General features: G+C 35.5%; 1 protein-coding gene, 1 long non-coding RNA gene and 1 pseudogene across 2 annotated transcripts; 2 read left to right on the forward strand and 1 right to left on the reverse strand.

The window, feature by feature from the left end:
- The first annotated feature begins 10,194 nt into the window (after nucleotides 1-10,194).
- On the forward strand, nucleotides 10,195-15,401 carry LOC131633245 (ABC transporter B family member 14-like; annotated as a pseudogene).
- A 2,605-nt stretch (nucleotides 15,402-18,006) lies between these two features.
- On the forward strand, nucleotides 18,007-19,048 carry LOC131633253 (uncharacterized). The gene is made up of 3 exons (XR_009293272.1): nucleotides 18,007-18,270; nucleotides 18,479-18,550; nucleotides 18,861-19,048. It is a non-coding gene; the product is annotated as an uncharacterized LOC131633253 (long non-coding RNA).
- A 29-nt stretch (nucleotides 19,049-19,077) lies between these two features.
- On the reverse strand, nucleotides 19,078-21,500 carry LOC131633252 (uncharacterized). Its single transcript, XM_058903958.1, has 8 exons — nucleotides 21,300-21,500; nucleotides 21,089-21,197; nucleotides 20,558-20,673; nucleotides 20,356-20,475; nucleotides 20,105-20,194; nucleotides 19,834-19,958; nucleotides 19,403-19,646; nucleotides 19,078-19,224 (listed from the first exon to the last, which is right to left on the reverse strand). Exons 1-8 carry the CDS (start codon nucleotides 21,498-21,500, stop codon nucleotides 19,078-19,080), a joined length of 1,152 nt encoding a protein of 383 aa, XP_058759941.1.
- Nucleotides 21,501-72,089: the final 50,589 nt, after the last annotated feature.

Raw genomic sequence — 72,089 nt, forward strand, 5'->3', positions numbered from 1 at the left:
AGAATGACATTTAGTTTGTGTGATTGACTGTTCTATTATTCTCATATCCAACATTATTTGCTTGGCCTCAATGATAGAACCTTTGCTTTGAAACCTCAATTTTTATAAGACCAGTCTCATTATATATGTGTGTGTATATGTATATATAATATACCTAAATCAAATTGATAACAATGATATTGAATTATGCGGACAACGTAATCTCTAACATAAATGATTTTTTTCAATGAAAATCGGATATTCTCTCTACTGCATAGACTTATATATTTTCATACTGAGAAGGACTATCATAGAGACAGTTTTTTTTAAAGAAAATGTAAGTTGAGTATTAACATTGTTAAATTGGAATATATCTCTTATTGAGTTCATTTGTTTTACTTTAATAAATAAATAAATTTTCTTTTGTATTTTGAAAAATTATTTTATTAAAAACGTATTTAAAATGTTACATTTTTTTTAAAAAATTTATTTTTTAATAATTTAAAAATTAATTATGACACCAAGTAACATAATCATATATTATTGAAGATTAAAATATAATCAAAATCATAAAAAAAAATTAAAAGATATATTTCAAAAATAATTTTTATAAAACTTTTTTAAATAGTTTTAAATTTAAATAATTTTATTGAATTAGAAGAGAGTAAGAGACATTTAGGTAAATCGCGTGTTTGAATAGCATAGCGGAGGATTCATTATATAGGAGAAAATACAAATCGTAGTATTAATTACATAGATATCCTATTCTATTCTAGACTACAATAAGAAATTTCTAGGGAATATTCTCTTTATATACATATAATTATCAACACTCCCCCTCAAGTTTTAGAATATAAATCAAATGCACCAAACTTGTTACATATATAATTGGTTATGGGGCTTCGAAGGGTCTTTCTAAACACATATGTTAATTAATCATTCGAGATGACAAAGTTTGTGGAGATATCGCCTGACTCGATCTTTTCTTTGACAAAGTGACAATCTATCTCAATATGTCTGGTCCTTTCATGGAAGATCGAATTTGAAGCAATGTGCAATGCAACTCGATTATCACAAATAAGTGTCATTGGTCTTGCTTCTTCAATTTGAAGTTCCTTAAGCAACTATTTTAACCAAATAAGTTCACATGTTGCCATTGCCATGACCCTATATTATGCCTCAACGCTTGATCTTGCAACTACATTTTGTTTCTTGCTTTTCCAAGATATAAGGTTTCCTCCAACAAGTATACAACTGAGTGACCGTGCCCAATCAGCATCTGAGTATCCAACTATCTGAGTATGTCCTTTGTCTTTATACATAACACCTTTTCCTAGAGAACACTTTATATATCTTAGAATCTGGAGAACAAAATCCATGTATTCCTTGCAAGGAGAATTTAAGAAGTAGCTTACCACACTAACTACAAAAGGGATGTTTGGACGAGTGACTGTGAGATAATTCGATTTTCCAACCAATCTCATATATCTTCCTGGGTCAGATACAGGTTCCCCTTGATTGGATAGTAGTTTGACACTTGGATCCAAAGGAGTATCAGTTGGTTTGACATTCAATATTCATGTTTCTTCCCAAATATCCATTGCATATTTCTGCTGGAAAATCACCAAACCATCTCTAGATTGGGCCACCTTAATTCCCAAGAAGTAGCGGAGTTTGCCAAGATCTTTTGTCTAGAATTGATTTGAGAGATGTTGTTTCAACTTGAGTATCCCCTACTGATCATTGCCAGTTATGACAATATCATCTACATATACAATAAGATATATGCATCCTTAGGCAGAATGATGATAAAACACAGAATGGTCCGCTTCACTACGGACCATACTAAATTGTTGTACTACAGTGCTGAATCTTCCAAACCAAGCTCTTGGAGATCGCTTAAAACCATAAAGAGACCTTTGTAGCCTCACACCATATTCGAGGACTCCCCTTGAGAAACAAACCCAGGTGGTTGCTCCATACATACTTCCTATTCAAGATCTCCATTTAAAAAGACATTTTTGATGTCAAGTTAATGAAAAGGATAATATCGAATGGATGCAATGGCTAGAATAAGTCTAACAGATGTCATCCTGGCTACAGGCGGGAAGGTATCACTATAATCCAACCCAAAAATTTGAGTGTATCCTTTGGCAACCAAGCGAGCTTTAAAATGATCGATCTTTCCATCTTATCTAACCTTCGCTGTAAAAGCCAACAACAACTTACTACGAATTTCTCAGGGGGTAGAGGTACCAGTTCCCATGTACCGCCGCTTTGAAGAGCACACATTTCATCTATCATTTCTTGCCTCCACTCAAGGTGGGATAATGTTTCACCTGAAGTGTTAGGAATAGAAACAGAAGACAAAAAAGACAAACAAGTATATTGTAAAGGGGAAAGACGATGATAACATAAATCAATATAATATGAAGAGGGTTTTCGTGTTTGACGTATACCTTTTTGAAGGGAAATCAGAAGATCAGGCTTAGGTTGCAGGATCAAATCCGGTGATAGAGAAGGCGTCGAAGGAGAATTTGCAATGACCTCAGGGACAAATACTGCCTTAGGAATAGGTACGACAGAAGTGGGTTGGGGACGGTGATATGTTTGAAGTGGGAGACAAGTGGGAGGGTCAACCATAGGTCTAGAATGATGAGTGATAATGGGAAATGGAACTTCCGAAAGAGGTGTATGGGTACTTTCCTGAAGGGGTTCCGAAGTTACTTGGCTAGACTCAAAGTATGGAACAGACTCAAAGAAGGTAACATAAGTTGATACGATGTATCATTGTAGAGTATGTGAGTAGCAACAATAACCTTTTAAGGATCTATGATAACCAAGAAAAACACACTTTAGTGATCGAGCTGATAGTTTATCAAGACCAGGGGAGAGTGTGTACAAAACACGTAGATCCGAAGACTCGAGGAGGAATTGGATGAAGAGGAGAGTTTGGAAACAAGATTGAGTGAGAGATTTTATTATTAAGGACATATCAAGGTATACGATTAATGAGGTAACATGCCCTATGCAACACATCCCCCCCAAAACCGGAGAAGAACATTACCATGGAGAAGTAGGATTCGAGTGGTTTCTACGAGATGCCGAATTTAACATTCGGCAACCCCATTTTGTTGGGGTGTATGAGGACAAGATGTTTGGTGCGGAATACCATTAGATGACATAAAAGTTTGAAATTGTTGGGATAAGTATTCATGTGCATTGTCACGTGCAACGTCTCTGTATCCTTTATTTCCTTTTTTAAACATTCACAATCAATTATTTTTTTGTGCTCCCAATCTATTGGACAAGAAGTCAATCGATTGACACATTAATTTTGGCCCATGAATATTTTCTATAAATAGAGGTCTTTCGCTTCATATTTTGACATCCATAAAACACGAGCTGCTGATCTCACTTCTTACTCTCTCTAAAATATTTATTTATTTTCTTTCACTTAAAATTAGTTGTAGCGCTTCGAAAAAGTCTTTTGGTTTAGTGAGAAATTTTGTATTCTGAAAGGGGTATCATTGTAAATTCACCAAGGAGTATTTCTCTCTTGGTTGAATAATTTATCTTTAAGGGAGTGTTTGTTTCGGTGAAAAGCTAAATGCTTTAAAACCTTTGGATTGAGGATTTAGGTTCTAAGTCGTCGGTTCGATTCGTAAGCTAAGTCTAATTAAAAGCTTACTTCGGTTCGAGATCAATCAGGTTCAAAATCTCATATTGGTTCGTGAGTTCATCCCGGTCCAAAATCTCACATTGGCTTGTGATTTTAGCCTAGTTTAAAAGCTCACTTTGGTTCGAGATAAGCATGGTTTAAAATTTCATATTGGTTCGTGATTAGCCTAGTCAAAATCTCGATTTGGTTCATGAGTTCAACTCAGTTTAAAAGCTCATTTTGGTTGGAGATATGTTCGTAGAAAATCCTGGTTTAGCTTGGGAACTAACCGCTTCAAGTTCGTGTTTTGAAAAGAAGACTATTTGCTTCTCTCCACCAGTTAGTGTTTGGAAGGAAGCTAATCACTTATCTCTCCGTTGTTCGTTATATTTCCTTATATAAGGAGGTTCCAGAGTTTAACCTACTAAAATCTCTTAAGTATTATTGGATACTCTTAAGATCAAATTTTAGGGACAAGATTAAATCTTCTTGACTGGACATGTATTAATCACTCATGTCATTTCTCTTTTTCTTAACTTTTTATTTTCCGCTGCTAATTTTTAAAAATGTTTTTTTTATCAAAATAATTTTAAACTTTAAAAATGATAACAAATTTTTTCAAACTATCATTTTTTTTTTAAACCCACAATTCACCCTATCTTATGGATAAAGTTAAAAGTTGAACAACATAAACAATGTCATTCGACCGTTAAAGTTTCATAGCCAACTTTTTTCTTTGTATATATACACTTAAAAATACTTAAACTTCTTCACACTAAGAAAAAGATTATCTAAAAGGAAGGAATACAAACTTGAGTAAATGTAGAGCATTAGCTCTATATAATTATCTATTAACATTTATTTTTAAAGAGATTAAAATGAAAATTCATTAAAATAAAATGATCACATAGACCATTTATTTTTTAAAAGGTGAGTGTGTTTTTATCTAAAATTATTGCTAAAACATAATGATAAGTAATAAATATTATGGAGTAGCTTTGTGAAACCACCACATATATATATATATATATATATATATATATATATATATATATATATATATATATATATATAGACTAACACATGTTACGAATATTCAGTGTTTTAAAAATTGGACCAGATAATCAATCTGACTAAATTATTGGATTGAATATGTTGTTAACTGTTTTTTTAATTTTTTTATTTAAAAAATTAAAACGAACAAATATATTTTTATTTAAAACAATATTTGAGTTAAAAAAACAAATAAATGGGTCATATATATATATATATATATATATATATATATATATATATATATATATATATATATATATATATATATACAAAGAAAAGGTGCACCGCCTTATTCCGGGAATATGACAGTACCGTTGCGCCCTAATCCGCGATGCCAAACAACAAACAAAGAAACAAAGAAACAAAGAAACAACAACAACGTTTCTTCAATCAAATCATTTCTCTCTCTAACAATCTTGTTTCTCAATCTTGTTCTGTTCTCTTCTTGCTGTGTTCATTTCTGCTTCTGATGGAATCACCACATTCATCACCACGTTCTCACATTTCATTTCCGTCACCCCCACCTGCACCACAACCTAATAAGAAAAGAAAGTTACAACTTTTAGATGATGACATTCCTCCTCAAATGATCGCACTATCATCACCACTGCTCAAAAGACGGTTAGAATTCATGGATGAAATCATTGAGCTTGGTGAGATGCGTTTGGAACTGTACCGTCTCATGGAGGAGACCCAAGAAGCCGTTGAGGCCCAAAGAAAGAGGAAAATTGCAATCTTGATGTCATTTAGATAGTAACTCTCTACTTATTGTTCCTTTCAATCCATTATTATGCATTTGTGTATTCTTGATCAATCAGCTCTCAGGTATGTTGTTTTATTTCCCAAAATTAATTTAGATAGTAACTCTCAACTTATTGTTCCTTTCAATTGATTATGCATTTGTGTATTCATTCTTGATCAGCTCTCAGGTATGTTGTTTTATTTCCCAATATTATTTTTGATCCATCTGTTAGGTTAGGTATGTTCTTTTGTTTCCCAAATCCTGCAGGGCATTCAATTGGTACAGTTTCAGAGGCTGTGTTCAAACTTAGGAAGGTTCTCAACAACTAACATCACTGGCTAAAGCTCAACTGATGGCAAAGAGATAAGTAGTCACACACTAGTCCTCACATTATCTAGTTGTTGGAAACTGTCGTATTAATCAATCAATGTCATGAATCTAAATTGTAATGTAACAATCTGATTTAGTTCAATTTCCTAATCTCTGTTTATGTCATTAATAAAAAGCAATTAACTATACTTGTTTCCTCCATAATTATAGCAACAGTTATTATCATGTTTGTCAAGAAAGCCAAAACATATCTCGACATTCCAAACAAAAAGTATGGGATCATCCAAGGCTTATCCCTTTGCTTGTGGAACATTGCACACGCCATTGCTTTGTGGTACACTATAATTCTGGTCGACAGACGGGAAGCCTCTTGTGAGGATAAGTTGAGTCCTATGTTGGTAGAGACATGGTGCCTTTTGGTAGATGGAATCAGACTTCAAAATTTGATAAAGACCTATATATGAGATAACTAATCAGCAACAAAATTGGACACCGAACTGAATAAGCTACAAAACTTAATACATGTATGTTGACAACTATTTCTTTTCTGTGTTCAGTTTCCTTATCCTGCTGCATTTGCATATGGATATCAAGTCTAGTATGTTGTTCCTGCAAAAAGACAGTATCAAATGATCCTTCTCTTGTGGGGTAAATCCTTGCTTTTCTTTCCTTGTAAGTTGTAGACTTTCTTGATATTCCTTTCATTACTCTCGATCATGACTCTCAAATTCCTGTTCTTGGTGTTGACTTATGCCTTGTTGAATTTTGGGTTCACATTGAGTAAGTAGTATAACTGATGCTATACTGTTGTTTGTTGATTTCTATGAAGCACTTCCTCTACCTGCTTACCAAATACCAACATCTTTCATGATCTCAAAATGATGCTCCTGCTGTAGATTTGGTTTTGCCATGGTTTCTTGCAAAGTGGAGCTTCTGCGCAGATACGAAAGATCAAGACACCAATATATTAGCAACTAAAATTGAGATTGTTGGTTGGGTTTATTTGACAGTAATGTATAAAGTAGGAAATTAAATTATTGCTCTTGTAATTTATACTTGTATAATGTAAACTTACAAATTTGATGAAATACTAGAAAAATTAATTCACAAAATGAGTGAATTTTGGTTGATCAATGTGATTTCTTTGTACTATCTACCACTGCACACAATAGAATAGGTTTTGAATCGTGTTGCTTCTGTTTGTTTATGATAAAAAAGTGTATGTATAGAAAAAGCTTTGTACTCTCACAAATTAAATATTTGAGTATAGAACATAGTAACATACCTATAAAGAGTATTTAAATAAGTTTCTTGTCTACAAATTAAATATTTAAATTTTTTCAATGGTATTCATAAGAGAGATGAGGGTGGTTATGACATCTATTATACCCTTATATTTTCCATTTAATGGAGATATATGTGTTATATAGTTTATAAATTCATATTTTTAAGATTAATTTATTTGATAAGTATAATGTTTTACGAATTTATAATTTAGTTTTTATTATTTAATGGTTTTTATATTTTAATTCAAGTGAGTTATAATTTATTTTTTCTCTTAATTTTATTTGTGATTGAAAATTTAAAATTAATTTAACATAACTCTCTTAGAATAGGATAGGAATAAGTTAATGTTCAGCAGAAAATGAATAATTCTTTAGGGCTATTTTATATCTTATCTCTTAGTTATTTACTTTAGGGTTAATGAACTTTTTGATCCCTCTAAATATTACAGATTTCGTTTTTAGTCCCTCCAAAATTTTCTTTTAAGAAATCGTCCCTTCAAAATTTTTTGTCTAAACTATTGGTCCCTAACGTCAAATTTGCTAGAGATTAGCTACGACTTTAGCCACCGATTAGCTACGAAATTTGACGTTAGGGACCAATAGTTCGGAAGAAAAATTTTGAAGGGACGATTTCTTGAAGGAAAATTTTGGAGGGACTAAAAACGAAATTTGAAATATTTAAAGGGACGAAAAAGTTCATTAACCCTTTACTTTATCATTTTTACTTTCTGATGTTCGTTTTATTTTGATTTAAAAAAAATACTACAATTAAGAAGTAACAATTTTAAATTTGATCGCAAATTTTGAATGCATCAATTCACATCCTTTCCTATATTTGAAATCACTTGTCCGACATTACTCGATTCCTAAATTAAAAAAAAAAAAGATAAATAATTATGAGAAAAAAACAATTACATGATTACAAAGTAAAATATGAGAAATTGTGAAGAGAATAAAGTGTGTGATAAATACTTTCATTTTCTTTTTCGAATGGAAAATGTTAGAAAATAAAATTAATTTGGTGTTTTTTTTGGCAAAAGAGAAAGATAGTAAAAGAATTTGATTAAATTTAAAAAATTAAACTTTTAATTAAAAAATCTTCAATTAAAATTTTATTTTAATAATATTTTATTTAATAAATTAAATTTAACTCACAAAATAATATAAATATCACAACAACTTTTAAATTAAATTCATAAAATACATTATTGAATTATCTCTCACATTAGGCAACAATGTTATGCCATGCGACACGACAATAAAAGGTCACAGTACACTTGACAAATGTCTAAATATTTATTACTCTCTTTCAACTTTTCTCTTCTCGCATGTTTAAGGAAAAATCCACCGCAATTAGAATTTAATAAAAGTATGAAACACCGCTCTGTTGACGACGACTAGTTTTCACTAGAATTTTTTTCACGGCTGATTCTTTGTCTTCCTTTCTATTTCTTCTCTCCTCTCATCATGGAAGATCACCTGTTTTCAAAAACATGTTATAATCTCATCCTTATTACAAATGTGAAGAAATAAAATCATCAAACGGTAAAATCTTTTGCGCTTGACATCTTTAACAATGTTTGTGATATACCTCTTAGTCAACTAGCAATCCCTCGTATTAAAGGTGATATACTTGCGATTAGAATACCGAAAGAGGAACACAACTTGGGGGTCGAAGCCTACAAACACCATCTTCATGGAAGAGTGGTTTGTCCCCAAAGGGCCAATGCCATAACGGTTGCAAACCTGAAGCTCAAACTCACGGATCTATGGCCTTCAATTGGGCAATGGGGGGGGGGGGTGTTACGTCATTAGGAAAGGGTTTCTTTGAATTTTCTTTTCCCTCTCTAGAATATGTTTAAAGAGTGAGGTCGGTTAATGCCTAGACCTTAAATCAAGGAATCCTCAAGCTTCTCCCCTAGTCTAAGGACTCTGTCCCCTCTACACTTAAACAAATTTCTGCTAAAGTTTGGATATAGATACATGGTCTCTCCCAAGAATATTGGAGGCCACACATAATATTTGTTACTGCAAGTAGTATAGGTACACCTATCTGCATTGACTCTGCTTCTAACAAATCCTCTTTTGAACGACCATTTGGATAATTTAGGTGTGTATTGGTTGATCTTAGCTTAACAAAAGAATTCAATTGTAAAATATTAGTGGATACAAATTGTTCGACCCAATAAACCCCAAATCCTAAACCCTAAAGAATATGACTGAAATGAAAATGTCAAGAAGGATTCAATAAGAATCTTATGTGAAGAACTAACTAGTGACGTCGAAAGAGAAGTTTGACAAGAAGAAGTCAGAGGTCAAGCAGGCACAAGCATACCTCAAAGAATAAGAAACATGCATACAAGGTTGTAGGAATGTGTGATTACATCATATGATACTGTTGATAATGAAGGTGAGCTGGTACATTATGCTTTCTATGCAGATGTTGAGCCATTTAATGTAACTGGGGCATTGAAGGACTCGAAATGGATGCTAGCGATGAATGAGGAATGACAACAAGCCAGTTCATAAAACAACTAAGTCAATGTATGTTCTAGTTGGAAAGAAAATAGTCCATGATGAGGGCAACAAAATTGTTATGGAACCTGTTATTCAGGATAATATAGAGACATGATGAATTATAGACAAGAGGGAAATTAACAATGGTGGTGCCACCCTACACTCCACAGCAAAATAGAACTGTCGAAAGAAAGAACAAGACCATCATGAACATGGTGAGAAGTAGTGGAAAGGAAAGCACTTACCTAAAGAATTTCGGGGAGAAGTTGTGTCAACTACAACATACATTTTTAACAGATGTTCGACGAAAAAGCTAGAAGGAATTACGACAGAAGAATGTTGGTCTAGTGTCAAGCCTAGCTTAAGTCATTTGAAGGTATTTGGATCCATAGCACATTGACACGTGCCTGATCAGTTGAAAAGAAAACTTGATGACAAGTCGAACTGTTCGACCCAGTAAACCCCAAATCCTAAACCCTGAAGAATATGACTGAAATGAAAATGTCAAGAAGGATTCAATAAGAATCTTATGTGAAGAACCAACTAGTGACGTCAAAAGAGAAGTTTGACAAGAAGAAGTCAGAGGTCAAGCAGGCACAAGCATACCTCAAAGAATAAGAAACATGCATACAAGGTTGCAGGAATGTGTGATTACATCAGATGATACTGTTGATAATGAAGGTGAGCTGATACATTATGCTTTCTATGCAGATGTTGAACCATTCAATGTAACTGGGGCATTGAAGGACTCGAAATGGATGCAAGCGATGAATGAGGAATGGAATTCCATCAAAGTCAACACCACTTGGTCATTATTCGAATTGGCACAAGGCAAGAAGGCAATCAATGTGAAGTGGGTATACAAGGCAAGCCTTTTGGCGAAAGTATTTCTTCATAAATAAGGAGTCGACTTCGACAAAGTATTTTTTTGCAGTTTTTCGATTTTTTGGATGGGTTTCCAATTTTTTTTATTGATTTGGATTTGAACACGCGTAGTATGCATGATTGTTTTTGTTATTTGTTGTTCTTTTATTGTTCTTTTTGTCCTTTAATTTTATTTTGACTCGTCTTACATCTTTTATTGTACTTTGGTGTTTCTTCACCCCTTTCTATGTAATATTATAATATTAATTGCCAATAAAAAAATAGTTGCATAGACAAGAATTCAAGTACATAAGCACGTAATGTAACTTTAGTTGAATCTCGATCAAGCCATTAAATCTTGAATTTATATCTACATTTATTTAATATCAATTTAATTTTGATTAAATTGGTCATGTAGTTTAGTGGATGATAAATGGGATGTCGCAGATTTGAATTTAAAATCCTACCTATGATGCTCTTCTATAACTATCAAGTGAGCTGAATTAAAAAGAAGTTATCAAGTGAGCTGAATTAACAAGAAGTTATCAGTAAAATATAATAAATAACATTTTTTTAGAAAAATATAAAATATGACCGTAAATTTGTTTTGTATTAATAAAAATACAGAAAATTTGAATAATGAATAAGAATAAAGTGATTTAATTAAAAAGTACTAATAATTTTACAAAGAAAAGATAATGGTTTATCACCGCCTTATTCCGCAAATACCTGTTGCTGCATGCGCCCTAATCCGCGAAGCCAAATAATTATAAATAGCAACAAACCAACAACAACAACAACAACGTTGTCTCTCTCTCTGACAATCAATCTTTGTCTCTCTCTGACAATCAATCTTTGTCTCTCTCATTCTCTTATTTCCTCCTGGTTGTGAGTGATGGATCCATCACCTACTCAGATTTCATTTTCCTCGCCACATTCATCACCATCTTCTACTCACATTTCAATTTCCTCACCCCCACCTGCACCAAAACCTAATAAGAAACGAAAGGTACAATTTTTAGATGATGACATTCCTCTTCAAATGATCACACTATCATCACCTCATCATACTCTCTCACCACTGCTCAAAAGACGCTTAGAATTCATGGATGAAATCATTGAGCTCGGTGAGATGCGTTTGGAACTGTACCGTCTCATGGAGGAGACCGAAGAAGCCGTTGAGGCCCAAAGAAAGAGGAAAATTGCAATCTTGATGTCATTTAGATAGTAACTAACAAATTATTGTTCCTTTCAATCCATTATGCATTAGTGTATTCTTGATCAATCAGCTCTCAGGTATGTTGTTTTATTTCCCAAAATTAATTTTGATCCATCTGTTACAATGCTTGTGTCATGATGACTATCAGGTAATTACAGGTAATGTATTTCTGTTTACCCTTTACTTTTCTTCAATGCAATTATTAAATGAACATGTTGTTGATTGTCTAATTTCAATATTTATTCATTTTGGCTGATTTTATGCTAATCTTTGATCTCTGATCTCTAGCATTTATTCAACTGTGATTGTGATTATTAGTATGTCATGCATTTATATTTCACAACTCCAAAATTGCACTTTGGCATTTTCTATCCAATTGATGGTTCTTGTTTTACTGTGCTTAGTGTAAGGTATGGTTTTGTTAATACATATAACATAAGCCATTATTCTATGGCTTAACCATTTTCTTGTGATCCTTTTTGCTGTTTTTGTTCCTTGTAAGACAAGGGTAAAACGAGGTTAATCGAGATTCGTAGAATTTTCATCTTTTGTTTTAGTCTAATAACTTACTTGTTCATTGGAGTCTTTGCAGGTACCACACCCTTGCTACACTCATGTCATGAATAGGTCAAAATTAGTCTTGAGATCATTAGAGGTAACCTTTTCAATCAACTTCCATATACTACTACTAGATAGCTGATTGATCATATTCTATCATGTGTCCATTTTGTATTCTGTAATTTTCTATCTAATTCTAAGAAAATTTATCATACTTTTTATCTCTTGTTCAACACCTGGTTTAGTTTATACCACTATTAGTTTCTTTATATAACAAAAAGACCAATTTTGCCATCCAGCCCAAATGTTCTATCATGCTCGCTTCATCAGTTGTCACAACCAAACTTGTTTCACATAATTTAATTAATTCTCATATCCAACATTATTTGCTTGGCTTTAATTATAGGACCTATTCTTGAAACCTCAATTTTTATAAGACCAACAAATCTCATTTTATGTTTGCTTAACTTAGTTTATAGTTTGCTGCTAGATTTTGATATCATTATACCATGTTTGCGTAACATGTAATGTAACACTTGGCTTGTTTTTATATGAGCTTGCATGCTAATATTAACTAGTGCAAGAAGCATCATGAGTGATCATGACATGATTGATGTTGTTTTTCGTTTCACTGTTTCTTTTTGTCATATTTGATAGGGACAGCCAGAAGTTGAGGTTCAAAGGAAAGCGTTGACGCTGCAGGACATTCAATTGGTACAGTTTCGGAGGCTGTGTTCAAACTTAGGAAGGTTCTCAACCCCAAGAGTGTGATCAAACCAACATCACTGGCAACTTCAGCTCAACTGAAGGCAAAGAGATAAGTAGTCATACACTAGTTTATCAGATATAATAGGGAGGGATAATCCTCACATTAATCAATGAATGATGTGAATCTAAATTGTAATGTAACAATCTGATTTAGTTCAATCTCCTACTCTCTCTTTATGTCATTAATAGAAAGCAATTAACTATACTTGTTTCCATTTTCCATGAGTAACTACAAATAGAATAAGGCTCGCCACATGTCATCTACTTGTTTGCATTTTCATTGTATGTGGCCATTGCTAGCAATTTTGCTCGAATAGGTTATTTTCTATTTACCCTTAGTTTTATTCATTGCGATGATTAAATGTACTTGTTCTTTCTATAGTTTCAATATATCTTCTATATTAAATTTGGCTGCCTTACTTTTCTTGTTCAGTTCATATTTCTGACTTTAAGGTAATTTGTGATCGGCTCCATGATGTTTACAAATTGATGCAGGGACACTTTTGAGTTACGTGGCTAGTCATGCTCAACAAGCTGCCAAAGGGTTCAAGGACCTAAAATTCCCCCGGTCTACCCTATTAGCAGCACAATCTGGTCTTTAACTCCAACTGTGAGTGGATGAGTGTCATTGAAATGGGGGCCTGCTGGAACATTGGAAATGGGAAGAGGGTGAAAATCGGTGCCCGGCCCCCGGGTCAAGCTGAGTTTGAAGTGGGGAGGCATGCCACAAATTTAATTTATAGTTCACCCTAGTGAATCTGCTAATTGTTGCTGAAGTAGGCTGGTTTGACAAATCTGACAACACCGTCGGTTCGTTAACTTCACACATCATCAGCTATACTGCCATGGTCAAGATCATAATTGCTGACCGCATGTCTGTGATTGTGCAGTGTGTTTCCTCCATACTTATAGCAACAGTTATTATCATGTTTGTCAACTGGAGAATGGGTTTGGTGGCATGGGTTGTGAGGCTCTGCCACTTCATAGGTGGTCTACTACGTATTCAAACCTATTCTGCCAAAGGATTTTCAGGCTACTACCCTACTACAAATTCAGACCTTGTCGTTCTTGCATCTGCATCTGAGTCGGCAACCAGCACAAGGACTATAGCATCATTTTGTCATGAAGTACAAATACTGAAGAAAGCCAAAACATATCTGGACATCCAAAGAAAATGTACAGGAAAGAAAGTATCAAGTATGGGATCATCCAAGGCTTCTCCCTTTGCTTGTGGAACATTGCACATGCGGTTGCTTAGTGGTACACTACAATTCTGGTCGACAGACGGCAAGCCTCTTTTGAAAATGGAATAAGACCATACCAAATATTTTCTCTCACAGTTCCTTCTATCACAGAAAGATACACACTGATCCCAACTGTCATTACTGCCATCAATATGCTAACCCCAGCATTCAAAACCCTTGACCATATAACTGAGTTTGAACCAGATATACCCGACGACTCAATCCGTGAAGATTGAAGGAACTGTCAAATTTGAAAATGTAAATTCCCTTTAAGACCTGCAGTCAATGTTCTTGACAGTTTCAGTTTACAAATTGAAGATGGATCTAAGGTGGCTTCTGTAGGACCGAGTAGCGTTGTTAAGTCGTCTGTTTTGGCCATTTTACTAAATTTTTATGATCCAGTGGAGGGAAAATTGAGTTGTTCTTCATCTATTTTAACGCCTATTAGGGTCGCCAAATTTTTAACATCCTCAATTATTGGTGGCTTTCAGTAGCAAAAGACTCGAGGTTCTACAAGGTTTGGTGGTATCAGATGCAGCTACTGTTGTGGACTGTATATATGGAAAAGTTGTTATGACATGACATGATTGACTCCGTTTATTGTTTAACTATTTCTTTTGGTCATATAAGATATGGAGAGTCAGCAGTTGAGATTGCAAATGAAGGCGTTGACGCTGCAGGGTATGCAATTGGTACGGCTTCAGAGGTTTGTGTTTAAACTTAGGAATTGTGATCAAACCAACATCACTGTCTAAAGCTTCTGCCCCAGCAAACTGAAGGCTAAGAGATAACTAGCCACACTAACAAGAGAATGAGCATCTCCTTATACACTCTAGTTATCTTCAGTTCATTTTTCTGACTTTAAGGTAATCTGTGATCTGCTCTGTGATATTTACAAAGTGATGCAGGGAGGACGCCTTTGATTTGGGTTGCTAGTCATGCTCAACAATCTGCTAGTGTTCATGAACAAAAACTTCCACCGGTCTACCCTATTGGATGCACAATCTGGATGGGGTCTGTTAGTCTGGTAGCTTGCAGACCAAATGAGTTTACAAGATTGTTGCTCTCTTACCTCTGATTTGTGATTGTTTTCTTATATGATAAGACTAAGAGTGTAAGACTGTTATGTTTTTTCAAATATCGTTTGGTTTCAAATGTACACAATCAACATATTATTTCCTACACATTTATTTTGAAGAATGTAATACAATATAAACATCACAAAAAAGCATTGTTGCTACATGAAAATTATTTTAAAATTGACTGTCAAGCGTGTTTAATCTTACTATCTTAAATATAATTCTTCACATTTTTTATTTCATCGCAAAAACTAAACACTGATCAAAATGATGTCTTTTCACCACGAGGAAAAAGAGACTAGAAGTAGGATCATCTTGTAGTAATGCCAATCTCACAACAGGTTCAGCACCATTAGAATTCTAAATTACTTTTTAGAATTTATAACACATTTAAAAACATATTTTAATTAAGCCTATGCAACACACGGCTTATGTAACTAGTATAAAAATAAAGGAGGATGAAATTTCTAAATTGTGACACATGGGATTTTTGTATGACGTGGAACAAACTAAATTATTTTATTAAGTCTCCCACGAAAACGCTGAATTAGACTCTAAATTGAGTTGTGAGTTCTGACTCCAACACGAAACTTGTATCTTATGCTTTCAGCTTTCTAACGCAAATTAGAACACATCAAACAGCATCCTGTAACTTAAGTTATGACTTGCAAAGCGAGAAGGTGTCAAATTAATGTTTATTCAGCAAATAAGTAACAGAATTAAAATAAAAACAAAAATAAACTAAACTTGAAGAACACGTCAAAAAGTAAAAATAACATTGAAAACTTTAGAATTTTCGTGACACAATAGTAAAGAGCGTATATCAAAATACACGGATGATCATTTGCAGAATTTCTGATGAAGCAAAACTTCTTCTTTACTTCAAGGAACAATGGTGATGCACAGCTTCAATCAAGGCCTAAAAGGAACAACTCTGAGTATTTAAGGTTGCTTCTAGAGAGTGACATTATCCATCATGGGATGAAACTTGGATCGCAGTATGAATCTCTTTACCCTTCTGAGGGAAAGATAAACTTTCTTCTTTGGCGATGACTTTGTTCGGTGAGTGTATCTTTGTGCATGTTTCAGTTTTTCACAAAATATACATTGGTTTAACAGTATGGACTAAAGCTACGTGCATAATAATTTTGTAGGAACTAAAACATGCTATTTATTTTTATAAGGACCAAAAACAAAATTTTGATATTTTATAGGGAAAAAAAATATTTAACCCTTGTTTATTATTTATAAATACCCATGTTAAGGCTCCCACGTTAGACAGTATAGGGTCATATAAATACCCATGTTACATAAAGGCTTCTGACCCTAAACACGTAGTTATAAGTGAGAGTAATCTTCATTTAAAAGTCGATTTTGTAGGTATAAGTTTGACCCAACCTACATAATCTAACATGGTATCTTAGTCTTGTTTAAGATTTCTTGGACCACCCGCTATCAGATTTTTGCTATCGGACCACCTACCATCTATTTTCACGGTTTATATGTGGAGTCCTGTGTGTGAGGGAGTATGTTAAGGCTCCTACATTAGACAATATATGACCTTAACATTGCTCATAAGTGGGGACATTATTCACCTTAAATCCATACCTATCTTAGGAGTCATTTTTGAAATGTACAGATTGAAGTCATGTGATGTTTTTTGTACAAGATCAAACCAACAAATATTTATTTGATTAAATGACTAGAAATATGCAAAAAGTTGATGTTGAAGAAGGTTGTAAATGAGATGTTGGGCCTAATTCTTTATGGAATTTCAGGTTGCATAACACATGGATTTATATTGGGACTCCGAATGTTTCATTTCTTGTTGCATTGGACACTGGCAGTAATCGGCTTTGGGTTCCTTGTGATTGCATAGAATGTGCTCCTTTCTCAGCTGATAACTACAATGTGTTGGTATGTGGATGCCATGAACTTCATATGCCTTTTATTTCTCAAACCTTTTCCATTTCTGTGATGTTATGAAGAGCTTCATTGTTACTTCATTTAGTTCAAGTTTTGTATTTTTTTTCTTGATTTTCTTTATTAACTTGGATGCTATTTTCATTTTGTGAATCATTTGTCGTGTGAGAATAGGGGATTCTGGGATTAAGCAGTCCCTTAATCAAGGGCCCCTTATATTAAGGGACAAAAAATACACTATAATTTTTCTTGTTTGGACTTCTTTGATAAGAACCTTAGTAGATTTAGCAGTTTTCAATGATTGATTGACAGATGCTCCCTCGTATATGGGAGCATCTCTGATGCAGGATAGGGATTTCAATCAATATAGTCCATCATTGTCAATCACCAGCAGGCATCTCCCTTGCAGTCATCAGTTGTGTAATCCAAATACCAGTTGCAAACATTCCAAGGATCCTTGTCCTTATTTTGCTGATTACGCCTCAGATGATAATACATCAAGTTCTGGATTTTTTATTGAAGACAAACTACATTTGGCATCCAACAATGCAACAAAGAATTCTGTTCAAGCCTCTATCATTTTTGGGTATGTATAGTAATGTATAACATCATCATATTATTTTGTTCATTCAGAGTTCTCATATGTTGAGAAAGATTACAAGCCGTGAGTTTGATTTGCCTCAGTTCTAGTGGTGTGGTGAAGATAATTAGTTTTTATGAGTGCAGTTGCGGTAGGAAACAAGGTGGAGACTTTTTAGCAGGAGCTGCTCCTAATGATTTGTTGGGGCTAGGACCTGGAAGCATTTCAGTCCCAAGTTTGCTGGCAAAGGCAGGACTTATTCGGAATTCTTTCTCACTTTGTTTAAACTCTGTTCTTAAAATTTAAAATAGTTCTTCTTGTGAAATCTCTTTTATCTTCCCAATATCATTTCCCTATCTTTTTTATGATTTTGATGATATACAAACTAGTTGTGCAGGGTTGTTTGGCTGTATTACAGTCTGGTTACGACGACTACATACATCACCGTTGGACGAGAGTATACGGTATCTCACTGCATACCTTACATCAAACACAGTTTCATTTTCTTTCTCCATGCACAGTCTCTTAATTCGTTTCCCTTTTCATATTCTTTTATTGATTTTATACTTCTCTCCTTTTTTCTTCTCTATTATTCAGTCCAAGAAACAAGTTTGAGAGCACATGCATGTTTGCTGACAATGATTTTGTCTTTAATTGATATTTTTGTTTCAGAAAACTTCTTGATGGGCTATCATATGTCTTTGATAGGGAGAATCTAAGCTTTTGGCTGGTCTAGATCCAATTGTGAGTATTTCTCTCACTTTAAAAAACTCATTGGTTTTCTGCTCATTTAGAATGGATTCTTATTGAATTATTAATTTTTGGGCCATTTGCCAAAGATAGCCTTTCCTGTTTATCTTTTCTCTTAATATTTATTTAGGATTGTGGGGTTACCTTATATGTTAAATGTCTTCTATAGTTTATTCATTTGTTTCTATTTCAAGCAAACAAGGACACAAATAGTAGTATCGGCATTGTTTCTATAATTTTCTGCCCTGTCTTGTGACTGTTTTTCATGGTAATTTCTGCTTGATGCTAATGGCTAAGATTGCAGGTCAAGATAGCAGCATGAGAGCACACCAAATTTTACATCACTTTGAGTATGAGCAAAACAATATATCTGAACCATCCAACTCTTTTTAAGAGATTAAGCATAGGATTGTATTCATCAGCCATAAAATCAGCACAGCAAATGTGAGATTCATATACGAGTATGATCAATTTACAACAAGATATTAGTGAATTGTTCTAACCTCAGTAAATTTCTATGTTCAATACATACCAGAATCTTGGAGTGATCTACAGTATTCTGATATCTTTGAGGAGTTTCTAACCTGGTCCCATATCTTGGCTGAACTTTCTAGCCATTCACGCTCAGACACGGGTCTCATGAAAGATGACCGCTTCACTGATAAAATCTGACAAAACATATCACAATAAGTCCTAAATTCTATAGATTATTAATACTAACTGGTCAGCAAGAAAGGAGGTAATATATTTACAGCAACAACAAAAACTTAATAAATCATATAGGGAAGTATTTATGGGATATTCATTCCGCACATGTGGCGTTTGCATGGAGATAGAAAGAGTTACCTGATCTCGTATTTTCCTTAGAGCAGAAATGTAACTCTCAGCTCTGGGATTTTCTTTTTTTTCTTTACATGGGATCGTAAACAAATTTAGCATGTTAGAATCTGTATCCCTATTAGAAGATGAAACTTGCTCATCAGGATGGTTTCTAGTAGTTTTTGTAACAAAAGAGGATGTTTTGAAATACTGTATGAGCTCCTTCCTCAGCAGCAAAATATTTTTAGGAGTCAACTCTTGATCTCTTAGCCTGTATTAGTAAACATAAAGTTAATGTGAGTGCTTCACTATACAACAACCTTTTTCCTATTCGGTAATGAAGTGGATACATACAATGTCAAACAGTGTAAACTTATAATCTGATTCGGATTGTAAAATAATTTCAATTTGATGACTAATTTATGCCAATTCTTTTCTGCAAAAAAGAAATTTCTTACTTTGTGCGTACAAAAACAGGAGTAGCGATGTATTCCCTTTCAGGAACTTTGCTATCTTTCTCAACAAGCCCTGAGCTAGAAGACAGTAAGGATGGGTCTGAAATGTCACCCTTCAGCAAGTCAGCCTATATATTATAACAAGCACAGCATGGTTATTCCTTTTCAATGCATTAAATAGTATAAGATGAAACCAATACCGTTGACACAGGCATCAAACACAACAATGAAGCATCTGCAAATATCATAAGCAAACTAAGAGCATTGCACATACCGTTGACATCAAATGCCACAAGTCGTCATCATGGACTCCGTCTGACACCACCAGCAGAATATGACATGTGGATGCTAGAAAAACAGCAAGCTAGAAAGATTCTTTTTAGCATCCCAGCATGATCAAATTGATCAGACACAGCGGTCGGTAATAAGTTTAAAAAAAGGACAATTGTGATCATGATTGGAAGTTTATACACAGAATTATATTTTCATTGAAAAAGTATTCTCTGCTCGGGAGTCACTGTTTACCTGAATAGCCATAATCTCTTGAGCCAATTCAGCTGACAAAGATTCTCCACTCATCACCGAAATTGTTGAAGACCCATCAGGTTCCATCATCTCAGCTAAAACAGAAGCACTGAATACAGGCTACAAATACAAGGAATCAAGTGATTACACAAATAAGAAAATGAAGAAAACATTTAGAGCATCAAGTTATCATGGTTAAAACCTGTGTATCAAGAAGAATAACACGTTCAGCCGATATCCTTGGTTCAATGCCCTTAGAACAATGCCTTGCCATAGCTCTTTCCTCTTTAGATTCGATGACAAAAGGTGGTAGCATCTCTACTACATGCCCAGATATCAATCAAATCAAAGTTAACAAATGTTCAAATAAATAGAATCATTAAAGTAGAGTAAAAACTCATTCTAGTCCATAGAAAAAAATGCATAACATAGTTTACTCCTCAGAAAAAAGTCCACAAATTATCATAAGAATTACAAAATCTTGATGCATTAATCTATTGAAGGACACATTTATGGTGGTTATAATTCAATAGCATAGAACAATTTGAACGAACCTATATTGTTTTGCATTAAGCTATTTAATACTAAATTTATCACTACTAAGGTATTGCATAAAGGCTTTTGCATTTTGGTAACAGATGTTGCGATGCTGATTGCGGTTGTTGCGGTCTGAATTAACCACAATTTGAATATATACTCTAAAATCATTTGTGAGTAAAGAAACTAAACTAACCCGAAGAAGTTGAATCAAAAGCATAAAGTTCATTCATTATAGAGGACTTGCCAACTCCAGGTCCTCCAATCACTCCGATCACAGTGAAGTTCGTATTCTCAGTCAAAAACTACACCATTACAAAAATCGAATATCAAATTACGGTTAATCTTTATAAACTTCGAATTGTATATGTTTTGATTGAACGAATTATAAAGCTGAAAGTTCGTACAGGGAGAAAGCGATCGGGCTGGAAATTCCAAGAATCGGAGAGAAGGTTGAGGGATATGGCGAAAGGGATACCGGAGTGGTGCTGCGTGGTATCTTCTTCTCCAGATTCACCGCGGCTGAATTTTCCGGCGACGGGAGCTCCGGCAACGGGTTTGGAGTTTGCAAGAAAGAGCGTTGGAGGAGAGGGATCAGGTCCCGCCATTTTTTCGTTTTTAGTTTCTAATTTGAAAATTGCGATTGCAAGAATGTGACGTAACTGTTTAACTGTAAGAATTTAACAAATGTAAGTAAAACAAACAAGAAGATTTTTTTTTAGCAATATAACTTGGAATACGAACAAAAAAAAATGAGAGAAATATAAAAAAGTTGGTAGTGATTTTTATGAGTAAATTTGGTTTTGGATATAAACATTACTTATTTCATTCCATAAAATATACTCAGGCCCTCCGTATCTTTTTCATTGTTTTTTTATTTTATTTTGCATATCAACAAATTAATAATTATTGTTATTTTTTAAATTAGTATTTAATGGAAATACACCGACAGTGTAAAGCAGTTTTACACTGTCAATAAAATCCAAACCGTTAATTTTTGTAAACGTTTATAAAGTATTTATTTTTAAGGGTTGTGATGTACTGACCGTGTAAAAAAATTTACACTGACAGTGCACTACCTTTAAGCTCTTTAAATTATGATTTTTTTTTATAATTAATAATTTACTCTGGCCTTCTATTTCTTTTTGTTTATATTTTTTATAATAAATAAAGAGAATCTCTAACTCTACCCCTTAGTCTCGCATGCACTATACGTGCGTTGCCAAAAATGTCTCATGTTTTTTGAAAATGTATCTTCGGAAGCACTTTTTCTTTTGTTTCAAAGTTGTTTTGTTTCGTATGTGCATCTACTGATTTCTTCCAGTTATGCATCTACGGAACAATTTAATGTTAAACTCGCGCCAGACTCCTCTCCTCCCTCATTCTTCTCATTTCAACTTCTACTCTCTCAATCTCTCTAAACATCTAAAATCAAAGTTCCACCAAACTTCGTTATTTTCTCACGAGTTCGTCAGGGAACATCAACATCAACGATCAACAGACTCTGTCTCCTTCAAAACTCAATTTAATCGGTAAGTTTTCGACTTTTCGAGTTATTTTTTAGTTTTCCCGTAATATAGTTAGAATTCAATTTTTAGGTGTAGAAATGATTGAATAGTTTTAGAAACATAGTTTAGAGACAATGTAGGTATTTTTGAATGTGTAAAATGGACGATCAAGCCGCCAAAATGGAGGGTTTTAAGCCTCTAGAACAGTGACAGACGTCATTGCTGCGTCCTTGGAGTTTCAGAACGTTCTGTAGGTGACTCTATGGAACAAATGAGACGTTAGATAGTTCCGCAGATGCATCTACGGAACAAACCAAGTTTTTTGAAATGTTAGCTTGTTCCGTAGATACATCTACGAAAGAGTTATGTATTTGCATCTACGGAAGTAAATTTGTTTTTTCCTTTTCTTTTTAATTACTAAATTGTATCTAACTCGATTTTATTTGTAATACGATGCAGACATTATGGTCGACCATCCAGACCACATTATATCTTGGAGGATTACACAGTATGCCTTTGTGCGACGTGCACATATGCAGATGCTGTCACATGTGACTGATGGATCCTTCGTTCCACAGATGCACCTGATACATCCGTTACAGCAGAGATACCTATTACACCAGTCCCAGCTGAGGGGCCTTCCATATCTATAACCTCATCTTAGAGGCCTCGGGATGATGGTGAGGGTTCCTCACAGACGCCTCCGCCTGCAGACGATGTCGGGACACTTCTTCTACTCTTGTGCCACCTCCGGCCGATGCTGGATCTCTGGTGCCACCTCCTGAGCTGCACGAGGAGGTTTATGCGCATGAGGAGCCTTTGGGCTACCCAGTGGGTCCTTCAGATTTATCCCTGTTGACATGGTATGCTGATTATTCAGCCAGACATTTTTGGGACGGAGAGGTAAAATTTCTTAGACGCGGCAGTACGAGGCCGAGCTCCTTGCGGCACAGCAGGCTGCTGATGACCCAGTAGAGAAGGACATACACAGGAAGCGGGTGCTGAGATGTTACTTCTTATTTTTGTTAGGCACTCAGCTGTTCGTGGACACCAGCTCCTCGCACACAAATGTTGTTTACTTGAGATACTTATCAGATACCACACGTATCCACGTGTACAACTGAGGAGCGGCTATACTGACGTACAGCTACCATAGACTGAGAGACGGCTGCCTGTGGAAGGTAAGGACCGTGACTCGCAGTTGTTCCCTCTTAGTGGTAACAATTTTATATCATTCTACTTTTTCTCCAAGTTACACATTATATATTTGTGATAATGTATGATCCCCGTGTTTTTTTAGAGTTTTACTCCAAATGGTACCACATGCATTTTCATAAGTCGAGTCACATGTGAATTGCATTTGAGTCTTATTTGATTATGTTTGTGGTGATGTAATGACTTGATGATGAGATGTTTGTTGTGATGTGATGACTTGATGATGAGATGTTTGTTGTGATGTATCGGAATCTTACTTGTGAATCACATATATTATCATGGTTGATTGTTGACATTGTTGTTGTTTCATGAGTTGATTATGTGATTTGAATTCTTGAGACGATGATATGTTTGTTGTGACGTGATGATAGTGTAATTGTGAATTTGAATATGTTGTCTTAATTGATTAATGACATTGTTCCCGTAGTGAAAGTTGTATTATATTGGTAAGTTATTTTGACTTGATGAAAATTGTTGTAAGATGTTATGTGATGCGAAGTGGTGAAAATTATGTATGATCTATATCTCCTATATTATTTATCATGCATTTCGTTATATTGTAAGATATCTCACCCCTTTGTTGATATTTCCTCTACCATGGGAAATGGGCAGGTATTCAAGATTAGCTATGGATGTTCGAAGTGACTTTATGAAGTTTTTATGTTGCTTTATGGCAAGTCGAGTTGGTGTCTATTGCTCTGATACGTAGCACTCTGGGGGATTAGTTGTTATTAGTTAATTGTTGTAATCCATGTTGACATTTGTTTTTAAGTAGAAGTGAAAGATATTTATAAGTTAAAGTTGTAAGTGGTAAATGAAGTTTTGTTCTAAATGCTATGTATCTTTATTAAATACAGTATAAGTATGTTTGTTTGGTTAAGTCAAAATGTGACATCCCATCATTTGATGAATATTTTTTTAATGCACTCTGATTTTCACTTATAATTGCGGGGTAGAATTTGGGGTGTTACAGAATGCACAACAAAAGAGGTTGTTTCGAAGATGCATCTCAGAAAGCACCCTTATTGCCTGTGAAAGGTATTTCAGATATGCATCTCTGAAACCCTAAACAGTGATGTTTTTTTTAATCATCAAAGTTTTGATACATAATTAGATTAAAACGATAATAGAAACGCAAATGAAAAATGATAAGAAATAAAAAACGATAATAAACACAATATATTCTTCTTGAATAAAAAAATAATACATAAATTATTGTGGAATAAAAAAAGCATAGCCTACTACGTGTGCCTAATCCTCACCCCATGGCCCCCTCCTCTGCCTCATGTATCCCACCTCACTTGCTGCATCCCTAACCATCCGCTTTACGATGGCCACCGCCTCAGGTCCGCCCCTCTCAATGATATCTAAGTCCAAAGCCTCTTGCTCAATCTACTGTATCAGGTGACAGATCGGTATGACATCATTGGTATGGTCATCCTGGACTTTTCGGTTCTCCAAAATCTCCTCATGAGCTAGCCTAGTGTTACCTTAAAAATATTTTAAGGTATTTGAGTGGCGCATTTAAGGAAAGGGTCATATGAATTAAGGGATTTTTCTTCTACAAAGTGCAATTTGTAAGTAATTGAGGTCGACAATAAGCAGGGAAAGTTATAAGGTAGTAAAGGGAGAAGTCGACGTGGTGGCCAAGCAAGATAGTCGAAGTGTGTCCGTTGACCACGTTGAAGATTGAGACTTGTAAAAAAGTTCCAATTATATTTATGTGCTGGAGGTTGGCCTCGAAGCAGACACTTGAGCGGGATAAATTTGAAATTTGAAAGCACCAGCAGTTACGTATGAGTATTTCAAAATAAGCGCCAAAGACGTGGGGAGCAGTTATATTAAGACATGTCAAACATTTAGCAGGTTTTAGTCTGTAGGCAGTTAGTTTGTAGTTATTATAAATAAGAGGTCCAACGAAGGATTTTCTGTGTTCACTTGTACTAAATCACTTGTAAAAAAACTTCACATTCCAAGAGTAAGGAAGCAGAGAGTTTCAAGGGTGCTAATGTATGTGAATCACCACATTTATTTCAATGCAATTTCCTTCCTTTTCAATTATTCCTTTTGAAAATCTTGTCTTAGTCTCTGTTACTTTTGAACAATTCTTCTACGCCGTTATCCATGTTTTCGACAGTGGTTCCATTGGTGTATCTCTTTTAAATGTTATACCTTTTTTTTCGGTCACGAGTCACCCTCAGTCAAGTTACATTAATATCTTTTTGTGGAAAACCATACTTGTTCAACGCTTTGGAGATAATCGTTTCTTACAGAGTCTAATTTTTCGTTGAATTGGAGAAGTTATACTTAGTTACATTAGCACATGTCTTAGGATCAACTAGTTGATCCTGCAAGTGCCCCTTAGTTTTTAGGCTTTGGGAGGACTAGCGGTTGTTTACCATTTTCCACATGAAACACCTAGGTGGATGTCTGGGAGCATCTGGTGTCATGATAAGGTGTGACACTGTGTAGAATCATGCCAGGTATCCCTCTACACAATGCCAATTGTTGAATTATTGCATCATCTGATACTTCTCTGGTACCATGTGATGTCCCAATCCTCAAACATACCATCAAGGTCCCGACGGACAATGGTGTCAAGAGCAACATGAAATGGAGATTTGAGTATGGTTAGAACATAGCCAAACTTCCGCATGCATCACTCAGGAAAATACCTAACCAGGGTGTCACTCCCACATGCCAGCCACCCGGAGTACAATGAGATGGAGTCGAATGGGATAATCTCCCTGTGATCCTCGAACGACGTCTATTGGATGTCACCATGAACATTCCAATCAAGATACACCCTGAATGGCAGCACAACTTGATTCTCTATGTTGAGGAGATACATGGCAGCCCTCGGCATCTCCTTCCTAAACGCCGGATCAAGAACAAAACCATGAATGCAGTGGAATTGGGAAATGATTCATCCCTGAAAAGAAAAATAAGAGTCATGTAATAACAAATTATTAATAGTAAATTCAATTTAATGGTTAGAATGAAAAGTACCGTCAGCAGTGTAGGAGAGCTTGCCAACTACTTGGTCCTCTAGTTAGAGGCTTCATTCAGCTTTTGATACAAGTATACCAACCAGTCCGCCCCCCAATTCCACTCCATCACTTTATCTAAATCCATGAAGTATCAGAGGTATGTTACATCCATGTAGTTTGCATTTTTGTCCATAAAAATGGACGTTCCAGCCAAGAATATGAAGTAACACCTCAAAGCACACTGACAGTGATACTGAACAAAGAAGTCATCACCCTCAGTCTCGAAATCAGGTGCTGCAACAAGGTGGTCGTGATAAAGGTCCTTCAAGAATGAGAACTTGGCACGAGCCCCATTAGTTGAGGCACGCTACTCAGATGCCTTTTGCGATTGAGCTCCCAAATAGTCAACCATCCATTCGTTGGCGGTGTCACGAGTGATCCGGTAGTGGTTAAGTAACCTACCTCTAATAGGAAGGTGTAGCAGGCAGGTGACGTCATCAAGTGTGATCGTCATCTCCCCAATAGAAAAGTGGAAAGATGATGTCTCATTGTGCCATCTCTCGACAAATTCCCCCTGCATGCCGTAACTGATAGTGTTATAACCAGAACAATAAAGTCCGACAAGTCCGAACTCAAGAATGGCCTCCCCGAACCAATCCGCATTAGGATGATACAAATCAAATATTTTCTACGCGTGGTTCACGGATTTTAGTGGCAACCGTTCCTGTAAAGATAAATATTAATATCAATTTTAACATATTTGTGCGTAAATCATTTAAATAAAAAGTGTAATAAATAATATACCTGTCAAGTGGAAACATGTCGAACGACATGATTAGAGTAGTAGATCAAGAGGGAGGTGTCAGAAGACCCTCCTGGATATGTCGGGTTAACTTGCACGAATTTCGGAACATGAACCTCCTCGGGTTTAGGGATGGCAACGGGTAGGGTCGGGTGCGGGTTTCACACTATCCAAACTCGCACCCGAAATCACCATCTGAATCCGAACCCAAACCCAAAAGATATTCGGGTGGCAAGATAACACCCACGCCCACTCCCATTGGATTCAGGTATTTTCCACTCGAACGCGCAGCAAAACACATAAAATACAACAACAACATTGAAATTTTTCATCAATCCAAACGGGTGAAAAAACACCGTGAATTAAAATATATTTAGGGGCATAAAATACAACAACATTAAAATACAACATAAAATTATATATATTTAGGGGCACTTATGTAATTTCAAGTTTAAGCGAGCGTGGTTTCAGGTGCGGGTTTTATACTACCTTAACCCGCACCCAAAATATCGAGTGGCACCCGAAGCAAACACAGTCAACTAGGGTTTTCACCCGTTGACTCGGGTTCGGATGGGTCCCGCGGGTTTGGGTCTGCCTGCCATCCCTACTCGGGTTCTGGAACATGAACATTATCCGGAGATGAGGATGCACGTGACAAATGACTCCTCGGAGTAGAAGTAGATGTTCCCTCAACCTCCTCCTGTGGTACCTGACCGCGTCCTCGAACCCTCGTAGACTGGTTAGTTCTCTCACATCGAGCGAATGCAGTTTAGGTTGGCCTACCGATTCTAATTTTGTTCGAGATCTCAGCCATTTTTCTTGAAAAAAGAATAATAAGTACTCAAAGGAAAGGAACCAGAACATGTTTCAAAAATTTAAAGAAAAAACAACTCAGGCATAATTTCGGAAGTGCATATCCCAAACTCCTCAGAGGTGTTTTGAGAAATGCACTACCGAAAAACCTGCAACTATCATTTTTAAAGCTTCAACATCAACCTATTAACTTTAAATAATTATAAATAACTTTTTATACACATGCAGAGTAGAAAAAAGAATTTTGAGAAACTTACTCAAATTTGGAACTTTGAGAGTTGTTGAAATGTGTTGATATTAGGGGTTGAAATGAAAAGAGATGAGTTGATGTGAGTTTTGAAAATAGACATTTTGGGGGGTTTTGGGTGTTTGAGTTTGAAAGTAGAGATTTCGTGAATTTAATGATTTCGTGAATTTAATGTATAAACCTTAATTCAGAGATTCATCTCCGAAAAGCCCAAAACTTAACAAAAAAGTAATTCGGAGATGAATTTTCAAAAACACTCCTAAAAAATGAAATATGGTGTGTTTGGAAATGTATCTCCGAATTCAGAAAATAAATTTGAAATTTCGTCAAAGACCCCTAAACTCATATGTTAGCTAGACAAGCCATTGAAAATAATAACAGCGTCTGGGAGATTAGACCAAATTATTGTAACAATTTCAAACATAATTAATATATGAGACAGTGTCTTTAAAAAATAATAATAATAATAATAATAATAATAATAATAATAATAATAATAATAATAATAATAATAATAATAATAATAATAGAGTTAAAAGGTAGTGCACTGACAGTGTAAAAAATCTTTACACTGTCATCCAATAAAAACATTTTATTCTGCCATATCATATCAATAACTTAAAATTTACAGTATGACTTGGCGCTTAACAAGGTCGTGATTGGTTGACAGTGTAAAACTTTTTTACACTGTCAGTGCATCACCCCTTTTCTCATAATAATAATAATAATAATAGAGTTAAAAGGTAGTGCACTGACAGTGTAAAAAATCTTTACACTGTCATCCAATAAAAACATTTTATTCTGCCATATCATATCAATAACTTAAAATTTACAGTATGACTTGGCGCTTAACAAGGTTGTGATTGGTTGACAGTGTAAAACTTTTTTACACCGTCAGTGCATCACCCCTTTTCTCATAATAATAATAATAATAATAATAATAATAATAATAATAATAATAATAATAATAATAATAATAATAATAATAATAATAATAATAATAATAATAATAATAATGATTTAATGAGAGATAAACTATTTTTACAAAGAAAAGGTGCACCGCCTTATTCCGCGAATATGATAGTACCGTTGCGCCCTAATCCGCGAAGCCAAACATTATAAATACAAACAAAGAAACAACAACGTTGCTTCTATCAAATCATTTCTCTCTCTAACAATCTTGTTTCTCAATCTTGTTCTGTTCTCTTCTTGCTGTAGTCAATTCTGCTTCTGATGGAATCGCCACATTCATCACCACGTTCTCACATTTCATTTCCGTCACCCCCACCGGCACCAAAACTTAATAAGAAACGAAAGTTACAATTTTTAGATGATGACATTCCTCCTCAAATGATCGCACTATCATCACCACATCATACTCCCTCACCACTGCTCAAAAGACGCTTAGAATTCATGGATGAAATCATTGAGCTCGGTGAGATGCGTTTGGAACTGTATCGTCTCATTAACAACACCCAAGAAGCCATCGACGCTGAAAGAAAGAGGAAAATTGCAATCTTGATGTCATTTAGATAGTAACTCTAAACTTATTGTTCCTTTCAATTCATTATGCATTTCTGCTTTCATTCTTGATCATCTGTCAGGTATGTTGTTTTATTTCCCAGTATTATTATTTTGAATCCATTACTAACTTGATCGTCGGAGTCTTTGCAGGTACCACACCTTTTCTATGATATGCTCATGTCATGAATAGGTCAAAATCAATCTTGAGGTCCTTCTTTTGTTTCCCTCTTTTCATTTGGTTTGATTTGCTTGTACTCAACAAATTATTCAGGTTCATTCGTTGGTTTCATTTTTCTAATTAATATGTACTTGTTTTATAAAAATGTCAAGTCTTTTCTTGATTTGAACACTTTTTTACTTGTCCTAATGAGCTTATTAAAATGATATAGTTAATATCTATCATGTCGTTGCCCTTACTGAGATATAACAGTTAAATTGTTTGTCCCGCATTTCTTCATATGGTAATCAATCATGCTTCTGTTTATGTCCTATAGCATGCATACATGTTAATGTTGATGTTATGATATTGTTTCTATTTCAATTATTCCTTAATGAATGGTCGTTTGATTATGTTTGAGTGCTTTAGATTATTTCTTCCATTGTTTGATTTTGAAGTGATAATCGTCGGAGACTTTGTAGGTACGACACCCCTGCTATGCTCATCTCATGAATGGATTAAAATCAGTTCAATTGTTTGGTTTGATTTGCTTGTGCTCAACATATTATTCAGGTTCAATCGGTGATTTCATTTTTCTATAAATGTGAAGCCTTTTCTTGATTTGAACTTTTTTTTTCACTTGTTTTTGGGACTTTTTGTTAGTCTTCTTGTAGTGAGCTTATTAACTTTTCAATGCTTCCACTGTTGATGCTTTGTGGATTTTGTAGGAGGAACTTGGAAGAGGTCGTTGAATATTAAAATAATAGAGTTAATATCTCTTATGTCGTAGCACTTATTATTTGTCCCGCGCATATCTTTCATATGGTAATCAATCATGTTTCTGTTTATGTCCTATAGAATGCATACATGTTAATGTTAATGTTGATGTTATGATATTGTTTCTATTTCAATTTTTCCATCATGAATGATCATTTGATTATGTTTGAGTTTGGCTTTAGATTATTTCTTCCATTGTTTGATTTGAATAGGGTTTGTACTTTAATAGTTGGAAACTGTCATAGTAATCAATGAATGATATGAATCTAAATTCTGCTGTGACAATCTGATTTAGTTCAAACTCCTAAGTTCTGTTTATGTCATTAATAGAAATCAATCAACTATACTTGTTTGCATTTTCCAGGGGTAACTACTACTAGAATCTGACATTTTCACTTATTGATAGCAATTTAAGGCTTCCCATTTTTGCTGGGATAGGTTTTTTCGACTCACCCTTAGTTTTCTTTAATGCAACGATTAAATGAACTTGCTCTTTGTCTAATTTCAATATTTTTTCCATATTAAATTTGGTTGCGTTACTACACTTGTTTAGTTCAATTTTGCTGATTTTATTGTAATTTGTGATCAGTTCCATGAGATATAGAAAGAGATGCAGAGCATCTTTGATTTGGAAGCATAATTCGGTCTGCATCCCATCTATTTTTCGTATTGAGTTTCATGGACTTCATTAGATTAAATCTCATACATTTGTGATTCTGATAGATAGAAAGTGTTATCAATTTGCTAATTGCTCTGTAGCACTTACACCTCTTATCAAAGGCGTGTATGGTGTTCGACACGTGTTAATTCCTGACACAGACTTATATGTACATTCAATTTATTCATTTTTTCAAACTATTACTGGTGTCTACATTTCAATGTTGTGTCTCGTGTCTGTATTGTATATGTTAATTGTATTAATTAGTTCGTAAAAAAGAGTTCAAAATCCATAATATGAAATTTTTAGTGCCTTGTCCTGGTCATTATTATCCACATGTAGTAACTGTGTCTATAATAGATATTGATGTACATGAACTTGAAAAGTTGCATATTGTTTTTAATTCATTTCAGATCCCGGTAATTTCCAATGCCCTTGGAGGAATGTTGTTGGTTTAGTTACAAGCCATGCTGGCGGTGTTGAAAAGATAAGGTTTACTCTGTGAACTCAAATAGTTTTGTGATGTACTATCCACAGATGACAGGATGAAATTATCATCAGATAGAAGTTGATCCATCTTGTTAGTTAACAATGTTTTCACTTCCTGTATTATGTGGTTGATTGTGGTTGATTGTAGGAAACAGATGCTATGCATTTGATTATATTGTTTATTCAAATAACAAATGTTAGTATGTTGTGGGTGGGAATGGAACCATCAACCTCAACTCTCTATATGATGATATGGTTTAGTTTTGTCTGAGCATTTAGGAGCTTTAATATACATAATTTTTGGAGATATATAAATATTTCACTTTATCTTTGGAGCTGTAGAGGCATCAACTGCACAAACTTTCGGTACTTAATTGAGTTATTCATAATTTGTTATTGGACTATATGAAATTATTGAAAAACTTTGGGTAAAAGACATACTTCATGTTTTCTAATTTGTACAAATTTGCTGAATGGTTTTCCTTTAATGTGGTTGCAGGGATTTGTCATTGTCTCAGCTCATTTTAAGGTAGTATGTTGTTTTATTTTCCAAAATTATTTTGAATTCATAACTAACTTGATCGTCGGAGTCTTTGCAGGTACCACACCTTTGCTATGCTCATGAGTATGATCAAACAGAACGGAAGTTTGATTTGCTGTTATCGGTTCCATAAGATTTAGTAAGTGATACAGGGACACCTTTGATTTGGGTTGCTGGTCATTCTCAACAAGCTGCTAGGTATTCATGAACAGAAGCAGCAATCATGTACAAATGAAGGCATTGACACTGCAGGACATTCAATTGGTACATCTTCGAGGCTAAAGCTTCTGCCCTAACAAACTGAAGGCTAAGAGATAAGTAGTCATGCTAACAAGAGAATGAACATCTGTTTACACACACTAGTTGTTGTACTAGTTTATCAGATAATTCTTTTCTTTTTTTCTAGTTGATCTTTCATCATGTGTATTTATAGTTAATTATACATTATTGAATTAATATACCCTGTAACGGTTATATTTTATGGTTAATCTTTCTCAATTATTATCATTTGATTGTGCCTTGTTGATTATGTTTTTTGACTTCCCAATCGAAGACTTGGCAGTTACCACATTCTTGCTATGCTTATGTCATGAGGAGGACCAAAATCAGTCTAGAGGTCATAATGTATTTGTCTTGGTCTCTTTTGATTTGGTTCTTATAACATATGCAAGGAGCTATGATTTTGCTTCTGTTGATGACATCTTCATTGCACTAGGTTGTGCCAATCCTACTATTTCTAGCTATGTAAGGCATCCCATGGTGCACCATTTTGCAGGGATATATTGTTTTGGACTTACCCTTAAGTTTTCTTCAATGCAATGATTAAATGAACTTGTTCTTTGTCTAATTTCACTACTTATTCCATATTATGGCACAACAAATTTAACATATTCAAACATACAGAAATACTCTCTGAATTAATCACAGTATATTACAATCAAACTGTCTAATAATTCAACTCCTTTTGTCAACCCTTGATGTCTTCTATTGGTTTTGTTCTTCTTTGCTTCTTTGAAAACCAAAAGAAACATCCACTTGATCTATTAGCCTTAGATCCAATCTTCTTGCTTGTCTTGGGTCTCTTTACTTCTTCCTCTTTCTTTTTCATCAATTTTTCTTTGTGCATCTTTCGCAACACATAAACTTCAGCAATATCAGCTCCCATTGCCATCTTACAATCCTACAAATATTTACTATTTTTTGGTGTGACTGATTTGTTTATTTATATAAGCATATAGGTAGGTGTGTTTGCATTCCATTGTCTTGGCTAACACGCAAATTTAAGAAGTCATCACTCTACAGTATAAACTAATAATATATGTATCTTGAATATTTGACTTCTTTTCCACATGGTTGATTTATGTTTTAGAATATTTGAGACTACTTTTTACTCAAAGAATGCTTTTTGTTTGGTAGTTCATGTCAATCTTGGCAACCAAGCAAAATTGTGAGCTTCGGTAAAATACGGTTTTGGCCTTTGCATCTCAACTGTCTTTGCCTTGCCACGTCTACGACTTGGTGTCTTTCAACTACCAATAGAGTATATACTAACAAAGATATATGTGCCGATAGATTTATTTAATAAGATAGATTTTATTTATGGTGGATTCTAGAATAAGACATTAACTAAATCTCTTATCATGTGACATTTAATAATCATTAGATTAAGTAAGTTTAGATCATTGTACATTGGATTATTTCATCAATTTTCTTTCTCTGTAATCTCATCTCTACCATTATTTTTTCAATCACTAACCCACCAACATTAATACTGTTCTCATTGACATTATTGATATAATGTCATTCCTGTTTAGATCCGCTTTAAAAAAGCCTGAAAATAAAATAGAGCAGGACGGAGCGGTCATAATTGAGATTGCGGGTTTAAAATTTTAATCCGTTCTGCAAAAAAATGGAGCAGGACGGAGTGGTCATAGTTGAGATTGCGGATCTAATATTTTAATTCACTCTGCGAAAAAATGGAGCAGGACGGAACGGTCATAGTTGAGGTTGCGGGTCAAAAATCTTGATCTGTTCCGCAAAAAAATGAGAATGGACTAAACCCGCGAGCACTACACTTTTTAAGCCTAAAAATAAATAATTTATGTTAATGTTTGTGCTCACAAAAATCCGCATAAAAAACAGGACGGGATGGAACAGTAACCCTATAGAGTGAGCGCGTAAAATCTTAATCCACCTCACACAAAAGTGCGAGCAAATCGGTATGTCCAACAAGTCGGGTTTACTTTGCCACCCAGAGGAAACCAAAGAATCTTTATCATTTTCTTAAAAAAAAAATACTGAATATGATAGAAAAATGTTTTGAGTAAATTTTTGTTAAAAAACCATTACTTATTTTTCATATTCACTAGGGTAAAAATGCCAATGTTTAGAAAGAGGGTGAAAATATAAAATATAAAATTTACTTTAACATCAATTAAAAAGGTTAGATTAGATTTGTTATTACTTTAAGAGGTTAGATTGACATGAAAATTATAACTATTCATTTTATATCAAAACAAAATTGTTTAATCTCAATGAAAATTCAAAGCTTCAATAATTAATAATATTAGATTAGAGTGTTATTTATGTCTGTTGGTGGCTTTGATCAAATACTCTGCATTGCGGAAATAACCGAAGCTTCGGTCCCAGGAAGTGGTCGGTGTGACAAATAGAATTTTGGGGCAACAAAGAATGAGGTTTGTCGGAGGTGGCGAGGTATAAGAGAGGAAGAAGAAGAAGACTGAAGATATGTCAATGGTGGTGGAGACCATGGGGAAAAGGTGGGGAGAGTGATACTCGACTTTAGAAAAGGAATTAGATTTTTAAAAAAGTTCGAGTGAAGAAATTTTAATGAGGATGTATTACACAATGCTTTGAGTCATTGTGCAGAATGAAAAACGGCGGAAAAGAAAAAGGAAGCAGATGAAAAATGAAAAATGCCAATGTTTCTTTGATTTCCATGAAACGAGAGAATTGCCTAGAAATATGCAGTAGCCTGTAATAGATCTTCGAGTGTCAGGGCACGTGGCCCAGTCAGAATCCGAAAAAGCCTTAATTTGAAGTTGTTGGTTGCTTGGGAAGAAGAGTCCTTGGGCAGGTGCAGATTTCAGATAACGCATGACACGTAGAGCAGCTTCATAATGAGTGTCTTTTGGAGCCTGCATATGTTGGCTCAACTGTTGGACGGCATATGCAATGTCTGGACGAGTGTTGAGGAGATAAATGAGCTGTCCTACTAGTCTTCTGTACTTTGTTGGATCTGCCATTGGAATTCCTGTGTTTGCAGTCAAGCGTGTATCTCTTGCCATTGGAGTTTTGGCTGGCTTGCAAGCAAGGAGTCCTGTTGTGGAGAGAAGATCTAAGGTGTATTTTCTCTGATTGATGTTGATGCCCTTGCTGTTTCTTGCTATCTCCAGACCTAGAAAGTATTTTAGAGGTCCAAGATCCTTTAGATTGAAGTGTGTATGCAGGAGCTGTTTGGTTTGAGTAATAATCTCAAGATTATTTCCTGCAATCAGCAAATCATCAACATAAATTAGGATCATAGTATATGAATTGGCAGATTTGTGTATGAACAAGGAATGGTCACATGAACATTGTCTGTAATTGTTTGTGAGAAGCACTTGAGATAGCTTGTCAAACCATTGCCTGCTGGACTGTTTTAAACCATACAATGATTTGAGAAGTCTGCATACTTGATTTGGAGCTGAAGCATGCATACCCTTGGGTAGTGACATGTAAACTTCTTCATCCAAATCACCATGTAAGAAGGCATTATGCACATCTAATTGAAACAGATAAAAATTAAAAGTAGCAGCAAGGGCAAGGAGAATTCTTACTGTGGTTAGTTTTGCAACAGGTGAAAAAGTATTAAAGAAATCAATACCTTCTATTTGCTTAAATCCTTGTGCAACAAGTCTTGCTTTATGTCTTTCTAAGGTGCCATCTGAGTTGTATTTTGTTTTATACACTCATTTAGAACCAATAGTTTTCTTACCTGGAGGAAGAGTGATAATGATCCATGTCTTGTTCAAAGTGAGGGCTTCAATCTCATTGTTCATGGCTTTAATCCAATGATTGTGAGCACTGGCCTCTTTGTATGTTAATGGATCAGATGTGGTTGTTATAGCTGTTATGTATGCATGATGTGCAGGTGAAATGCCATTGTATGATATGTATTTGGATATGTCATATATGGGAGATGAAAGGGAAGTAGTGCATATAAAATCTTTCAAGTAGGCAGGGGTGGTTTTAATCCTAGCAGAATGTCTAATGGTATTGTCCTGATTATTAACAATTTCTACTTCATTGGAGTTATCAGGAGGCTGATGTTGATTTGTTTCAGTGTTATCCTCAGTATTGTGTATAGAATCTTGGGGCATAGGTGATTGGTTAGGAGTATTTATGGATGGTGAATTGGTAGGTGTTTGCTGAGTATTGGTATGGGCAGGGTGATCATCAAGGTCAAATATAAAAGGTATAGTGGTGTTGTCCAATTGGTTTTCAGGATTGCTGGTAGTGTCAATAGGAGTTGGGTATGGGAATTGGTTTTCATAGAACACTGTGTTTTCTAGATGTGAATAAAGCTCTAGTTTTGAGGTCATATAACAGATAGCCTTTGATACCTAAAGTAAATCCTAAGAAAATACAGGGAGTGGCTCTAGGATCGAGTTTATCCCTGTTTCTAGTGAGTGTAGAAGCATAAGCCAAACAGCCAAAGACTTTAAGATTGTCAAATGAAGGTGGTGAGTTAAATAACAATTCATGTGGTGTTTTATTTTGTATGGTGTGGCTGCTAAGTCTATTTATGAGGTATGTGGTGTGGCATAGTGCAAATGACCAGAAAATTTTGGGCAGATTAGAGTGGAAGAGCAATGATCTAGTAACTTGTAATAAATGCCTATGTTTTCTTTCAACAACAGAATTCTGTTGGGGTGTTTCTACACAGCTCTTTTGATGTAAAATACCATGTGATGCATAAAAAGAGGGCATAATGAATTCAGGTCCATTGTCAGACCTTATGGTTTTAATTGTGCATGAAAAATGTGTTTTGCAATATGCTATGAAGTTTTGAACAAGAAGTCGAGTTTCAGATTTACTATGCATGAGAAAAGTCCAAGTGTATCTTGAATAGTCATCTACAATAGTTAAAAAATATTTGTAGCCATCTAAAGAAGTAATAGCAATGGGACCCCAAATGTCCATATGTATTAAGTCAAAACACTTAGTAGTGATACTATGACTAGTAGGAAAGGTAAGTTTACATTGTTTGCTTAAATGACAAGTATGGCAGGGTTGTATTTTCTTAACAGTTATAATAGGGAAATCTTTAGACATTTGAGAGAGAACATCATGGGATGGATGTCCCAATCTATGATGCCAAAGGGAATTCTTATTATGAACAGAATCTGAAATGATGTTATTACATGTTGTATTTGTGTTAACAACAAAAATAGGTATCCTATGTAAAATGTAAAGACTATTGAGAGGGGTGACTTGGCCAATCTTCTGCTTGGTAGACACATCCTGTATATAACAGGAGTTGTGTAAGAATGTTACACTATAAGCAGAGTTGTGACATAATTTTGAAATGGATATAAGGCTAAATTTGAAATTAGGGATGTAAAAAACATGTTGTAAGCTAAGTGAATGAGTGATATGCACTGTTCCAGATAAATATACAGTGAGATGTGTGCCATTAGGTAAATTGATGATAACTGGATTTATGTATTGAATATCAGCAAAACAGGATATATGAGGGCAAACATGGTGAGATACACCTGAGTCTAAAATCCAGATTGAAGGGTTAGAGAGTGTACTACCTGTATGATTCATACCTGATATTGCAGTTTTGTCATCCTTAGGAGTGTCTTTTCGTGTTTGTTGAAGAAGTTGCAATAGATGTTGGTAATCTTCCTTAGAGATGCTTGGGAGTGCTTCAGGTGTGGCCTGTGGTTTGTGTTCAGATTTGTCCTTTGGATTCTTGTTGCGATACCCAGGTGGGAAGCCATGTTTGAAGTAGCACGTTTCAATAGTGTGGTTTGTCTTGCTACAATTGGTGCACACCATTGTAGGTTTTCCGGTGCCGCGCCCTTTCCCTTTGTTAGCATAAAGAATGGTTGAGTTAGGCGTGTTTTGAATTTGTTGCTGGGCAAGGAGCGAGTACACGCGGCTGATGGATGGAAGGGGATCTTGGAGCAAGATTTGCGTGCGAATGCTGTGGTATGAGTCGTTCAATCCTTTCAAGAAGCAAGTTACATACTCCATGTGTTTGTAATGGCGAACAGCTTTAGATAGGCCACAAGAGCAAAGTGTAGGGCAAAAGCAAGATGGTGTTGGTCGCAGATCTTCTAACTCGTCCCATAAAATCTTCAAATCAGTGAAATATGTTGATAAGGATCTTTCACCTTGTTGTATTGAATGGATTTCTCTAAGGAGATCGGAGAACCTGAAGTGATTGCCTTTGGTGAACCTCTCACGCAGATCTTCCCAAAGATCGAATGCGGAATCAAAACAGATCGTGCTTTGTGCTATATGCGGTGAAAGTGTGCGATTTAGCCAAGATAATACCATGCTATTTGCGCGATCCCATAGCTCACAATTCTTGTCTGAATCTGGTGGTCTGGGAAGAGATCCATTGATGAACGAAATCTTGTTCTTGGATGTTAAAGCGCGTTTCATTGATTTGCTCCAGTTGTAGTAGTTGTTGTCATCCAGGGGAGGTGCAACAATGGTAGCTCCTGGGTTTTCCCCAGGATGAAGGTAGTAAGGGTTTCTGGGATTCATAGATGGATCTTGGGGAGGTTTAACAGTTTCAGTGGTGGGGATGGATTCGGCGTCGCTTTCGTCCGATGCCATGAAAAGGAAGAGAGAAAAAGAACTAGATGCAAGAATGAAGGGATGGGGATGAAGATGAGTATGAAATGTTGTTGTATTCTTCTGATACCATATTACACAATGCTTTGAGTCATTGTGCAGAATGAAAAACGGCGGAAAAGAAAAAGGAAGCAGATGAAATTTGAATTAGTATATTGTATGTTCATTACATAATGGGCTACATTCCTTATATAGGATATGGACTTAAGAAGGTTGGGCCCATGAACTGAATACGGAATATATGAGGCCCAGTACATTGTAACACGGTTAAAAGGATGAGTTTGGATGTGAGTGAGACGAACTAAGAAGATAATTTTGAACTCATGATTCAAGTAAATTAATGGAAGTTTCAAGTGTTGATGTGTTAAATAAGCATTCAAAGTATCTTCCCAAAGTATATTTCACAATATATTTTCTTTTATTTTTGTTCATAAAAAATGAGAGAAAAAAATAAAATATAGAAAAACATTTAGTGTGATTAGTGTATAGTAAGATTTCCTACACCCTTTTAATCTAATGGCTAATCATTATGGTCCACCGTGAATCACTTAGTTGGTGGTTCACTTTAGACGTTACTTTTATTTATGTATAAAAATAAATTTAATATGAATTATTTATTTATAAAATATATAATAATATCCAAGAGTCTTTAAATGAGATGGCAAGAATCTCTTCTAGTTTAATCAGAGGTCTTAAGTTCGATCTTGTCAATATCAACCTTATTTGTAAATAGTTATATTTTAAAGGGTTATTACCATTTTACCCCCCCTGCCATATAGGTCTTTTCTGGTTTTGCCCCCTGTAAATTTTTTTTTTGAAAAACAACCTTGTCATTTCAAAAAGCTAACTTTTTAGCCCCTAAAGTCAAAATCCGCAGAAAAATCTGCAGGTTTCCTGCGGATTTTCTTTCGGATTTTCCTGCGGATTTTGACTTTAGGGGCTAAAAAGTTAGCTTTTTGAAATGACAAGGTTGTTTTTCAAAAAAAAAATTACAGGGGGCAAAACCAGAAAAGACCTATATGGCAGGGGGGTAAAATGGTATTAACCCTATTTTAAATAAATTTAAATATATTGCTAAAAATTATTTTGGGTTAAATATGCAAAGGAGCTTGATCTGTTGGTTAGATGAAGACATTCCTGAGGTGAAAAGATTAGAAGAATTGATAGACTTGTTATGATGTTCAAGAAAAATGGAAATATTCGTATGTGGGAGCCATTTAAAACTAATAAGAATTGTCGTATTATGATGCATGGATCAGCTGATATTGTCTTGATGGTTGTAATCTCCTAGACATGTTGTGTTTAGTCGTTTTATTTGTTTTTTCATATTTGTTTTATGTGTGATTTTCTTTTTTTTTTTTACCTGAATGTTGTCTTGAATATGAAATGAAAGTTGAATTCAATATGAAATTTCGTGATTATAAAAAATAAAAATTATATATAAACAGTGCATACAATAATTATATTGTGGAGCTTGCTCCAACATTTGGACAATTTTTTCGATTGTGTCCGGGCTGGCGACATGTATGACATAATCTTACCATTTTATTTGTCGTATTAATTTCGGTTCAAATATGCGTGTTGTTAGGGAGGCCCGTTTTTTTCTTTGCATATTTTTGTTGTGCAAACTATGTCCCCTTGGTATACAAGCCAATAATCTTCTTTGCTACCACCAGAAAGCTATTGTTGTACATATTGAATACATTTATGACGTTGTGAACGGGAGATAAATGCTCGGAAGGGTCCTAACGATCATATAAGCATGGTGCTATGACATGAGTGCAAGGCATACGGAAGGCTTGAAACTTTCCGCAATCGTACCAACCTCTAACTAGTTGGACCCGATAATATCCCTTTGGCATCCCCTCATTATGTCCATTGTCTCTTGTACACTTAACTGACCTTTATGACGGTCAAACATTGTGAGTGCGTATGTGTTAGCTTTGGAAATTTCTTTCTTAATAAATTTCATACAACTTTTGCTAAACAATTGTCCTGATTGTAACACTGAACTCCATTTTGAACCTCTGGTATCAAACAGTGACCCTAGCCTATAATAGTTTGTTCACACTAACGTGGTTATCGGTAGGTTTATGATGCCTTTGAAGATAGAGTTCATTGATTCCACAAGATTTGTTGTCATGTGGCCTCATCTTTGACCATTGTCAAATTCCCTGGTCTACTTCTCCACTAGAATATTATCGATCAAACGCATCCGCATTTGTCAACCAGATCTGTTTACGGTAGTGCTGGAACGATGGTTCTGTCAACCTAGCTACACCCAACTACAAACCCCTCATGACTACCAAACAACATATAACCAAACCCGCGACCAATTCATGCCATACTCCCAAACATAAAACCAAGAACATTACCCATACAACCAACAAACAAATGTTGCTACCACATCTTACCATAACAATGATGATGCATATGATACCACCACATAATTGGAACAAAATATGTTCATAGTCTTTGGATTTTGATGATAACAAAGTACTTAAAGAATAATAGAGTATACTAACATTTGCTTAAGTGTGCAGAATCATTAAGTTGGTATTTAACTAGATTCTGACCCAGTTAAATGGAATATAAAGAACAAGCATAATAATCCAGCTTCTAATTAATCAGAATATGATTTTCAAATGGAACCTCAACGCCGAAATTGGCTCTGCCTCTGATAAGCTAGAGATGCATTACAACAACTTTTGGTTCGTACTCTATGCAAAAGCTGCTCCACCTTGTCAAACTGCCAGAATTATGGAGAAAGTCAACTAGAGATTTTAGCACAAGGCTCAAGATTGTATGTTATGATTTCTTCACTCTACTCCAGCATGCCTATAGACGCCTCACTTGAAAAAGACACAATGGATAAAGAGTTTACTTAGAAGATGGAAGTCCTAATCGTACCACTCCAACGCCCCTCTCTTGGAAATCGCTACTTTAGCAAAGATACTTGTACAAGAAAGCTTCCAATGTCTCTTTTTGTTCCATATATATAAGGAGGTGAAGATTCAAAAATGAATCGCACAACAATAATACATAAAATATTAGAACATGAATTGTTTCGCACTTTAATCTTACATAGTTGTTGTACTGTACACAAACTTAAGAGTTTCTTACATGTGCATATCTAAGAAATCTCAAGTAACAAGATCTTTGCTTGTGCTGCATTATTTGTACCTCTGATTGTATACCAGGTACATCTTGTTGTAGATATAAACATTTTGTTTAGAATTTGTAAAAGTCTCAGACTAAGTGTTAGAGCAAGAAAGTCTCAGACTGAGTGTTTGAGAAAGAAAGTCCATAACGGGTATGTTTAGGCAAGGAAATCTCTTTCAAGTTTGATTGATCAAGGAAGTCCTGAATGGGTGTGTTTAGGTAAAGAAGTCTCTTTCAGGTGTGATTGATCAAGGAAATCCTGAACAGGTCTGTTTAGGAAAGAAAGTCTCTTTCAGAGTGATTAAGCATAAAGTCTTAGACGGTTGTGTCTAAGCAAGTTGTAATTAGGTTCTTGTTATAGTGAAAAGCTCTTGTGTGACAAGGGGACAGGACTACTCTCGTTATAGTGGAACCAGGATAATTGTTGTGTGTGATGTACTTATTGCTTCTGCACTTTAATTTATTTCGCTGCTGCTTACTCTAGCTTAGAATCTGAACTTGGTCAGATTCAAAAACTGCAGTTTTTAAAGAAAGAAAAAAGTTATCAAATATAAAATTCAACCCCTTTCTTGTGTATTTTTATCATATTCAGTTTGCATCAGAGCACGATGTATGTTTAACACTTAACAGTGGTACAAAAAAGTGAAGGTTCAAAAAACACAATAAGGGAGGTTGAATTGGGTTTTTGATAAAATAAAAATTTATGACACGTTTGGTTATCCTGGTTCGTTTGAAATCAAACTACTCCAGTCCACCCGCCAAGGTGATTTTGCCTCTCTCTTATGAGGACTTAATCCACTAAATCAAACTTGATTACAACAACATTCACAATGACAACCGTCCAAGTCTTCTTGAGATAAACCACAACCCGGATTCTCAAGGAACAATAACAACAAAACTTAATCTTATATGTTTACAAAAGTGCTTCTAATAAGTTGTATCACAACTTTGATGTATACACAATATTTAAGAACAATGCACAAAAACAATAAAATAATGAATAGTAAATTGAGAGCTTTTCGTAATGGTTTGTGCGTGAGAATTCTTGTCTATAGCTTCAGTAGTGTCTTCAATATATAGTGGAGCTATTAAATCGTTTGAGAGACACACTTTTCACTTTTGGAATGTTGGAATAATATGATTTAAGACCTTTCCAAAGATAGATATTATGTCCGTAGAATTGATGATCCAGCCGCTAATAGACGATCTTGAATTTCATACTTTGTAAGGGAAAAGAGTATCAAAGCATTTATGTCAGCATTGGTGCAAGAAGCGTTTCTCTTATTAGAGCTTGATCAGAACTTCTGCTTATGAAAAATCACAGTCAAAACCTGAGCAATCAAAAACCTCACTACTTTGATCTTGAAGAGCTTGTTGTAGTGACTTTCAGAACATGATCTTCTTAGAACGGAGATCAAGTGGCAAATACTTCTTGTTCTTGTAGACTTCCTTCAAAGTCATCAGAACTTCTTGTTCTTATAAACTTCCTTCAGAGATTAGATCTTCTTATTCTTTTAAACCTCTCTCTCGATGAAGCCTTTTGATTCTGAGAGACTAATGTTCAAACTATCTTCTTCTTATAAGCTTCCCTCAATGCAGCCTTCTGTTTCATTTTCTGCTTCAGAACTTCTGAAACACAAATAACCGATTAGGGAGCATATATGTTCTTATTAAAATTATGTGTTTTTTATCATTAAATCTATTTCAAATAAGTAGAACCAAACTTTGTTCTAACAAAAAGGACTCTGAAGAGAAAAATATACTAGATGGGAGATATTGGTGATAGTCATGTTATTGACACTAGTATTCCACATGATTATAGTGCTTCTGAAAAGAGTCAGTATTCTACTAAACCAAGTGGATTTAGTGGTGATTCAACTCACTTTTAATGGTGGAATAGTAAAATGTACACATACATTATTGGGCTTGATGATGAGCTATGGGACATTCTTGGGGATGACAATTATATTCAAGTAAATTGGGTGGGAATGTTTGCTGAAAAACAAGTTCTCACTCCAGCTCAAAAGAAAGTGTACAGAAAACACCACATAGTAAGAGGTATTATTTTTTATGCTCTACCTCACTCTGAATACAAAAACATCATAGATAAGTCAACTGCCAAGACAATTTCTGAATCATTATGTGCTACCTATGAAGTTAATCAGTAGGTGAAAGAAGCTAAGACCAATCTTCTGGTTCACTGGTATGAACTCTTCAAAATAAAGGATGATGAATATTTTGAAACCATGTTTTCTAGGTTTCAAGTTCTTGTATCATACCTTCGGGTTTTGAACAAGAGTTATACTTTCGCATATTATGTCAACAAGATTCTGAGGAGTCTTCCTATGAGACTCAAGCCTAAAGTTACAGATATTCAAGAAGTTAAATACTTGAATACTTTAAGTCTTGAAATTCTAATTAGCAACCTTCAGAGCCATTACATGGAACTGAATGGAGACGAGCCTGTGGAGATGTATAATCATTGACTTTGAAATCTGGTGCTGAGAAATCTAGTGATAAAGCTTCCAGATCCTTGAGAGTAAGCAAATCATAAGTAGCTTTTGATTAAGGAGTTTCTTATGATAACTTAGATAATAAAGAAATGACATTTATCATTAAAAGATTTCAACATATGGCCAAAAGGAACAAGAGAATCTATGGTAGAAGCAGTGGCTTTAGAGGCTCTAGTTCCAGAGACAAAGATGATGACTAAAAGATCTGCTACAACTACAATAAGCTTGGTCACTTCTGATCTGATTGTCCAGATCTACAGAAGGACAAGTCAAAGAAAATAAGCTTTTAGAAGGAAAGCTTCAAAAGTAGATTCAAGAAAAGTCTCATAGCAACATGGGATTAACTTGATGTAAAAAGAAGTTCTAACAAAGATGAAGGAGAAGCTAATATGGATTTGATGTCTCTCCCATCATCTGATGCAGAATTTGAATTCTGCTCTAGTTTGGAATCAAACAAAGAAGATGAGGTATTTTCTAACTTATCCTGTTCTGATCTTATTTCCTTTATTCAAGACTTCATGAGTCGTTGCAAAGATAAAGCATATATATATATATATATATATATATATATATATATATATATATATATATATATATATATATATAGCTGTTGGGAGTGGCTTGGTGAGTGAATCACCTAGTTATGCATGAGCTGGTAAATGTTGAATATGTAGGTGATTTTCCATGATTTTTCCCTAACAAAGTGTATATCTAGTTCAATGTGTTTGTTTCTTGCATGGAGAATTAGTTTATGGGAAAGAAATATAACGCTGAGGTTATCACATAGTAGAGTTAGCATAAGATACTAAATGTGTAGCGCAGAAAGGAGATGTTCAAGCCCAAGTAATTCTTTTTGGTGTGTGTGAAATCTCAGCATTTAGCTTATGTACTTAACCTTGGGACAAACACTTATTTCTTCGATCTCCAAGCTACAAGATTGGGGCCAAAAAAAAAACATAAACTAGAGGTTAAGCGACAATCATCAGGGTCTCTTGCTCAATCAGAGTCACTATATGCACGGAGAGAAGACTTCAGAAGATGCATGTCTGGTGCAAGTAACAATCCATGTGTTGTTGTGCTACTTAGGTAACGAAGAATTCGCTTAATTGAAGCCTAGTATGTTTCCAGTGGCTTGGACATGAATTGATATGCTTTGTTAACTAAGAAAGATATATTAGTTCATGTGAGAGTTAAGTAATTCAAGGCACCAACTACGGAACGATACATAAGAGGATATGAAATAAAATTAGAAGTGTGTATTTGGTTCGTTGATGAACTTTAATACCTAGGAATTATTTAAGAACACCTAGATTGTCGAGTGAAAATTTGGAGTGGAGTTTGTTGACGAGCTCATATATTAGTTTGGATGAGGATCATGTTATGAGAATGTCAGCCACATAGATTTTTGCTTACATAGTAACATAGTGATTATAATAGACAAAAAGAGAATGGTCGCTTATGATAGACAAAACTCCAAAGTGAATTAGTGCCTCATGTAATTTTTCATACCATGCACGTGGAGTTTGCTGGAGTCTATAAATTGCTTTTTTGAGCATGCAAACTAGAATCTGGAGTTAAGTCCATGAAGCCGAGAGGTTTTGCATGTACACCTCCTCTTGCAAATCTCCATTGAGGAATGCATTATTGATGTTAACTTGTTAGATTTCCTACTTGTAAGTAATGGCTAGCGGGCCTAACAATTGGTGATAATGTTTCATGATAATCAAAGCCATGTTGTTAATGAAATCCTTTTTCTACTAACCTTGACTTATACTTGTTTACACTATCATTTGGGTTTTCTTTGACCTTGAAAACCCAGTTGCACCCAATTGTTTTTTGATTTGGAGGTAGAGAGGTGAGTTCCCATGTGCCTTTGCTCATAAGTGAATCATATTCAACCTTCAAGGCTTCAAACCAATGAGCTTAGGACAATTATTGTTTAATTGTACTTGGTTTAGTGTGAGCTAGGAAAATCTTAGGTTTAGACTTGCCTGTTTTGGTACGTGCATGTGAGCATTGGATGATCATTATGCAAAAGAGGTGCTTGAGTGGCTTGACTATGAAATGTGGGGGGCAAGGAATTTTTTGGGAGTAAAATCATTTTAATATGAATTTTAGAAAATCAAAACAAAATAAAAATGACAACAAAATAAAGAAAATAAGAAGAAAATGCCGCAACCACTAGATTTGAGTCAATTAAGCCAGGTAAGCGCATCAAATGGTACAGATGAGAGGAAACACAATAGGTCTTCATTTAAATAACACGCTGGAACCAATTTGAACGAACCAATCAAATTATAACGCTTGGCAACTTGTGATTGGCTGAACCACAAAAACACACGCAAACCACCATTTCATCCTCTTCGGCCATCTTCTCCGGTGAGTTGTCACCGGAGTTTGACAAACAATGACATGTGCACCGAATGTGTGATCATTCTTGCTTGCAAAGTCACCAAAATGTAGCCCATTCTTTCTAATTTCAGGTCGTTTTTGGTCAGTACTCATCACTTAACACATCAGGTGTACACCACGTGCAAAATTTGGCTTAAAACTTGAGAATTTTTTATTTCCAATTTTGGTTCCATGAGCAATTTTCACTTCTGTGCAGCCACGTTCAAACCAATGTGAAATTGTGTACACTTGACCATTGTTTTCCATTCTTTTTTCTAAATGATCAAATCATACCATAGAGTGTAATGCAAAAAAAAAGGTTCCATTTGGAAACTTGAGCAAAAAGATTTGTCCTTGTAAAGTTTGCACCATGACCTATAGTTAGAGGAAAAAAATTTCTAAGTCCAAAATGGTCTATAATGTCTCCAAACTTTCATGACCTTCTAAGCAAAATTGGCTCTTGAGTTGTAAAAAGAACTTGTAGGGAATATCAAGAAGAGTCATCTTCCCAAATAATCACTCAAAAATGTTGAAAATGAAGGAGTTATGATATTTTGAACTTAAGCTTGAAAAATTGACTTTTTAGGTCAAACCACTTTGAACAATCTTGCAACTATGAGCTTTTTCTTACAATCCAAGGCATATTGATGATCATATGAATTCCACATGATGAATTCTTCATTGAACTTTGATTAAAATTGTATAAAAAACTTGAGGAAATTTGTTGATGAAGGCATAAAAATAAACACATGAACATTGAAGTTTCTTGAGAAATAAGCAACTAATCCTTGAACTATTTTGATCAAATCATGTTGAATGATGCTTGAAAAGAATTATGGGTTAAAACCTTGATAAAATAGCCTTTGAGGATCCATGGTTGACCATACTTTAACTTGAGAAACTTAAAACCCTAGCTGAGGAAACATCACTTGATGCTCTTGATTCAAAACCCTACCTTGCAAAAGAAACAAAAGCAACAAGGCATATTTTTATATTTTCATTATGGTTAATAAGACGTAAAACATATAAACACATAATTAAAAGATAGACAAAGGGGTGCTTGATGATATCTACAAAAGCAAACCCAAAGATAAGAGGGTTATAAGACAACTAAGTATGTGATCTTGATGTAGTGCAAAGATGCAAATGAGGTGGGATCTTAGGGGTGAAAATTAGGGTATGACAAAAGGGATTATACTTCTCTTGTAGCCCTTGTAACATTGCAAAAAACCGTATCCCTCTCTGAGATTGGATCTCCAATTGTAAGAAGAGAGTCTACAATAGCTCGAATTCGTAGAACATATTCAAAGATAGTTGTAATACGGTGAACTGACTTTTTATCGATCGAAAATGTCGCGGTTAAGCAAGAGTCGCCACCGACTTTTATTTTATCCAATTAGGAAAGGCTAAAAGAACAGGAAAGACCTTTTGAAAAGATTTTGAGTTCGGGGGGTAAGTTATACAAAGGGAAGGTGTAAGGCACCCTTTGCATCCATAGTTTGCCATGGGCTCTTAATTGCTTAGCTCACTTTGAAAATGTTTGAATTGTTTGAAAAGTAGTGTATGAATAGAAATTCAGATAAGAACTTTAGCTTGTAAATAAGCGTAGTCTTTTTGAAAAGTATTTGAAAATTAGTGGAAAAAGAGTTTGAATTTTGGATTTGAATTGAGCAAGCAATTAAAAGCTACTTACCCTAAGTTTAAAAATTCGTTCTTTTAGCTTTTCAGACGAAAGGATCTATCCATGCCATAAGAGGGCAGGAAGTCTTTCAATTGGATGTTTTAAGGGTCATCGAGAATAATCGTTCGCCATAAGACTGTCCCTTGCCATAAAGAGGGCAGGTAGTCTAAGGGAAGGATATAATAGTCATTTTATCTTTAGGCAACAGGCGAGGATACCTCAGCAATAGGGACAATCATTTTTTATAACGCAACATCGAGGGAGTTTCAATAACTTTGAAGGCAACGTTTGCTTTAGGTATCCTCGGAATCGAAGGACTTGACTATTTAAAGGCAACAATGATTAAGGCAACAAGGCAACAATATAAGGCAACAGGCAACAAGAAGGGTTACCCTAAAGGTGTGTGGGTGCACAATCACGTGGTTCAATTCAGTGGTATTTATCTTGTAAAAATTAGTGATCTATGTTTGGTTCATGGTTGCACTCCCTATTTTACTAACCACGCAGTTTAAAATGAACAGAAATAAAAGGCAGAAGATAAATTCCTACGCTATTACAATAAACACCTGCGGGGATTGGGGAATTAAAACAGAAAATAAGAGAAATCAATAATTAGTATGAACGTCTTCGAATGCCTTGATCTTCCCTCTGAACCCTCGATTGACTCTGAAAATTATGAGGAAAATAAATGAGGGTTAGTGTATTGCAGATTCAATGGCTATCGAGGCAAACCCTATTAAAAGGCAAAATAAAAATAAAATAAAAATAAAATGACATTTAAACAAGAGAAATTAGAAAACTTAGCTTTTTGATTGATGGCGCATAACCGGAGGATTTTGAGACAACCTGAAAATTTGGCATGAAGAAGAGAAATGTTAGTGCATTAACTGATCTAAACCCTAATTGATTACAAACCCTAAAAATTTACAAACCCTAAAAGGTTATTTTAAAGAAAACTTATTGTGACCCAAAAGGTTTGTAAGGTTTAAAAAAATACATTAGTGGTTAACACCTACCTGAGGATTTCAAGGTTTATAAATCGAGGTAAACAAACCTAAGAATTTTAACTGATAAAAGATACGTACAAGAATAATGTTTAAAAACAATAAACGATAAAACGACAAAAAGTCGAGTTTCGATTAAATATAAACAATTATAAAACTAACATTATTTAGTAAAAACATTTTAGCAAAATAATTTAATAAGAAAAAGAAAAAGGAAATAAAATAAGGAGAAAAACTATATAATTAAAAGGAAAAGAAATAAGTAAAAACTTATATAATTAAAAATAAATAAATAGATTAAAAAGAAAACTTAGCTGATCTAGTGTGGCTGGTTCCTGAAGGAGCATGATGATCCTGCATGTTAAGACGCGTTTGATCTGCTTGCTGAGAGATTCCGCGGTGATGGCGTGAAGGTGTATCGTGGACGTGCATGAGTTGGGCGCGTGGGATCTGAAAACAAATTAATTCAATAAAATACATGCGAACCTGGGGATCGAACCCAGGTGACTTCAATCAACAAACTTCGCCCACTGCCATGTGTACTGCATCATGCTAGTTGATTATAATGTGTGTACAATAAATTATATTGGAAACACAACGTAATTAATAAGTCAGTCAACAACTTCAACGTGGGGCCCCAGCTGCGCGTGACATCCAATGAGAAAAGAGAGAGAACGTTGACTGTCCAATAGCCATCCTACACGCGCGGAGAGAGAGTTTAGGAGATGGATCAGCCAATCACGTGCCACAAGTCCATATGCCTACTGTTCATCTTCTTCCACAGATTACCTGCGGATTCTGTTGCGCATTCTCCTACGGAATTTCCTGCGAAAAAAGCTTCGACTTTCTGCAAATATTAAATCTCAAGATAAAAACGTTAAACAACTGCAAGTTAAACCCAGATCTACTAATTGGTGTGCTACGAATTCATAGGGACCATCGTTTTGGTCTGAAACACGCTATATAGTGAGATACGAAGGGGCTCAAAGCTTATGCCCTAAACATGGTAGAAGCTGATTCTTGCGTCACAAATCAAGCACTACGGTTCTAAACATCCACAAACATTAGTATGAACACAAGTACATGCATCGAAATCATTTATATGATGTAAAACGAAGGTTTGAGTTTCAAGAAAACTTACAAATCGGTGCAGCTTCGTGGGGACGTCTCTACCGTGTTCTGATCTTCCTCAGCCGCTGAGAACGAATGCTGGTGACCGCATGAGTATGTTGCAACACTTAAAATTGAAGGAGAATGGTCATGGAATTATTCTTGCGTGCCCTAACTTTTGAATGAAGTTGGAAGTTTTGGAGAATTCTATGAGGCTGCAAATTTCGTCCCCTCATGCATTCTGAATGTTTGTATATATAAGAAGTAGATTAGGGTTACCTTTTGGGCTTGGACATTTGTTTTCCTTGGTGACTTGAAAATTTGAGAAAATCTCACATATTTCTTTCTATTCTTAGTTCATGTTATTCCAAATATTTCCTACTCCTCTTGTCACGAAAATTGCAGCATATTTGGACCTTTTGATTGATTAGATTTGATAAGAAAATTAAATCCTTTATTAAAACAAATTTTCCAATATTTTATAATAATTTATTTGCATTTAAATGAATAAAAATTCAAATAAACGAGATAAATTTTATAAAAATAAAGTAGTTAGTTTAGGGATGCTTATGAAGCTCATGGACATATTTGACATCCATATTTTAGGCCTATGGGTTCCTTTGAAGCATATGAGAGTTTGTGAGGTCCATTGGAGATATCAGAACTTGACTTTCCTTTGAGAAAGAAAAAACCCTAGTTGGAAGGCTGTTGTTTAGGAGAGTGTATACTCAGTCGAGTATTGAGATTTTGATATTCAAATGAGCTTGAGTATGAAAATTTAATGGGCAAATTTTGGGGTATGACAATAGTCTTAGTACCTTTCTTGCTAGTTTTCAGTTCTGAGCGAAGCTGATGCACTTGAGTGCTCATTTGAGAGTTGAAGTGCATATGCACCTTGTCCCAATTCTCATTAGCATGTTTGTAAGATATCAGTTGTGGTAGAACAACTTTAGAAATTATCGATAGCGACCATGTGAATATGGCCTGATCTTACATGATTCAGGCTTCATAGTTTTTAGTGATAATGTTGGCAACTCTATCATGTTTAGTCTTGAACATAGGTGGGATTTGTGAATTAATAATCACTTGGTGGAGCTTGTTGTCGCACGCTCGCGAAAAATGAACAGAGTCGCCACCAATATATTTATCCCATAAGGGAAAGGAATATCGAAAAACCTAACAAAGGAAGGAACAGGGTCTTGCGACCAGAGAATCTAGGTACGGGAGTCGGTTACGCAAGGGGAAGGTATTAGCACCCCTCGCGCCCATCGTACTCGATGGTATCCACCTATGTTTGTTTCTATCTAAAGGGTGTATCTATGTCTAAACCTAAATGCGAAATGAATGCAAAATGTAGGGAAAATAAGAATTGTGCTCGCACGGGCCCTACCCCGCTGCCTACGTATCCTTTTCAGGAATCAGAGTTACCGTAGCTCGGTTAAAGATTTTCTGTTTGTTTTTGTGTTTTTTAGTTGGGCGGAGTTAACGTTCACGCTCTTGCATAAGGGATCGACCTACGATGCGTACGAGCGGAAATAACATTGCCCTTAGAAAAAAGAAAAAGAGAGATTGGTTTGTGTCTTTTAGGGTAATTCCACGATGACGAGAACCCACTACAAGGCTTCGCATCACTTCCTTACTTCATTTTAAGTCTGACCATTTATTAGTGTTTTAAGTGTTTTTGGTTGGTGTTTTTTAAGGGAATTTTGTTTGTGACTTAGATCATACCAAAAAGAGTTTTTTGAATATTTAGAGAACGCACATCGAGGCCTACGCCATAATCGTTTCTCTAAATAGCGGTTAAGAAATACATCGAGGCTTCACACCTCAATCATTTCTTCTCCGCTAAGTAAAGGAAATACAAAAAGGAGTTCTTTTGTGAGTACTTAGAGAATGCACACCGAGGCCTACACCACAATCGTTTCTCTAAGCAACGGTTAAGAAATACATCAAGGCTTAACACCTCAATCATTTCTTCTCCGCTAAGTAGGAAAGAACATACATCGGGGCCTACGCCCCAATCATTTCTTTCCTACTATGAAATATAGTAACGGTATGATCTTCATCGGTATTTATTAAGTATTTTAAAAGTTGAAAAGAAAAAAGAATGAAAGAAGGGAACTATTCTATTTTCTAATCTATGTTGTCTATACAAGTCTAAATCCTAATGTTAACATGGTGACTAAATTCTAAAAGGAGCATTAAGATGGTATTAACAAAGATAGGCCTAAAATAAGGCCAAGAATAAGAGCAATAAAACCACACAAGCATCATACAAAAATGACCATGAAATAGTACAAAACGATTCAAGCATTAGTACAAAAATGAAACTAAAAAAACTACTATTTTTATGGGTTTTTATAAAAGAACTCAAATGTCAAAATTAACCTAAAAAAACTACTATTTTTTATGGGTTTTTTATGAGAAAATTCTAAGGCTAAAATTAATCCTAAAATCACCTAAATCTACCAAATTTTATTATTGATTTTATTGTTTCTTCGAACCTAAAAATAATAAGAAAAGACTATAGGGAAAAATCTAATTCTAACAATTTTCTATGAAGTCAGGGGGTATATACTGAGAATAGTGGTGCAACCAGTGGACTGACGCAGGGCCCATGGTTATGGCCCATGGATAATGTTTTTTATTACCATCAGATAAAACGTGGCGCCCGGGCCTTTAAGGGGTGTGGAAAGCAAGGTCTCGCTAGGCCCAGGATATTGTTTTTTTGTCCATGTGCTAATCAGATTTTTTTTCAAAAGGAAATGATGATGATGATGGGCCTCTAGGGGATGGTGAACAACAATCTGTGGCCCAATGCTTAATGATTCAATGGTTTTCAGACTTATGCTACTTCCAAGTTAATCACCATGTTAATTACATCAGATTTTTGTTAAATGCCAATCAAATCCCAACACCTAATTCTAATTAAATCTTGCTAAACTAAATAAAATTGACGTTAATAAAAATGAGTAGAAAGGGATTAGGGTACCAAAATGTGACGAATCACCTTCTTTGAACGAGACTCCTTCACTTTCACAATGAACTCAGCGGCGGCGTCGGAGGCTCAAACTCTCTTCCCCGACGAAGACCTCTCAGCGCCTCCGTAACTACCCCTCACCTCTCAACGTTTCTCTCGTTCAATCTCTGCTCGTCCCTCGGATCCTCTCTCATCTCCGATGCGTTTCTGACGTTGCTGTGGCCGAAGTCGGCGCAATGATGGTGTCGGTACCTTGTTTACAGATTAAAGCTTATTGGAAGTTGATGATGAACGTGTTGCTGTTGTAAAGTTCTTGAAGACGCAACGTTGCTCGATGCGATGATGATGAACACAGAGCGGTTTCTCAGAATTCCGACTCTTCTTGCTTTCTTTCGATTATCGCCTCTTTGTTGTTAAGAATCCTGCAGAATCGGTGGTTGCAGGTAATGAAGATGATGATTTGTGGATTGTTGTTGTAGATGCAAATTCACGTACGTGGAGAAGATTGAATTGCGTCTTTTCTTTTCTGTTTTGCAGGTTTGGGTGATGATTGTTCAGGTGATGAAGATGAAGGTTATGCGATGGAGATTGAGGAGCTGAAGGTGTTGATTCTGAGATTGCGAAGATAATGAGAGATGAAGATGGTGGTGAAGAAGTGGAGAGTGAAGTGATTGAAGATTCAGAAAAGATGGTGAAGAGTAGTGATGAGAATGAGCGTGTGATATGAAAAATGATGGAGGAAGGTTATAAAGAGGTGATGAAGATTCAAGGGAGAGTTGAAGGTTAGTTCTTCTCTGATTCTGTTATAAGTTTGTTATTTCTGTTTTCTGTTATAGGTTAGTTAGGTGGTTAGAGATTGGAAAAAGTTAGTTACTTAGGTTTTTGAATTCTGTTATGAGATTTTTCTGTTATAGGTAGTTACACTAGTTGGTTAGGAAAGGTTAGTTATATGACAGTTAGAAGTTGTTAGCAACTGTTTGGATGAGCTGGAATTAGTTAGGTTGGTTAAGTGAATGTATGTATGTGTTTTTTTGGATTGAAGTTAGGTGCAGTGTAAATGATGATAAACTCCTTTTGGCTCAAATCATGAAGAGGGAAATAGAAGTAGCAGACTTGCTGTGGCTGGCTTATTCATGGCATTCTTCTATGCTACAGGTTGGTAAGGTTCACCTCGAAATCAAACATTTGCTTATTGATTGAAATACCCTTTTTTTATATGCTGAGCTGGGACTGTTTTGAATGTATGTATTGGGAATTGATTTTTGTGAATGGTTTTGCAGGTTTGATAGGTTATTTGTATGTGTGTATGTATGAGTTTTTATGCAACTGTTTGGTTATGAATGAAAATATGTATGGCTGAAGCATGGTTTGGCTTTTGAATTCCATATTTCCTATGTTGGTGGATTTGTATTGGATTGGCATTTGACTGTTCTGGAATTGTTTTGTTCTCGAAATTTTACGGACTGATGTGTGATTATTTGGTATGTTAATGATGCAGGCAATAGGTTGAATGCAAGTATGGGGTGCACAATGTCCAAATACCAATCTTAATGATGAAGCAGGAGTGTCAAAGGGAATCAAGTCAGCTGACATGGCCAAGTAGGAGTCAAAGAGTAGAATTAGGTCAAACTGTGTTCCTCTTATAACGGATGAGACTTGTAATGACTCGAATCTCATATAGCTTGAACTTTATTTGGAACTCCTCTCATAGATTGTAATCATGGTCAAACACCAATAAAACTCATTATGAACTTCAAAAGATCAAATTGATTTTCTTTGTAATACATCATATTTAGGATGACATGACCTTTGAGAAATAAAGTGAAACTTTCATCTTTCCTTTCATTATCAATTCGAGTGTATAGATAAAAGCTCAAAAGTTTGCATAAGACCACATAGAACTCGTAGCTCCAAGTAATGAAATGAATCAAGCCGAGTATTTGAGACATAACTCATGATGATTGATGCAACCATAAACTCACAATTAAATCTCAACTCCTTAATACTTTGCCTCCTAAAAAGCTTGGTTCACCTAACAAGTCCTCACTCTCCTATGCTGTTGCATTTATAATCCGCTCTCCCCATAACAATAATGCTTCCAAGGAATCCTTGAAGGAGATAATAATTGAGCATAGAGGAACGCCTTAACACGAAATCTAGTGAACCCAAACGAAACAACAATCTCAGACACCATGCGTAAGTAACTCTAATCTCTTGATACACACGGGGATATAGACCTTAATCCTTCGAACTTGGTACATCTTGAGAGATAGTACCCTTGTATCCTTTGAATGAATGTGAGAGCCTCAAAGCAATATAGGAACCCTAATTCTTCACGATCCTTGATCCCAATGCCAGATTTATTGATTAATGATGAATGTTAGGTTAAACGACCTAGTGGAGGTATGCAGATGAAATGCAAAGCTAAAGCCAGTTAGAAATCAAGGGGTAGGACAAATTTGGGGTATGACAGCTGCCCCTATTTAATCGTCTTAACCCTGAAGGTGAGATTGGCGCTAGCCTTTCGAACATTCGGGGTAGAAGAGGATTAAATATCAAAGTACGAAAAATTTGTCCTAAAGAGAAGATGGTGTAAGTGTTATTCTTATTTTTCATCTTTGATATCTGCTGGGGAAAGAGAAATGTTTTTCTTTTTTCTGGTGGAAAAGTTTATGGTGAGTAGTGGTTGAAAGGTGATAGCTTGTAACGTGGTAACGGTGCGAATACAAGGTTCTCAATGGAAATGATTGTTGTATGAAACTATGATTGGAAAGTATGGGTTTGATGGAAAGGTAGGACCTACGATCCGTGACTCAAAACTAGGGTAAGGTCAACGGACCTACGACCCACAAGAATGAAAAAGATGGGGATAAGGTCAACGAACCTACGATCCACAAGAATTGGAAAGGATGAGGATAAGGTCAACGGACCTACGATCCACAAGAATTGAAAAAGATGAGGATAAGGTCAACGGACCTACGATCCACAAGAAATGAAAAAGATGAGGATAAGGTCAACGGACCTACGATCCACAAGAATTGAAAAAGATGAGGATAAGGTCAACGGACCTACGATCCACAAGAAATGAAAAAGATGAGGATAAGGTCAACGGACCTACGATCCACAAGAATTGGAAAAGATGGGGATAAGGTCAACGGACCTACGATCCACAAGAAATGAAAAAGATGGGGATAAGGTCAACAGACCTACGATCCACAAGAAATGAAAAAGATGAGGATAAGGTCAACGGACCTACGATCCACAAGAATGAAAAAGATGGGGATAAGGTCAACAGACCTACGATCCACAAGAAATGAAAAAGATGAGGATAAGGTCAACGGACCTACGATCCACAAGAATTGAAAGAAAGGATAAACGTCCAAACTGGGGTTGGAGGACATCAACACTGAGGTTGTGAAAGGAAAGGCGTCGACACTGAGGTCGGGGACATCAACACTGAGGTTGTGAAAGGAAAGGCGTCGACACTGAGGTCGAGGACATCAACACTGAGGTTGTGAATGACGATTGGCATCGATGCAGAGGTCGGCGAAGGAATGATAGGCATCAATACTGAGGTTGGACAAGAAAGGTATCGACACTGAGGTCAAGGGAAGAAAGAATTAATATCAACACTGAGGTTGGGGATTGGGATTTAGTTTTGAAATGGTTTGCCAGGACGGAAGGCAAAGGATACACAACACGGGGGTTGGATCTAAAAGTTTTCCCGTACGAGGGGAGAGATCACGGAGACTAGTGACGACTAGACTCGATCAAAAGACATAATCACGAAGATGTTGATGCTTGCGAAGCATAAGAATTACATTAATCCCTCAGGCCAAAGGCGGGGTGTAACTCTTCAAGAGTGGCAATCGTTCGAATTACCACACACCAAGTATGGTTATTCAAACGGTTGAAAAATGAGATGGGTTGAATGCCCACCCTCATTCGCACTCTAATTTGCACGCAACATACGGGAAATAACCATCACAAGACTAGAGACGACTAGACTCGACAAGAAGGCGATAGTAACCACTGGGGATTACGGGAATATCGATGCTTACGAAGCATAAGAATTACATTAATCCCTCAGGCCAAAGGCGGGGTGTAACTCTTCAAGAGCGGCAGTCGTTCGAATTGCCACACACCAAGTATGGTTATTCAAACGATTGAAAAATGAGATGGGTTGAATGCCCACCCTCATTCACGCTCTAATCTGCACGCAGCATACGGGAAATAACCTCGGAGACAACGATTTTGACGAAGAAAGACATTGTATCTGATCCATGTTGGGGAGAGAACATGAGACTTCTTTTGGGGATTGAGGATACCAGGTATTGGCACCATGGTTTGAGGAGATTTGTGATGTAGTAGCAGATATCAATTGGAGTTTGTAAGGACAACATTTTATGTGGGGAAGTATCATTGTCTTGATTGAATGTTGATTTGCATTATCTGGCTTATGCTTTGTATGCATGTTTGAATTTTTCTATGGCGTAATGCTCCATTTTGATGGATATGCTACGCTTTTGAGGATGCAATGTTATATGCAGTGAACACTATATGCAGAGTGCCAAATAAAGGCATTAATGAGGTAAACACCAGGGAGAATCCCCTTAGTGTTAAGGACCATGTGGAAGTGCCAATATATATTGGGCTTTGATTTGTAAGATGCACTTTTCTTTGACTTGAAGAATGATTTCTGACTTCTCACCATGTGCCACTGCTTGGAGGATTTTCAGCTTGAGGGGATTCCTTCGATTCACCATGTTGGGGATGAGAAATCCAGGTAATGAGCCTTGATTAGGGTAGTAGGACAACTCCTAGGAAAAATAAACTCCTATGCTTGAGGGATGGAACAAACTCTCGGGAGAAATAAACTCCATGCTTGGGGAGAGACCAAGTTTCCAGGAGAAATAAACTCCTATGGTTGGGGAGAGAACAAAATAGCTCAAAAGATTATGCCCCATGTTTCATGACCCATGAAGGAAATTTCCCTAAAGGATCCTTGAAGAGATTAGTCGAATCTCGACGTAACTGCCCCAGATTGGTTGAACTCAAGAGAGCTTCCTCGACGTGATTGCCCCAGATTGATTGAATTTGAGAGGTCAAACCTCGATTCAATTGACCCTGATTAGGTATATCTTACTAGAATCCTCAAGCTTTCTTTGTTTTGAAGTCACACAAACATGGAAACAACTTTACTACGCTCAAAGGAGTCTTCAAATAATTCCCCCCAAGGTAATCAAAGAAAGCATTAACTGTTCATGCCCAACAGATTTCTTTAGAGAACCTGCCACTTGATGGTCAACATTTGAGAAGATTAGCTTTTACTCCTCGGAGTTCTCAAGTCTCTTGTATTTTGATATGATCAAGTTGCTCATTGATTCTCATCATGGTAACTCCTTTGATGTTAAGCACATATTCTGTATGCAAAAGAATGTTAATTCTAAGAATGATAATTCTAATGCAAAGCCTATGTTAGTCTTGAAGTTGTTTAAAACTTTTTTATGAAATGAGGTTGCAACCTCTTGTGATCGAATCACTAGTTGACACAACCTCGATTTTTTGCATACGGAAGATAAAGCAAGCATACGATACCAACATGGATATGTGTCACACCTCATTGGGAGTCAGTTAAACGCTATCTCATCGGAGTTTGCTTTCAAAATAAAACCCTACTTCAATTAGGACTTTTAAGGGTTGTAACTTGGTCGGGTTCACGGTTTTAGAAACAAAGGATTTTTAGGCTCAAAATTATTTGTACCCACCCCCTTCATGATGTTCTCCAGTCCTATGTTCAATTTAACCTGACATGAGTGCTCATCCCTCACAAGGAATTTGGAGATGGTTGAAGAATCAAGGAGGTTCTTTGGACATGGCAGTCACTCACTTTCTTGCTTTTGGTGTCTGATCACATGACTTTGTTCTTCTGAGAAGGATTTTTATTTGGTAATCCTTGTTTTTCGCTTCTGCTTTGTTTTTATTTTTTATTTCCCTAATTTTTGCTTGGACAAATTCTTTTGGATTTTATTTTGAGGTCCAGCGGGATGCCCTAACTTTTTCCTAAGTCACTTATTTTCATGTTATTGACTTAGCGGGCTCTCTTTTTTTTTATTCTCTTTTTTTGAACAAGTCGTGTGATATCGCGTTGCTCTCGATTTGTTTGAAATATTGTGACTGCCTCATTCTCTGATTGATGAGGGATAACCATTGAGGCATCGTCCTCTTTTGAACTCTGGAAGGAATAAGGATAATCATTGCGGTTTTGAAATTCCTCAACCTTTTGAAGGATAACCATTGTTGTACCCTTATGTGCACCTTTTGGTGAGTTTTGAACACTCGATCAAGTTAAATGAACACTACCCTGCCCCAAGGTTAAAATAAGGTTTTTTATGATTAGAAAAGAAACTCCTACTTCAAGGCTCAAAGGGGTTGACGAGGGTCTATCTCCCTTATATCTCCGGTGTTTGGGGATTTGAAATAATGCCTGTACATCCTCAGTAGGGTTTTATTCAAAAGCACACAATTAGAGATTTTTGCATTTTATTTTTCATCATTCTCCCTCAGCTTTTTGTCTAAGCAAACAATTAGTAAAGTTGGTATCGTAATGCCAAAAACATTTTATGAGTGATAACGAATGGATTACTTCAAGACAAACATAAACAATGTATTATGATTTTCATTCAAAAATTAACAAGTTTTTACATGCTATCGATGCTTAAACACACAAAGGAAAAATTACAAATGAGAATGCAATAACGAAACTAAATGAATGCCATTGTTGAGGAGACTTGACTCCGTCTGGACTTATTGAGCTTGAATACTTTCTGCAGTTCCTTCCAAACACTTCAGATTACTTCCAAAGAAAACTCCAGCGAAGTCACCCAAGAGTTGTAAACTTTTGCCTTACTTTTAGGGATTCGAGCAACGCGAGTGATGCAATGCTCAAGATAAGAGTACGTCTTGCTTATCCCTCGTGCGGGAGCCCCAAATATAGATGTTGGAGAAGTATTTGCCTTCATAAACAGAAATGATCTTGTATGGTCATCAAACTCGAGAGAGCTATTTATGGTGAAGAAGACCCAATATTCGTATCTTAACCAACTGAAATCCTGACAAACGAGGAAGCAACTGGGCACAAGGCAATCAATTTGTTTCTTATATTTTTCTCTCTGTTAACAAGCAAAGGCCACTGAGAAGGAAATCATGAGAAAAGGCAACTGAGATATGAAGTAGAACCTTGAGGATGAGAAGCATTATGAAGAACACTCTTGATTACCACACGGAAGAAGATTCTGACGAAGTCACATAGGAATTTGTAATGCTTTTAGGGATTCGAGCAATGCAAATGGCGCAATGCTCAAGATGAGAGTACGTCTTGCTTATCCCTCGTGCGGGAGCCCCAAGCATAGTCGTTAGAGTAGTAATTGCCATCCTAAATGGAAGAACCTTGCAAGTTCATCAAACTTGGAGAAGCCATCTGTCGTAAGGAAAGACCAAAACATCAACTGAAACACCAATCTCCACGGATACAACTGAGCACAAGAACCTTGAGAATGAGAGATGCTTCTACATAACATCTTGATTACTACTTGAAAGAGATTCTGACAAAGTTGCTCGAGAATTTGTGGTGTTTTTATTATTATCATACCAACGAGTTCAAGGAAGCAGCTTTCTACAAAACAGGAAATACTTGAAATGAGAACACAGAAAGGAAATGATGATTGCCATCGTTGAGGAGCCTTAACTCCATCTGGGCTTATTATTATTTTTTTGTGATGCTTTATGGAATACGGATATTCATGACTCCTCAATTTATGTGCGGGCCATTTGGAGTGAATGATATTGCTTTAGAGTCAATGAGATCTTGGACTTTGTGTTTCAAAACATTACAATCCTCAGTTGAATGTCCAGATGTCCCAGAATGGTACTCACACCTTGCATTTAAGTCATATCCTTGAGGAATCGGTGTTGGAGGGGGCTTAAACTCCCTTAGTTGGACCAAAGAATCCTTGAGTAAATGAGAAAGTAGTTGACTATAGGTCATAGGAATTGGGTCAATTCTTCTTGGTGGTCTCCTCGGCATTTGTGGACCCTTTTGCTGGTGATGATTCAAATACCCAATCTGTTCAGGCGTCTTCCCCTTTTAATTTGGCTGGGAAACAATCAAAGACTGATAAAGTGGAAGATCCGGAATCCAAGACGGTGCATTGTGCTTCTGATTTGAAGTAGATCCGACATAGAAGTATGAATCAACCTTTTCTTCCACCACATATGGAACCCTATTTCCTTGAACAATCATACCTTCGGGGGTGAACAAAATCACTTTTGAATCAATGAGATCTTAAATTTGATGTTTCAGCGCCCTACAATTCTCAGTATCATGGCCAGGTGCCCCAGAATGGAACTCGCATCGAGCATTGACATCAAAGTTGGGAGGAAGCTTTTCAGGCGTAGCCAAATCTCGTAGCTCAATCAACTGAAGTTCCAGCAAGCGAGGAAGTAACTGAGCATAAGGCAACGGGATAGGATTGAGAACTCTCTGAGGTATCTTAGGCTTTTTCCCACACATTTGGCTCCCTTGATTCATTCTAAGGACATGAACAGATTGACGTGGAGGTAATGGCACTTGAGTTTGAGGGAGAGCTCCCTGAGGCATCCCATGAGTGAAAAGAGATCCTATTGAAGAGAAGGAGTCAACAACTTCTGTTGCAGCAACAGGAACAACATCACCTTCCTTTCTTAATACCGTTTTCAGAACTTCCATGACCAGGCTCAACTGAGTCTTCAGCTGATTGTTTTCCTCTTTTAGTGCATCCTGATTACAGACCAAGTCTTGCATCTCCAACATAAGATGACCCATTTGTTCCCTCATCTCATCCATTTCCTCACGGAGTTGTTCCATAGTTGATCTTGGAGTTGTGGCAGTGAGAAGTCAAATCTGTTGTTGATCTTGAAATCTGAATAGAAATGGTCCCATAAGTCTTTGAAAGAACCATGAAATGCATGATAGTATGAATGCATGTTTCATTTATGAAAGATCCTAAAGTCTTTTCACACTTTCATTCTTCTTTTTTTTTGAATTAAAGCTTCCTTTTTTTGTATAGAATATCTTTTCTTTCTTTTTTGCTTTTCTATTTCCTTTTCTTTTACATATCTTTTCTTTTCCTTTTTTTTCTTTTTTTTTTGGAAATAGACTTTAGGATCTTTCATAAATGGAGTGGATAAAGCAATGATGTTATGCAATGCAAAAGCATGGGATCCACGGTCCATATAATCTTAGTAACCACTGTACAATCCTCTGAATAACTGATACAGGTCAAATGTCACAGGATTAAAGGTCCGGCACCTTTTTGAATACCAGGAGAACCAATAGTCACCAACAGAACAGAATAGTCACCAACGGTACCTGTCATGTATATCCCACCCCACTCACAGGTGAATCTAAGTCAAGGTAGGTCAAAATGGCAACCAGCGTTATGAGTCCTCCTGAGGCACCACCATTGTTGCATCTACATGCCAACGATGATACCCCATTTGGACCTCGACTGGGCGTGGGTCTCATGATCGCACTAGACAAGACCTGACATCTCATCGGCGTCATGACTATCCACTCTATCCTAGGTGTCCTATGTGTCAACTCTGGCCTGGGTATTGGGCCTTTTACCTCATAGAAACAATCCCACCCGACCTGCAAACAGTGAAGATATGTGGCCTCCATGGAGACCCATAATACAGTCCAGAATGCGGGAAAGTAAATATGCAAGCAGGAAAATAAACATGATATGCAAAAATAAATAAACGCAACATATAGACAAAACATAGCACACCCAGTAAATAAACAAACAAACGGATAGGCTAGGATCGACTCGCTAAGGATGGACCCGCAATAGGTCTAGCAACATCCCCAGCAGAGTCGCCAGCTGTCGCACGCTCGCGAAAAATGAACAGAGTCGCCACCAATATATTTATCCCATAAGGGAAAGGAATATCGGAAAACCTAACAAAGGAAGGAACAGGGTCTTGCGACCAGAGAATCTAGGTACGGGAGTCGGTTACGCAAGGGGAAGGTATTAGCACCCCTCGCGCCCATCGTACTCGATGGTATCCACCTATGTTTGTTTCTATCTAAAGGGTGTATCTATGTCTAAACCTAAATGCGAAATGAATGCAAAATGTAGGGAAAATAAGAATTGTGCTCGCACGGGCCCTACCCCGCTGCCTACGTATCCTTTTCAGGAATCAGAGTTACCGTAGCTCGGTTAAAGATTTTCTGTTTGTTTTTGTGTTTTTTAGTTGGGCGGAGTTAACGTTCACGCTCTTGCATAAGGGATCGACCTACGATGCGTACGAGCGGAAATAACATTGCCCTTAGAAAAAAGAAAAAGAGAGATTGGTTTGTGTCTTTTAGGGTAATTCCACGATGACGGGAACCCACTACAAGGCTTCGCATCACTTCCTTACTTCGTTTTAAGTCTGACCATTTATTAGTGTTTTAAGTGTTTTTGGTTGGTGTTTTTTAAGGGAATTTTGTTTGTGACTTAGATCATACCAAAAAGAGTTTTTTGAATATTTAGAGAACGCACATCGATGCCTACGCCACAATCGTTTCTCTAAATAGCGGTTAAGAAATACATCGAGGCTTCACACCTCAATCATTTCTTCTCCGCTAAGTAAAGGAAATACAAAAAGGAGTTCTTTTGTGAGTACTTAGAGAATGCACACCGAGGCCTACACCACAATCGTTTCTCTAAGCAACGGTTAAGAAATACATCGAGGCTTCACACCTCAATCATTTCTTCTCCGCTAAGTAGGAAAGAACATACATCGGGGCCTACGCCCCAATCATTTCTTTCCTACTATGAAATATAGTAACGGTATGATCTTCATCGGTATTTATTAAGTATTTTAAAAGTTGAAAAGAAAAAAGAATGAAAGAAGGGAACTATTCTATTTTCTAATCTATGTTGTCTATACAAGTCTAAATCCTAATGTTAACATGGTGACTAAATTCTAAAAGGAGCATTAAGATGGTATTAACAAAGATAGGCCTAAAATAAGGCCAAGAATAAGAGCAATAAAACCACACAAGCATCATACAAAAATGACCATGAAATAGTACAAAACGATTCAAGCATTAGTACAAAAATGAAACTAAAAAAACTACTATTTTTATGGGTTTTTATAAAAGAACTCAAATGTCAAAATTAACCTAAAAAAACTACTATTTTTTATGGGTTTTTTATGAGAAAATTCTAAGGCTAAAATTAATCCTAAAATCACCTAAATCTACCAAATTTTATTATTGATTTTATTGTTTCTTCGAACCTAAAAATAATAAGAAAAGACTATAGGGAAAAATCTAATTCTAACAATTTTCTATGAAGTCAGGGGGTATATACTGAGAATAGTGGTGCAACCAGTGGACTGACGCAGGGCCCATGGTTATGGCCCATGGATAATGTTTTTTATTACCATCAGATAAAACGTGGCGCCCGGGCCTTTAAGGGGTGTGGAAAGCAAGGTCTCGCTAGGCCCAGGATATTGTTTTTTTGTCCATGTGCTATTCAGATTTTTTTTCAAAAGGAAATGATGATGATGATGGGCCTCTAGGGGATGGTGAACAACAATCTGTGGCCCAATGCTTAATGATTCAATGGTTTTCAGACTTATGCTACTTCCAAGTTAATCACCATGTTAATTACATCAGATTTTTGTTAAATGCCAATCAAATCCCAACACCTAATTCTAATTAAATCTTGCTAAACTAAATAAAATTGACGTTAATAAAAATGAGTAGAAAGGGATTAGGGTACCAAAATGTGACGAATCACCTTCTTTGAACGAGACTCCTTCACTTTCACGATGAACTCAGCGGCGGCGTCGGAGGCTCAAACTCTCTTCCCCGACGAAGACCTCTCAGCGCCTCCGTAACTACCCCTCACCTCTCAACGTTTCTCTCGTTCAATCTCTGCTCGTCCCTCGGATCCTCTCTCATCTCCGATGCGTTTCTAACGTTGCTGTGGCCGAAGTCGGCGCAATGATGGTGTCGGTACCTTGTTTACAGATTAAAGCTTATTGGAAGTTGATGATGAACGTGTTGCTGTTGTAAAGTTCTTGAAGACGCAACGTTGCTCGATGCGATGATGATGAACACAGTGCGGTTTCTCAGAATTCTGACTCTTCTTGCTTTCTTTCGATTATCGCCTCTTTGTTGTTAAGAATCCTGCAGAATCGGTGGTTGCAGGTAATGAAGATGATGATTTGTGGATTGTTGTTGTAGATGCAAATTCACGTACGTGGAGAAGATTGAATTGCGTCTTTTCTTTTCTGTTTTGCAGGTTTGGGTGATGATTGTTCAGGTGATGAAGATGAAGGTTATGCGATGGAGATTGAGGAGCTGAAGGTGTTGATTCTGAGATTGCGAAGATAATGAGAGATGAAGATGGTGGTGAAGAAGTGGAGAGTGAAGTGATTGAAGATTCAGAAAAGATGGTGAAGAGTAGTGATGAGAATGAGCGTGTGATATGAAAAATGATGGAGGAAGGTTATAAAGAGGTGATGAAGATTCAAGGGAGAGGGAGAGTTGAAGGTTAGTTCTTCTCCGATTCTGTTATAAGTTTGTTATTTCTGTTTTCTGTTATAGGTTAGTTAGGTGGTTAGAGATTGGAAAAAGTTAGTTACTTAGGTTTTTGAATTCTGTTATGAGATTTTTCTGTTATAGGTAGTTACACTAGTTGGTTAGGAAAGGTTAGTTATATGACAGTTAGAAGTTGTTAGCAACTGTTTGGATGAGCTGGAATTAGTTAGGTTGGTTAAGTGAATGTATGTATGTGTTTTTTTGGATTGAAGTTAGGTGCAGTGTAAATGATGATAAACTCCTTTTGGCTCAAATCATGAAGAGGGAAATAGAAGTAGCAGACTTGTTGTGGCTGGCTTATTCATGGCATTCTTCTATGCTACAGGTTGGTAAGGTTCACCTCGAAATCAAACATTTGCTTATTGATTGAAATACCCTTTTTTTATATGCTGAGCTGGGACTGTTTTGAATGTATGTATTGGGAATTGATTTTTGTGAATGGTTTTGCAGGTTTGATAGGTTATTTGTATGTGTGTATGTATGAGTTTTTATGCAACTGTTTGGTTATGAATGAAAATATGTATGGCTGAAGCATGGTTTGGCTTTTGAATTCCATATTTCCTATGTTGGTAGATTTGTATTGGATTGGCATTTGACTGTTCTGGAATTGTATTGTTCTCGAAATTTTACGGACTGATGTGTGATTATTTGGTATGTTAATGATGCAGGCAATAGGTTGAATGCAAGTATGGGGTGCACAATGTCCAAATACCAATCTTAATGATGAAGCAGGAGTGTCAAAGGGAATCAAGTCAGCTGACATGGCCAAGTAGGAGTCAAAGAGTAGAATTAGGTCAAACTGTGTTCCTCTTATAACGGATGAGACTTGTAATGACTCGAATCTCATATAGCTTGAACTTTATTTGGAACTCCTCTCATAGATTGTAATCATGGTCAAACACCAATAAAACTCATTATGAACTTCAAAAGATCAAATTGATTTTCTTTGTAATACATCATATTTAGGATGACATGACCTTTGAGAAATAAAGTGAAACTTTCATCTTTCCTTTCATTATCAATTCGAGTGTATAGATAAAAGCTCAAAAGTTTGCATAAGACCACATAGAACTCGTAGCTCCAAGTAATGAAATGAATCAAGCCGAGTATTTGAGACATAACTCATGATGATTGATGCAACCATAAACTCACAATTAAATCTCAACTCCTTAATACTTTGCCTCCTAAAAAGCTTGGTTCACCTAACAAGTCCTCACTCTCCTATGCTGTTGCATTTATAATCCGCTCTCCCCATAACAATAATGCTTCCAAGGAATCCTTGAAGGAGATAATAATTGAGCATAGAGGAACGCCTTAACACGAAATCTAGTGAACCCAAACGAAACAACAATCTCAGACACCATGCGTAAGTAACTCTAATCTCTTGATACACACGGGGATATAGACCTTAATCCTTCGAACTTGGTACATCTTGAGAGATAGTACCCTTGTATCCTTTGAATGAATGTGAGAGCCTCAAAGCAATATAGGAACCCTAATTCTTCACGATCCTTGATCCCAATGCCAGATTTATTGATTAATGATGAATGTTAGGTTAAACGACCTAGTGGAGGTATGCAGATGAAATGCAAAGCTAAAGCCAGTTAGAAATCAAGGGGTAGGACAAATTTGGGGTATGACACTTGTGTCAGAGAATTACTCCCTCAACCTGTTGATTCCAAAGAAAGAAATTGTTTTCTTGAAGTTTAATGGACAATTTTGCTGCAAAGGTGTTCGCGGTACCTGAAAATGCGAGTTGATTCATTGAAACTAATGAAGTTTGCACGACTTGTGGAGATTCTCTTGGAGTTTGAACACGATCTTCCATTGATGTTTCTCTGGAAACTCGAAGTGAAACTTGAATTTAATTAAGCACAAGGTGATTAGCTTCTTTGAAGCTTGGTTGGTAGCACGAACATGAGATATGTCACAGTATCTCCGGAGCCAAAAAAGACTCACCAAATAGTTACGGTTTCTCTAAAACCTCAAGAATGCATTTGTAATGTAGCTTCCTTGAAGCTTGAAAATCTTTAACAATGGTGACATGCAAAAGGTTGAAGATGATGTAGTGAATTAAGGTCCCTCTTAGGCATATGATATCATGTTAGAATGATTCATTTTTCATGAAGAAAAGAAAGAGAGGTTCATCGACATTATGCAAGCTTTTTCTTGCTTTATATATTCAAGTGTATTAATCTCCATTGCAAGAGTATTCACTCTTATATACTTGAGCCCTTAAGATGGTTGTAACTAACTCAAAGTTAATTATTCACCTAACTAACTTCCTAGCATGGTCAAAACATTGCTTAACATACTCATACATAATATGGGTGTTCAAAATCAAACTAGCCCAATAGAAAATCGCAAAATCGAATCGAACCAAACCGAAAACACAAAAAATTGCATTTGGTTCGAATGTGTTTGAGTCATTTTCTAATAGAACCGCGCGGTTCGGTTTGTGGTTTGTATTTTGGAAACCAAACCAAACCAAACTGCATTAAGTTACAAAATCTTACTAACTAATATATATATATATATATATATATATATATATATATATATATATATATATATATATATATATATATATAATTGTTTAGACAAATCAGCAAATATTGTATGTATATTTGATCATATTCTTTGTATGATATTTATTTTAATTTACATATCAACAAAAAATAAAATATTATTCATTTGTAAATACTATTTTTGACAAAATATAATTTATCGTATTATGTGTATATGATATTTATTTAAGAATGCAATTTCATGTATATCATTCTTTAGACTTAAGATAAATGTGTAAGATGCAATTTTATGTATCAAATTTGAAACTTATTTTGACAATTATAAACTTTTTTTTATAGAAATGTATGAATGATAAAACACAAAATTATATTTTACTCTGTATGTATATTTATGACTCAATAAAGTTTTTGTAAAAAACCAAACTAATCCAAAACGCATTAGTTTGATTTGGTTTTGTTCGATTTTATTTTTAAAAGTCAACCAAATCAAACTGAACCACACGTTTTTTCTCTTGCGGTTCAGATGATTTTTATCGTCAAAACTGCTCAACCGCACTGCGAAAACTCATATATATATATATATATATATATATATATATATATATATATATATATATATATATATATATATATATATATATATATATATAGAGGAGGGATCAAATTACACCCGAAGAGTTACACCACGAGTTACACTCGTTCAATAACTACATCTCGAATTAATATTTTTTAAATTCAACCGTTGGATTGAAACATAATATCATATAGATCATATCTATAAAGTTTGAGCTTAATCTATAATGATTTACTATGTCATTGAATTACATCAAAATTAACGTTATATGAAAGCTTATTTTGACGTTAATCTTTGGATATCTTGACGATATAGTAAATCATTATAGATTAAGCTCAAACTTTATAGGTATGATCTATATGATATTATGTTTCAATCCAACGGTTGAATTTAAAAAATATTAATTCGAGATGTAGTTATTGAACGAGTGTAACTCGTGGTGTAACTCTTCGGGTGTAACTTGATCCCTTCTCATATATATATATATATATATATATATATATATATATATATATATATATATATATATATATATATATATATATATATATATATATATATATATATATATATATATATATATATATATATATATATATATATATATATATATATATATATATATATATATATATATTTCAAGCATGGCTATACAGCGAATAACACACTTGTATTGATGTGAGGCGGCTGTTAGAGAAATGGAAGATAGCATATAAAATAGCGCATCTATTTTGAGATATAACACATACAAGAACAGTATTGTGTTATATTTCATGCTACTCGAAATTGACTACATCCTCGTCTTAAAGACTTACATATCCATTAAATTACAATTTTTTAAAATTGACTTTTGTTTGGAATGGATAGTATTATCAAGAAACCGTTGCAATATTTAAAAACTGCGTGATAATTTATATGGATAATAATATTCTAACAAACATATAAAATATGTCCGAATTATAATCATAAACCAATTAATGGTGTATGGGTGGTGGTGTGGTGGAACCTAGACAAAATATGGCAGTTTACCTAATGTGGATCCATTCATAAGCCAACAAAGCACTTTGCCCCAACAACTTTTTTGTTTTGTTTTGATTTCATATACTTAAAAAAGATTGTTTCCATAAAAAGAAAAAAGAAATTGCTTCTACCCATTATCTAATCTTCTTTCACTCAACTCTCATTTTATATCTCCTTTATATTTTTACATATTCCCACCTTCTTTAAACTTCTGATAGATCCTCAAATATATTTATATAAAACCTAACAATTAATAAAAAAAAAATACACTTATTTAGGTTCCAAAAAACATTAATTTGTATTAATGAAGTTTTAAATATTAATTACTCTAATTTTTTATAAACTACAGGGCTTTTTTTTTTTTATCTTTCTTAATAATTTTTATGATATTATATTTTTTTGTTTAAAAAATACATATTTTATAAAATAAATAAATAAATTTAAATAGTTTGACTTAACTTTAATTCTAATCCCCTTATTATTTATCTCTCATTTTTTATAGAAAAAATATTATTTTATTATTCAAAAATCAATACATACAACTGATCCGTAGATCCCAATAAACAAATTCAAACTACCAATCTAAGTATAATTAACTATAACATAAGCTTTCAAATTCTTATGCACGTCACATCTACCGATAATATTGTGTATAATCTCATCTTTCAACGTAGGCATGGGCGATTTTAAGGCCCGACCAGGCTGGACTCATGCCCATACTTTGGCCTAAAAGCGTTTTGGTTTTGAGGTTAAAAAAGAGGTAAATAATAGATAAAAAGGGCAAAAAAAGGGGAAGAAGTCGCAAGAGATGATGGATAGTGACGAATTCATCAACACCATTTGGTCAATCTGCTACGAAACTCTAAACCCATCACCAAAGATCTCCAATCTATCACCATCTGCGGCCACATCTTCCACAAGCTCTGGTAAATCTCTCACCACCTTCCTGAATCCCCATTAATCTAATTTAAAACCTAAAAGTTCTGTTCTTTACCCT

This window comes from Vicia villosa, unplaced genomic scaffold, assembly GCF_029867415.1.
Source record: "Vicia villosa cultivar HV-30 ecotype Madison, WI unplaced genomic scaffold, Vvil1.0 ctg.001100F_1_1, whole genome shotgun sequence".
Classification (NCBI taxonomy): Eukaryota; Viridiplantae; Streptophyta; class Magnoliopsida; order Fabales; family Fabaceae; genus Vicia; species Vicia villosa.

Bases quoted from the DNA above. Each gene is read 5' to 3' on its own strand.
- LOC131633252 (XM_058903958.1), bottom strand. From the start codon at position 21,500: ATGGCGGGACCTGATCCCTCTCCTCCAACGCTCTTTCTTGCAAACTCC. The intron at 20,476-20,557 runs GTTTTAACCATG...TTGTATTTGTAG, and splicing joins TTATTCTTCTTGATACACAG to CCTGTATTCAGTGCTTCTGT. The intron at 20,195-20,355 runs GTAAACAGTGAC...GAATCTTTCTAG, and splicing joins AAGAGATTATGGCTATTCAG to CTTGCTGTTTTTCTAGCATC.